This window comes from Protopterus annectens, chromosome 15.part0, assembly GCF_019279795.1.
Source record: "Protopterus annectens isolate FY-2018-M chromosome 15.part0, PAN1.0, whole genome shotgun sequence".
Lineage (NCBI taxonomy): Eukaryota > Metazoa > Chordata > Ceratodontiformes > Protopteridae > Protopterus > Protopterus annectens.
The window spans coordinates 229,838,713-229,910,801 of NC_056749.1; the positions used below are offsets into that span (position 1 = coordinate 229,838,713).

General features: G+C 40.6%; 1 protein-coding gene across 1 annotated transcript; it reads left to right on the top strand.

Annotated features, from left to right (window-relative positions):
* Nucleotides 1-22,407: 22,407 nt before the first annotated feature.
* LOC122790156 (phosphoglycerate kinase 1) lies at nt 22,408-40,790 on the top strand. Its single transcript, XM_044057745.1, has 11 exons — nt 22,408-22,607; nt 30,058-30,108; nt 30,218-30,373; nt 31,933-32,077; nt 36,262-36,365; nt 37,319-37,438; nt 37,782-37,896; nt 38,522-38,701; nt 39,306-39,483; nt 39,820-39,918; nt 40,484-40,790. Exons 1-11 carry the CDS (start codon nt 22,543-22,545, stop codon nt 40,522-40,524), a joined length of 1,254 nt encoding a protein of 417 aa, XP_043913680.1. The 5' UTR covers nt 22,408-22,542; the 3' UTR covers nt 40,525-40,790.
* Nucleotides 40,791-72,089: the final 31,299 nt, after the last annotated feature.

Sequence of the window (72,089 nt, forward strand, 5' to 3'; positions counted from 1 at the left end):
AGGATGTATTATGTGAATCGTGCTTGTGTTTGTCTTTGGGAGGTCTCTGAAATTTAGGTAAACTTCTAGTAAGGACCTCCATATATGTAGGTTTATGTGTTGTTGGTTTGGTAGATGCAGAAGCTGAGGTGTGCATGCTGACAACCAGCTTAGTATCAGATGAACTGACTGGTGAGCAAGAAAGCCTGGATTATAGGTTCCTGATATAGATGCATCTCTCACATAATGAATTAGTATGGACTAGAAGATGTGGGTTGTCAGTATGCATGAGGAAATTGCTACATTGCCTCAGGATGCCCATGTCAACCAGGCTGGCTGGAGAAACTGTGGGAAATTGTCTGTTCAAAGTGCTAGGTAAGTTGATGTGCTCAGAAAGCAGGGAGAGGACAAGAAGGACCAGGTAAAGTGGAGGACAGGAGAAGTAGACAAACAAATATGAAAGACTAGTGGGTAGGATCTGTGTTGGTACATCAGGAGCTTTGCTGGATGTGTCACCTGTCAGTGAGGGACAATCATGAGAACTCACTGATGGAGTACCAGTAGAGTACTAAGGGAAAATTTGAAGGCAGAAGTGTTTGCATCTATAACCGCCAACTGTGCACACCACTGCTCGACAGTGTGTGATGCACAAACCCATGCAAATGCAGTGCTTATGTAGCAAACAAGAGCAAACTGATTTAAATAAATTAACCAATAAAAAGCTCAAAACTGAGCCTTGTTCCAGCAACTTTCAGTCAGATGAGTTCTAACTGCAAGCTCCTGCCACAAGAGTGTAGGGAGCCCTCTGCAACAAAAGATGGCCTGGTTTAGTGTTCAAGTTATACAAACAGAGCTAGATTCAGCAGGTTTGAATCTAGTCTGTTCTACAGCAAACAAAGTGCAACAATTTCAGAAAAAAAAAACAGTTCAGATAAGCAGTGATATGGTAAAAATGCAGTTCAAAAGTGCAATATACAGTGAAAAATTCTGCTTAAGTGTAGCTCTCGCTGTATTTCATTGTAGAAGTACTAGACTGTAGTTTTTCATTACACCACAAGGTGGAGCTGTTTCAGGAATATAAAAGACAATTTTGAGAGTGAGAAAGGAGTCTGATATACTAGCTGAAGGAGGGAAGACTGAAACTGGTAGCTGAAGGGAAAAAGGGCCTTGCAGCATGACTGGATTTTCTTTTCTAGTGCTTTGGGACAGGGAAGTAAAGTAGCAGATTGTGTCTGTCTGTTGTTGAAATTCTGGATGATGGTATTTTGTGTAATCAGGAGAAAAGCCTGAAACCAGTAGTTCCACGCCTGCATATGATTCGGCAAGAAAAGGAGTTCCTTTGGGCCTAGTACAGAGAAGCCATAGATGATTACCAGAATTCTGGCAGGTGATTTTTCTACTTTTCTCATTAGAGGAACCACTGTGCCTGATCACTAGGATATCCTCGATGGAGTGGTGAGAGGCTCTGGCAGTCAATTTATATTTTTATAAGATTGTGAATCTCCCCCAAAATGCTTTGTGGATTACAAATAACTGGGATCCATATGAGCTACAACTTGGGCCCCATCATGCCGGCAGCAAGACTGTAAATAGTCACTGGCCAGTGAACAGGGTATAATAGAGTGTTTCATAGTTGGTCTGATTAGAATTGATCAAGGAGGTTGAAGGCGTTAGTACTGCTAAATGACATTGCATTTTTTTCATATTTGTATTGTTGCATTATAAATCTTCATTTTTCAATGACATTGCATTTTGCTCATGTTAGTACTACTGCCTTCCAGAATTTTGCTGCTCAATGACATTGTATTTTCTCATATCTGTATTGTTGTATTGCAACTCTTTTATTGCTTAATGACATGGCATTTTTTCCGTGTTTGTATTGCTGCATTATAAAGCTTTACTACTCATTGGTATTGCCTTCTTGGTGCATGTTTGAATGTCAAGACCTTTTTCTGTTGAGTTCTGAAGAAGAAGGCGAGTGTATGTTTTCATTGCATGCATATGTCACCTTGCCTTATTGCTAACTGGTGCACTGCTGAAATAATTTGTTTGTGGTTGTGCTATTGTCTTTTAAACTAATTGTGTCACCTAGAATAAAATCTGTCACTCTTGCCATCTTGGTGTGTTGGGCCTATAGGGGTGTCACCAGAGTCAGGTAGGAAGGAACCCATATCTACTTCAGCTACACCTGTGGGTGCAATACATAAGTTTTACAGAGATCAGGAGATGCCTTGGATTGATCAGATAAATAGAGCAGAGCAGTAGCTGGTCACCAAACTTTGTGGAGGTTTGCTAAAACAAGTACAAACCCACACAAATGAGGTGCTTATGTAGCAAACTGATTTAAACAAATTAACCAATAAAAAAAGCTCAAATTGTCCCAACAACCTTCAATCAGATGGATTCCAACAGCACACTCTTGCCACTAGGTTGCAGGAGAACCCTTTCCAACAAAACATAGCCTGGTTTACTTATCAAGTTATACAAACAGAACTAGATTCAGCAGGTCTGAATCTAGTCTATGCTACAGCAAACAAAGTGCAATAATTTGTGAAAGATATACTTGTTTGAATAGTGACAGATAATTAAAAATAATAATAAATAACAACGCATCTATACAGCAGGACAGCACCTGTCATTAGTGGAATTCCTTACTTGAATTAGTATGAGAGTGTGCAATGTTAGAATTTTACTTCAGCATACCAATAGTAGCTCAAGATGACTGTCACTGTTCAAGTGACTCCCCAACCCCATGTGCTAAAATGAGAAAAGGGGTTGTGGATGGTTGTGGGTGGGTGGATGGATGGATGGATTCCCCTCCCTGTATAGCTGGAGTAGTGGCTTATCATGTTAAGTCTATGTATGCTGAGATTTTTAGGATGGCTGTGGGTTTAATTCCACCCCAACACAAAACAATACTGTTGTCATGGCATAATTTTACTGTTAAAATAAATTTAACTAAAACAGATAAAATGTTAAGTTAACTGTGTAAGTCCTACTATTATAAGCTTATTTTACTTCAGTGTATTATGAGTATAAACATAGTTAAGAATACAATGTCATTGTTTTTGCATGTCTCTTCCTCCATCCTATTTGTCACTATCCTTTCTGTTTCATTTCTTACTTTTTCCTTATATACCTCTTTTTGTTAGTATTATATGCAGTAGCAAAGAAACCTGGACTGACCACACTGGAATGGCCTGTTGTCCACCTACAGATGTAATCAACAGCTGCAGCAGCACCACCACCACTATCAAAGGCACCCAGCACATCTGGATCCCAACCTTACAGAGATAACTCCACACCCCCTGCCCTACCCACACTACCTGCATCAGGTAGTCCTACACTGCAGGCTGGTACCCTGTTACCTGATAGCAGTAGTGTAAGTGGAGGTTACACTTTTGCCACCTGTCATGTGCTGGCAGAGCTTGGATGCAAGATACTAGACAGGAGGTTCAATGCTTGCATTGGACATATAAAGATCATACTCTAGTGGCTCGTTGAGTCACGTCTCTGCCCAGCATTGACTCCACCATCTAAAGCATGAAGCAATAGTAATGGCTTCCAGCATGAGGAATAATTTTTCACTGTGTCAAAGCTGGCCGACACTATATCTCTGAACACCTGAACCTACCCCAAACCTGGTGTTGCCCCTCCTTTTTTGTGTATAACCACCCTTGTATGTTATATAATCCTACCCTTACCATTTTATTCTTTGTTTGTCTAACGTCACCTTCACCATTGTGTCCTCCCTCCTTCATTGTGTTACCCCCTCCCTGTCAGTGATGTCTGACTTCACTTGTGACCTACCCTCCCCACCTCTTTCTTTCCTGATTTCCTTTTCCAACTTTCCCTCCTTTTCATTAGAAAAATAAAAAGTACACCTGTCCCACAAACAACATATTCCCATCAGTGCACTAATAAAATGATTTCTACTGTGTTAGGGTACTGAATGTGGTGTTTGACTCCCCTGGGGTTTGTATGCTGTTGTACATTGTTTGGTATCCATTTTGCAAAAGTACTTCATAGCCTAGGTATATGTCTTTGTAATGAACCCTTATAGTTGGACAGCTTCAGTGGCTGCCATTGTTAATGCACTGCTATGTATCATATCAGTATGAAAGGCATGGGTTCAAATCTATTTATATTTATTGTTCTTCTTTACCCACCTCCATTCTGCTCAGTCCTTGTCATCCCATCTGTTTGTTGCCCTTTTTCATCTCTGTCATATATACTTTACAACCTTTAATCTTATCAAACATATTATCACACCACATCCAGCCCAAAAAAAGGCTCATAAATCAACAAAAAATCATCTATTTCTGGTTATATGTTGAGCGAGAGTTGGCAGAGAGTAACTTTGGTGCCTGTATGTAATTATAGAGAAATTACATTTCTCATCCTATAGGAGAAATAGAGGAAAATCCTTTGAATGTGCTAAGATCGTGGCATCCTTCATGCAACTAAGCTGACTGTTGATGAGCATCTTCGAGCAATACTGAATTAAGGTGAAGCTGCCATAGCTCATTATAGTTATGAAATGATGTATAAATTGTCAATATACTCGGAGAAGGATTTGATTCCCTGATTGTTGTATGTTGTCTACCAGTGTTCGTTTTTTAGGCTTCCACACTGTTCTAACATTCACTTGAAATGTGTTTTCTGGCCTTTTGACTATAAGTTCTTTTGTGGTTTTACTTGATAATGCACTGACATAGAAAATATCAGCTAGACAGGGAAGGATTCAAATACATTGAGGTCTGTCTTGTAGCAGTCTTAAAAACAATCTATATAATGCACTAATCACATACAGTGCATATATGAAATAAAGATAAACATAGTACTTATATGTAACATTTTGGCAGGGATGTGGACATTGTCAATACTTTTGGGGGGAGAGTATTGATCCCTGATTATTGTATATTGTTTCCAGTGTTCACTTTTCAGTATTTGACACTGTTCTAACATTCCTTTGAAATATGTTTTTACGCCTTCACTATAAGTTCTTCTGTGGCTTCAATTGATAATGCATTGGTCTATGAAATATCAGTTAGGTAGGCAGGGGTTCAAATCCATTGAGGTCTACCTTGTAGCAGTCTGCATAACAATCTGTATCATATGCTAATCAATTACTATGCAAACATGAAGTAAGGTAAGCATAAGCCTTCATGGCTCAGTCTACTCATGCAGTGATTTGTACATTGTTAATGGCAGAAGGGTTTTTATTCCATGATGATTGGTATGTTGTTTTTCAGTGTCCAGTCTTCAACACTGTTCTAGCATTTACCTGAAATATGTCGTTTCACCCCTTCCCATTCACTATAAGTTTTTTTGTGGCTTCGCTTGCTAATGTACTGGCCTAGAGAATATCATTGCCAAGGTAAGGGGTTCAAACCCACTTAAATATCTTTGTGTTGTCTTGCTATCATGTGTTTCCCTGAAATGTGTTTTTCAGTCACCTTTTATATTAGTGCTTCTGTAGCATGCCTTGCTAATGCCCTGCTCTAGAGAATGTCACTGAGATAGCCAGGGGTTTATACATTCATAGGTATGCACTAGGCTAATGACCACCAGGGCCTTTATAAGTCTAGCTATGCAACCCAACCCAGTTGTATCCCCTTGTAACATTTACATGTTAATGGGGGTTATGTTTGTTAGGAGGGGTATGTATATCAGGAGGTTACTAAAAAATTATGTGGGGGCTATGTTAGTTAGGGAATATTTATTGTCAGCCTATGTCTGTCAGAGATATGGTGGTCAGTCCAAGGATGAATTTATGATTACCCATCCAGTGTTAGCTAGGGAATGTTTACTGTCTGCCTATGTCTATAAGAGAAATGGATGCCAGCCCAGGGATGAACTTATGATTACCCATTGAATGATAGGGAATATTTACTGTCAGTGTATGTCTATGAAAAGACATAGGGGCCAACCCAGGGATTATTTTCAATTTCCCATCCAATGGTCATAATTACATATGAATAGGGTTAGGGATGGACTCTGCTTTATCGAAGGGGAGCCTATTCCAGAGCAAGGGGATCCTTTGAGTCACATATCTGTCTTGCTAGCATGTTTTATATTTGTTGCAGGCAAAGTTTAAATTCCTGATTCCAGTGTTTCTGGTGCTGCTTGTTTTGTGGATGTACAAAAGCTCCATCAAGGCTAGATCCATGGGTGCTATAAATGTCAAACACAAATTGCCTCTCTACAACCTGTAGGAGGCCAAGTATAGAGACAGAACTCTAATGTGATCTTGGTGAGGAACCTCTGTGGGCATTCCAACTGTTGCATAATGCCTAGTCAGGTAAATGCTAAAGGGGGAATTGTACTCAATGATATGTGTGATAAGGGATGAGTAGACTGATACTATAAATTCCTTGTACCTGAATGCCATGCCCTTACTTATAAGTTGGGTGACATAGAAAATTTTACTTACTACCTTGGATACATGTTGACCAAAGGCTAGATTACTGTCTACATATTTTCCCAGATCTCTGACTACTGGGTCAACTCTTAAGGATGTCTTATCAATGGAGTAATTTGCCTGGGTAGACATTTTCCCAAAAGGCATTATAATCACTTATTTGCATTGAGTTTTACTCTGTGGCTTTAGTACCAGTCATTTGTCTCTTAGACCCTCTTGCAGGATGTTTGTCAAGGAGAGAATTCAGGACACTCCCAACTTGCAGTTGTCTGAAAACTTGTCTTGGTGAGCCAGAGTCCCCGACATTATTCTTGACCTCCAAAAAGTAGATGCCACACAGGAGGGGTCATGTTGTACTTCACTGGTGGCCTGCCTCTTGGTGGAGGTGGTCTCACCAACCCTGACTTCTATATAACCAAGGAAATGGATGAAGGGAAAATGGTGCATACCTCTTACCTACACCTGGCTAATGTGTTGGACACAATATCCCACTTGGGTATTGTTGGCAAACTCACTGAACTAGGCAAATATCTCTACACATCTTGTTGGATTGCCAGCTGGCTCCATTTCTACTGTAATGAGTGCCTTTTTCTTGTCACCATGTGTGCAATTGCCCTGAAACTAAGCATTCATATCATCATTGTGTAAATAATGTGGGCTGTTTGATACTTTTTAACATAATTCATTTCTGGATTCATCAGCCATTCCCATAAGATCCATCAATCCCCCTCTCAGACCCATCGTAGATTCATCTTGGTTCAAGACTAGCTATATAGACAAATATTTGGATTACAAGTTAAAGGAGAGGGTCATGGCCAGCCCACATTTGTATAAGGACTCCTGGCACTTTTTAAAGAAGAGTAACAGCACTGATGTGGTTAACCAGAATATAATTTTTCTTACTATCGATGTTAAAGAGCTGTACAGTTGCATCCCTTAGAATATAGGCCTTGAATGGTTTTCTGAATTTTTGTATGAGGAGTTTGGTTTACCTCAGGGTATTAACAACATGTATATGCAACTGATGGATTTAGTGCTCAGGAATAATTTTATCTATTTTGAAGGGCATTATTTCAAGAAGCTCTTAGGGGTGGCTATGGGTTCTCCTTGCGGCCCACTTTTTGCCAATATAGTGATGGCCTGGTGGGAGAAATCCTGTCTGTTCCCCTCTCCGTTCTACAACAATGTAGTTTTATATCTGATATACTTGGATGATTTATTTATTGCATGGAAGGGTTCTGAAGATGGTATTGTAGAATTTATAAATTATATCAATGAGAGCACCACATTTTTGAAATTTACACACAATTTTGAAGTAGCTGGGATTTCTTATTTGGATGTTTTATTGACTAAATATGAGGATGGTTTGAAATTTAAGATTTTCAGAAAGCCGACATATTCAAATAGTATTTTACATTTTAATAGTAATCATCCTATGCACATCAAATGGGGTATCATCAAAGAGCAATTGGTTAGAGCAGCCCAGATGGTGTCAAATTATAGTGATTTCATTGATGAATGTGACTTTATGTGTCAAATGTTCAAGGATAGAGCCTATCCAAATTACCTTATTAACAACATTAGAAGGGAAGTAGTTGAAAAATGTGTGAGTGGTCATTTTAAACCCATTTTGAATAATTTAGGGGAAATGTGTTGAACATTTTGGGGCCATCTACTGACATTGATGTGATTAACTTGGATGATCATAATGGATCCTTTGATTTATCAACTGTGGATATGCTTAGGGGGTCCGAGAGGGGGGGGGGTTTGATATGTTTTGTCCATTTGTGACTACCTTCTCCAATGACAGCCATACTATGCAGGACATAGTCAATAAGAATTGGGTTATTTTAAAAAGTGATTCCGTTTTGGGATCCTTTTTTGGGCAGCATCCAGATTTTGTGTTTAGGAGGGATAGGAACATAACAAATATATTGGAACAAGTCAAGGACTGTAATTTACAGGGTAAAATGACATCCTGTGGTACATGTGGTCAGTGCAAATATATTTTACTAACATCTAGGGTTAAGATATGTAACAGGGTTATTTCTATTAAGGGCAAGTACAACTGTCACACACAAGGGGTGGTGTATGCTACCTTGTTTTCACAATGTTCTGGATTTTATGTCGGAAAAACTCAATGTAAGTTGAGTCAACATATATACGAACATTTATATGATGTTCGTCAGTGAGAAGAAAAAAATGCTCTGTATAGGCATATTAAAAAGTTCCCCAACCATACCTTTAACTTTGTGGTTTTACAGCAGAACAAGCAGAGAGATTGGGGTCGATCTTGGAAGTTGTGGTTATAAGATAAAGAAATCTGGTGGCAGGTCTTTCTTAATGCTCATGTTACCCCTGGGTTGAATGAAACTATTTCTATTAGCAGTAAATTAAAGCTCAGGGTATTAGACAGATGAGATGTTATTATTTTATATATACATATATATATTTTGAATATTACTTTTTTATGTATCAGTTAGTTGTAATTATTTTTGTTCATTTTCAGTTTCATTTACATCTATATGTTTTTTGTATTATGTTCAAGTGCAAAGATCTGTGTCATTAATTAAGTGTGGGTATTTAAGATTTAATTAATTAATTGAAGGGTGTGGGTTTAATATAAATGCTGAACTGTGAAATATATTTTGTTATTGTCTGATGAAGTTTGGTCAGTGTGCCTTAAGAAAGCGCTTACTTTTGTATATTTTTACTGAGTCTTTTGTACAGTAAATTATGTTTCCCCATTTTCAGCTTTGTGGTTCATTTATTCATTTTTCCTGGTTGGTGTAGTGTTTCGTGTTTTTTTCAGCCATTGTTAAGCTAAGAAGTTGGGAGATATCCCACCTTCACCCTGTTCATTCTGTATTTGCTCACCATGTGTTGTATTCTCTGCTTCCTCCCCCCTTTTCATCTCTGCCTGTCCCACACTCCCATTTCCAACTTATGATATAGTCACAGAATAGATAGACATACCACACAAATGTTGAGAATGGGAAAAATCATCTTTCTGTGATCGAGCATTATGTGACAATTGAGAGAAGGCAATGTATATGACAACATATGAAGCAAAGAAGTGGCACTCCATGTTCTATGACAAAAATCGTAAAAAATCCTTGTGACAAGCTAATTAGTCTCACAATGAGATATGTTTTACTGTGCTTACCAATCTGAAGTAAAGCACAGCTACCACCACTATTTGAACACTTTTGATAACTTAATGTATTCATGTAATTATTCTTATTCTGTCAATGCAATGGTTTAGGGTTTCAAATCCTATGGAGGTTGTATGTTGTTTTAGAACTGTTCAGTTTGCAGTCTGCACATGTGCTCCATTTCCCTGATATGTGCAATTGATGACACCTTTTACTCCAATTGCTGCAACGTCTATCCTTGCTAATGCACTGCTATAGGAAGATTTAGTGTGAAAGTCACAGGTTCAGTTTCCGTGAAACCTAGCTTTCTTTTCTTGCCATCAGTCTGCACATGTGCTATGTTTCTCCAACGTGTGTTTTGTGACACGTTTACTCTAACTGCTGCAGTAGCTTCCATTGCTAATGCACTGCTATGGAAACGTTTGGTGGGAAAGTCATAAATTTAGTTTCCAAGAGGCCTATCTTTCTTTTTTTTGTCATCAGTCTGCACATGGGCTACATTTCCTCAATACGTGTGATTTATTACTCTTTTTACTCTGACTGCTATAGTGGATCACCTTGCCAGTAAACTGTGGATATACTAGCATGTGTGCTGAATTGATGGATCAGCCCCCATGAGGGTGCCATATCTGCCTTTTTTAATTACATTCACTGTTAGCATTCTGATGTTGTCAGGACTGGTACCATGTTACTTTATTGTGTCCCACATCTGTTGTTTAGGTTTCACATTCTTCAGTAATCACATATTGTGATATCACCTTCTTCTCTCTGCTTTTCTCATAATTATTTTGATCCACAATTCTCTTTCCACTTTATGCCACCTCTCTGTGTGGATTCTGTTGCTATAGTATAACCTCTACTCCATCCTCAGCCATCAGTGATACTTTCCCTTCCATTGCACATTGCTCTCTCTCTCTCTCTCTCTCTCTCTCTCCCTAAATATTTATTTGCTGCTGTTGATTCCAGTAACATTCCCTGATAGTTACTCCTGTGGCACCATCCTTGACTGGATTCTAGTACACATCCCCACTTTTTTACTGTGCAAAGCAAGCATTCATTATCCTAAAGGAGGTAAGTTACAATTGTAGCACAAACAACTCCTATTGCTATCCTGTCCCCCTCCCTATTTCCTAAAAAAAAAAAAAATGTGTTCCACTCTCAACTCTTCTACATCTACACAACAACACAATAACTCCTCTACACAGCATGGATTCAGGCCAAACCACAGCACTATCACAGCTCTCTTATCATTCCTTGAGACAGTTAACACCAGTGGAAAAAAAAATCACTTGGCACTCAATGCCTCCAAAACAAAACTTATGGTGTTCCATCAACTTACCTACTCTAAGGTTTTTTTGATGTCTTTGAATACTCCCTCTCTAGATGTTTTATCACCCCCTTCTTTTTTCCTACTCTCATTTATCCTCTCATCATACTGTACTGATTAGAATGCTTTTGAATTGTGAACTTAAATGTTTGTACTTTTTGTTTTTTATATTTATATGCACCTACCTTTTTTTTCTGTATGTATTTTTTTTTCCAGGACAGGACTCCATTGAAAACGGGTTCTTTTGGCCCAATGGACTATCCTGGTAAACCAACTGCAAATAAATAAATAAATAAATACACTTGTACAAATGTACTCACATCAGCTACTGGGTGTGCTCATATACCCTCAGTGTCTACCTCAGCTGCTTGTACTCCAAAGTGATCATCAGGTGGTTTACCAAGATCTAGCCACAAGCCAATGCTGTGGCCACAAAAAAAGGCTCTTCGTTGTTCATAATAGCTTGGTCATCATATGCATGTGTATTAAGCCTCCAGTCTCATTGTGCACACAATGTAAACATTTTTGGCTTGACTGTGATTGCAGACACAGTGTTTATGAATCCCCAAGAGACTTATTTTATTTGCTTACAAACAAAAATACATACTTAGGTTAATGTTTGTTAGTAGCCCTTGCTGCCTGCAAGTCTGAGTTAAGATATGCACTTTCAAACATTCCCCAAAACATTATATTAATGTTAATTAGTTATTCAGAGGTTTAAACATCATTTTGAAAAGCATATTTTTGTAAACTTCTACGTGTTTTCTCTTAGATCTATTTGCTCTTAAGATGTCTAAAATTTTTATGCACCACTTACTTTAGGTTCTAACCACCATCTCAATATATGTTTAAAATCAAGCATTTGGGACCTTACCAGTTTGTTTGTGGTGAATGTCCAATAATTAAACCCATCTGCCTGTCTGGACATGCAGTGAATTTGCTCTAGCTAAAATTTCTTTTTCTTCTGTTTTTGGTATTTCTGAGCATCTGTATTGCAGATTAATGTAAGATTTAATTTTCAGGCAGTGCCCTGCAAGATATGCATATAAAATTCTGGCCCACTCAGTTAAGGGGCGGTTCTTTCTTGTTGCATAACTATTGAAGGCCGTGAGGTAGGCCTCAATATCACAGTCCTTTCCCAGTTTCATAAGCAGTAGAGTGGTTCTCATGCCTTGCACAGCTGACTGATTATGGAATTTGTTTATTGTTGTGCTATTTCAACTTGCTATTGCAAAATGACGCAATGTTATTCAGTGGCTATACTTTTGATGACACTTCTTTTGTGGACACTATGCTGCTGCTGAATGGTGCAAGTAGCCAGATTTTGCATGTGTAATTAGTGGCTTGCAGTTGTTGACTGGTGGCTGCAGTAGTCACTACATGGTTTCTGGATATTTGTCTTAGATGGTCTCCTGTATATGTGGCAGCCTTTGTGAAGCCTTTAATAACCTTCTCCATTTTTAGGACAAAACAGAGCAGCTGTAGCCCAAATACAGATAAGTTCAAATGACAATTCACAAGTAGTACCACTTTAGAGTTGCAAGGTATTACAATTTACAAACTCTCAGATGCGTAGTTCACAGGTTGTATATTATAAAAGGGCTTTCAAATCTATTTCTCAATCAGTGGGGAGTGCATACTATTTCCTCGTTCAAAGCACATAATAAATGTTGATGATATCCTTTTGCAACACAAGTTGTAATACTTTCTAGACAATTGATGGTAGGATTGAAAACTGTCTGCATTCTCCACCAAATGTCATATCTTGGTTGAACAGTAGTCACAGGAACACCCTTAATTAACATTTTTTTTCTAAGATTCAGCATGGGTTTATATATAAAGGGGTGAACAAAAACATCCTGAAATGGTTTCATAGCTTCACATCTGATAGAGCACAACCTGTAACGTGGAATGGCTCTTTGTCATCATTCTGCCCCACCAACACCAGGATCCCTCAAGGATCTACCCTTGGGTCTCTTTTTAATGTAGTCATCAATGGCATGCACACAATTGACAGAAGTGCCACCTTACTACAATATGCAAACAATTCTACTCTGCTATGTATAGCAGATATGCCTGTTCAACTGTAAGGTAAAAAAATGCAGCTTGCTTTTAACAATATGAAAAATGGCTAGCAAACTCTTCACTAATCCAAAATATAAAAACAGCAAAAAAAAATACTGTTTGTGTCAAATAATGAATACAACAACACAACTCACTTCAAATAACCTTGCTTAACAATACAGGTATTGAAACTGAGCAGGTTAATTAAAGTACTAGGAATTAATACAGACAGACAGATGAATCGCATTTGAACAAATAACCTAAATCATTAACAAAACAAACAAAAAATAGTCTTGCTCTATAATATAAAATCTAATCTAATACTACAAGCAAAGATCCAAGCAGCTCAAACACTGCTTCTTTCAGAACTCTATACCTAATGAAACCAACATTTAAAAAACACAACTACATCTCTCTCTCCACCAACTACACTGGTTAGAACTGCAACAGCATCTAACAGTAGGACAAATACATATTTCAGTATTCTAACTAAATCAAACGTATGTCCATCCGTTGATCTTCTCTTAATTTTGGGTACAAACCAGCTACAACTCTACGATCACAAAATATAAATCAAACGCTTGTCATTAAATCAAGCAATCACTCTGGAGATTCAACATAGCGGAACACACTCCATTCAAATATCACATCTGACTCTAGACAAAAAGTCTTTATTTTCTAAGTTACAAATGTACCTAACTTCTACCTGGAAATGGTTATGTGATAAAGTGAGCTAATATTAAAAACTACTACCCTCTTCTCCCTAACCTCCTCTTATTCTATTCCCCGTCTTATTACTATCTCTCTTTGTTTTCCTATAACCTTCAGCCTCTTTAATTTCTCCCTACTACGTTTGCCAGTTACTGTTATGTTGCACCCATTTTAGCACTATTTAGATTAACATTTAATTCTTTAGCAGTAAGGTTTACTTTATTTCATAATGTATTGTTTCTTTTCCTGTTATGTTTCTATTTAGTTATGCACTACGTTTCACTTTTAAGGTTCTCACCTTTTCACACACCCAAAGGGTAAGATTTTGAAGGGCAAACCATAGCTTAACCACAACCAGAGCCAAGGTATTAAATTCACTTCTATGCCAAAATAAAAGTTTACGCTTGTTGAATTTGAGCTATTTCCTTTCTTTCGTATAAAGTATTCATATACAACTTTTACTAAAAACTTGGGAAATATGTTTTGCCCTAAAATCTCAAGACGTTAGTCATTTTCAACTTCCCGCATGCAGACACACACACACACACACACACACACACACACACACACACACACACACACACACACACACACACACAAACACAAACAGGGAACAAATTACCCAAATAGAGACTGCCCTGAGTAAAGAGGGACAAGTGGCAACCCTATGAATCAGGTTGTAATTTGTAGATGTCTTTGGTGCTTTTCTCCATTGGATTTCACTGAAAAAAGATAATCTATACTCATACCATGGTGCTAAGGGCTGGAACTCCTTACCCTTATCCATCAGGTCAGTATCCTCCCTCTCATCCTTCAAAACCATTCTAAAACAATTCATAGCCAAAAGATGGCTCTATTCATGAGCAACAGCAGGATAAACTATATTTCTAAATGTGAGCAAATACTTATTTTTTTATTAGTTGATATTTGGTGACTGGGAAAGTCCGACTGGGTCAGAAACCCATTTTCAGCACAGGTCGGGAAGAAAAGCTCCACGGTACAAATTTTGGACAGTAGAAGTTTAAACAATATTAATAACAAGACTTAGCATACATTTTTTTTACAAATAGATTAAAGTACATTATTTTCAAAAAATAAATACAATCAAAACATTTGTACAATTAAGAAAAGAGTAACTTTCAGCATTTTTTAATAAAGTAGGAATGGTATTAGTTGACAAACCAGTTAGAGAGATAGCTTGATTACTAAGCTGTCAAATAAGTTTTGGAAATAGGAAGTTTTGACTTTTAAGTAATAGGGATAAAGGAGTAATATGAGAAAAGTCAAAGCATTAGCCGTAAAGGAAGTTTAGGGAAATAGGAAGTTTTGACTTTTAAGTAATAGGGATAAAGGAGTAATATGAGAAAAGTCAAAGCATTAGTAGTAAAGGAAGTTTAGGGACAGAAGAAGAGTATAGAGATGAGGGGGAGCTAGCTTAGGAAAGTTGTTTTAGACTGTGCTGAAGGAAGATTATAGTATGGGAATGGTGAGGTTAATTGAGCAGTATTCTGAATAGAAAAGGCTAAGAAGTTTGTAGCTAAGTTTAAGTCTGGAGGTTAATGATCAGGATAGAGTGAGAAGAAAGTTTAGTATAAGAAGAAATTAAGATATATTGGAGGGTGGCAGTACTGATTGTAAGCTTAAAAGATTTAAAATAGATAGAGGACTTAACTCTAGCTGTTATTAACTAGGATGTAAGATTGGTGTAAAAAGGCATGAGGTAATAGGAAAAAGGGGTCTGGGCAATTAATGATATGATATATTTATGTGGGTCTATGTCTTATGACGAAATTACAGAATATCGAACATAAGACATAGAAACTCACTTACACAAAAGTACAGAACATCGAAGCTGTACTTACATGAAGTACAGAACATCGAAGATGTACTTTCGTGTAAGCCAGTTCTCTGAGATGCATTACAGTGGGGATAAGAAATTACATCCTTTACCCCATTTTAGTGCGATCTCAGAGTTAGTATATTTAAGTAGGGGGGTGTGGGGGGTGAAGCCCCCCTGCAAAACAGTATTTTGTAAACTTTTTAATTTCTGTTTTATGGTAGGGAAAGATGCGGAAGGGTGGCTTACGTGAAAGTACATCTTCGATGTTCTGTACTTCACGTAAGTACAGCTTTGATGTTCTGTACTTTCGTATAAGTGAGTTCCTATATCTTATGTTCGATATTCTGTAATTTCAATCATAACACATAGACCCGTTTATACTTAGAAGCATGGGCAGATGTGAGTGCTTAGATAGTAGTCTTTCAAAGTTAATTTGAAGATCTTAAAGGATTCGATGGCACAAATATTTGGCGGTAGGGCATTCCATGATTTAGCAATGGTATGGGAGTAGATGCTTTGCCCAGCTCTTTTGGTAGGTTTGTACACTTGTAAGAGCAGTTTGTTAGTGGAGTGAAGGGTTCAGGGTGGGATATAAGGCAACAAGATAGGTTTCAGGGCAGGGCAGCTATCTGGATTGCAGATTATTTTATGAGCTCGAGGTAGTTGCACAAGATTCAGGTAGCGAGGGAATTCTAGCCAGTTTAGTTTTTTTTAGGACATCACAATGGTGGGTATGATAAGGTACACCAGTTGCGAATTTGGCAATTTTGTGATAGCATGATTGTAGTTTGTTCTTTAGAATTATATTTAGATTAGTAAGAATGGGGGCCCCATATAGCAAGGTGGGAAATAGGAGGGTATTTTAGTGGAAGCATCCATAGGTTCATAGGTAGGTACTAGGCTATCGGCCCAAGGGCCTAAGTAAGCCTAGCCAGCAAGGTTCCATAGCTTGCGCCACCCAAGAAAGTTAGGAACTGTTTATGTCTGTCAGTTTTGCCTAGTTTTATATGTTTTTTTTTATTATTATGTCAGATATATATTGTTCAAAGGTGAACTGATTATCTATAGTGATGCCTAGAAGTTTTGCTTGGATTACTATTTCAATTTGAGTTTTGTTTTGTGAATATAGTTTTAAATCATGTGTGAATGGCTTTAGAGAGGACAATAGAAGCTTAGTTTTATTTAGATTAAGTAGTAGCTGTGCATCATTTAACCAGGTTTCAATACAGGTAAAGGCGATTTGTGTAATAGTTAAGAGATCACTGAGGTTGTTGGAAGTGGAGATATTAGTGATGTCAGCGTATCGGATGGCTGAGCTTTGGGGGGAGACAGTGTGAAGTTTGTTAATAAATATATTAAAAAGCAGAGGTCCAAGAATGAAACTTTGGGGGACTACTATATTATTTACTTGGTATTTAGATATGCTAGTTTGCCATTTGACACATTTAAAAAAACATGTTTGAGTACTGTGGGAGCAACCTAGTGTGGAAAGTTGTAATAATAATAGTTTAGAATGAGTCACCGTATCAAAGGTTTTTGATACGTCTAGTAATATTACAGATATTAATTGGCCTTGGTCCACGGCTTTGTAAACCGTATCTGTGAAGGATAGTAGTGCTGTAGTGGTACTATGTCTAGGTCGAAAACCATGTTGGGTAGGTGTGAGAAGGTTGTTGTCTAAGAGGGATTTTATTAGTTGTGTGTGTATACATTTTTCTAATAGCTTAGAGAGGGGGGAGGATAGAGATTGATAGCTTGATAATTCCTGTGTTTTTCCTCCCTTATGTAAGGGAAAGATAATCGATTATTTCCAGAGTTTGGGGACATAGGATTCAGTAATAGACCTATGTACCAGAATACTAACAGGATAGGCTATTGCACTGGTGGCAAGTTTTAAATATTCTGATGGAAGATTGTCTGCAAACAAGGAACACTGCTTTAATTTAGAAAGTGTATGTACTAGAGAGGTAGATACAGCTTGTAGAGAAAAAGTGTTTTTTGTGGGGGAGAAGTTTGAGCAGGGGTGGCTATCTATGGAGTCTGTGTTAGGTGAATTCTCTGTATGGTTAGAATTATTGTGGGGTGAGGAGAGGTTTGTAAGTTTTAGAATACTATCTATGAAGTGAGTTAAATATATCAGATACTTCTTTAACTGGGGCTGGTGAAGGGTTTTGAGGTGTCCCTGAAGAAAGAAGTTTTGATATAAATTTCCAGAATTTTCTAGGGTTGTTTGTTTGGCAGTTTAGTTGTTGTGCAAAATAGTTTTTCATCATCAATAGCTAGTTTGTTTTTGCTTGGTTTTGGAGTTGCTTAAATTTTAGTTGATTGGTTTCATTTTTAACTCTTTGCCATTCTTTTCAGGCTCAGTCTCTAGCTAATAATATTTGTTTAGTGGATTTTGTAAGCCAGGGTGCATGGTTTGTTTTAGTCCTTTTCATATGTAGAGGAGTTAAGCTATTGGGAGGATCCAGAAATGATTAGTTGAAGTGGCTTATAGCATCATTTAGGGGGAGTATTTTAGTGGGGACCAGATTATGTTTTTTAGGCTATTGCTGAAGAGCTGTTGGTTGAATTTGGTTACATTTCTAGAGGTTTTATAATTGTGGCTGTTAATCATACATGGGGGAACTCTGTAGGTGTAAGCTGGTGAGTGGTCACTTAGGCTATTTGGTACAATATCAGAGTTGGAATATTTAAGTGGGCCATTAACTGTGATCCAATCAAGAGTTGCACCTGATTTTTGATAGCGTTGTCGCCTCACAGCAAGACATTGTTGCGTTCGATTCTCAGCTAGAGCATCTTCTGTGTGGAGGCATGCGTGAATGGGCGTGCCTTCGTTGAAGGTTGTGCATCAGGGCTGGTAACTCGGCACATAAAAATCCACTACCAAACATTAACGGACTACAGTTCCACTGTGGCGACCCCTAACCGGGATAAGCCGAAAGACACAACAACAACAACTTTGGTAGGGCAGGTTATAAGTTGTGTGAAGCCATGGAAGTAAATATTTTCTGTTGCAGGAATAGTGGTCATGTTTTGTCAGTTAATATTTGTGTTGCCCATTATAAAAAGTTTCATTGGAGATGTTATTGGAAGTCCAGGAGAGAAATTATTTCAAGAGTTGTGATATTTTGGTTAGGAGGTATATAAACTACTCTAATGCAAATGTGTTTAGCGTTATTTATGTGTATGGATGCTAGGAATATTTCAGCATTACTAAAAGTTGGGACAGGTTTGGGGGGGGGATAATTCATAAGCTGTAGTGATAAATTAATGCTAACCCTTCTCCTTTTTATTGACCCTGTCTTTTCTCATAATGTTACACATAGCTTACACTTCCTTACTCACCCTTCTTCACTCACTTCCTCACTTATAGTTTCATAGTATAGTACTAGGCTATCTGCCTTAGGGTATTTATAAGCCTAGCCAAAGTGTATGTGGCTTTCGCCACCCCATGTAATGATACAAAAGTGTACAATTTAAATTAAATTTAGTTTAATGTGCCTCTATCTAGCAATGACACAGAGATGACCCCCGGGGTAAACCTACGATCACCCATCCATTCGTCCAGATTTCTCTTGAAGAGAGTCAGTGAGTGGCTCTGCCTAACATGGACAGGTATCCTGTTCCAGAATGTGGGAAGCCTCTGGGTTATGAATCTGTCCCTCCAGCATGTCCTATTCATATTTGTGCTAAGGTTTAGATCTTTAGCTCTCGTGGCTCTGATGGATTTGGATTTTTTGAGGTGGAGCATGTCCATTAATTCTGAATAGGACATGGCCTTGTACGTAAGGCACAGATCACCTCTGAGCAGGCGGTATGCTACTGAATAGAGCTGGAGCTTTTTCAGTCTGGCAGCATGACATATGCTGGAGACCCTTGATCCTCTTGGTAAGGTACTTTTGGGGTCTCTCCAGCTGCTGCAGGTGCCTGGTGAGGTACATACCAAACGGGACATTGTACTCAATCATAGGCCTGATAAGGGAGGAATATAAGGGTACAATGACATCCTTTGATCTGGATGTGAATCCCTTCATGATAAGGTGGGCAAGGTAGAAGATCTTTCTAACCACTTTGGCAACGTGGGTGTCAAATGAGAGGTCACTGTCAACTTGGGTCCCCAGGTCTCTGATTACTTTTTCCGTACTTAATGGATTACCACCTATGTGGTAATTTGTGGGTACTTTGTCTTTTCCAAAGGGGATGACTATACATTTTTTGGCATTTAGTTTAAGGCCATGACTCTGGCACCAGTCGCCTGTTTCTGTGAGGCCCTTCTGGAGGATGCATGTGTCAGCTGGTGTGTCGACTATGGCACCTAGTTTGCAGTCGTCTGCGAACTTTGTCAGCCATAACCCCCTATGTTTGCCTGCACATCTGAGAAATAAATGCCGAACAAGAGGGGTCCCAAGACAGAGCCCTGTGGGACTCCACTTGTGACTGGCTTAGAGTCTGACATAGCTCCAGCTATTCTGACTTTGTGGGTTCTGTCCTTTAGCCAGTTTGCAACCCATCTTCTGACAAACGGGTTTACATTTAAGCTGTTGAGCTTGTCTATGATGCCTGAGTGGGGTATTGTGTCGAAGGATTTTGCCAGATCCAGGTAGGCTGTATGAACTGCTTTGCCTTCATCGATGGCTCTAGTGACAGGTTTAAAAGAAAGGATCTGCCTTTTACAAAGCCGAACTGGGTAGGGTCAATTGTCTGTAGGTCCCCGATGTCTTTGTTTATGAGTTCCATAATGATCCTTTCCATAGCTTTGCAGACCAGGCTGGTCAAGCTTATGGGGCGGTAGTTTCTAGGGTCTGTAGAGGTGCCACCTTTGTGGAGTGGGACCACTGCAGCTGTACGCCAGTGTTCAGGGACGTATCCTGTAGCAAGGCTAAGATTAAACAGCGTTCTTATGTGCGGGTTTAGCTCCTCTAGGAGTTCACGTAGCACGCAACCCGGGACACCACCAGGTCCCATGGATGCTGTATTTTTAGCTTTGCTGAGGGTAGCTCTCACCTGGACATCTGAGATTTCAGGGAGGTTGCATTCAGCTGAGATATTTATTTTGTCTTTTGGGGGAGAGGGAGGGGAGAAATTTGCACTGAACCTGTCTGCCAGTATGTTGGCAATATCTGTGGGTTCAGTGTATTTTTTGCCGTTATGAACTAACTCTGAGCATATCTGCGGGTTTCCGCCCAGGTTTCTAACATAACTGAAGAAGGCCATGTGATTATCTTTAGTGTCCTTAGCGATTTTTCTCTCGAAGTTGGCCTTTGATGATTTTATTAGCGAACATAGTTTTTTGCTAGTGCTGATCAGGGATGCCTTCCCTTTATGGGATTTTGCTCTGTCTTGCAGTAGCTTCCTTCTCGTTATAACGTTTGTTTATGGCTGGGGTCCACCAGATAGGATGTCTGCCTTTGGTGGAAAGGGTCTTGGTTTTATTTGGGATTGCATGATCCATGCATTCTTGGAGATGCCCGTAGAAAGCATTTGTGAAGGATTTAGCAGTGTGGGATGTGGTTTCCACTGGCCCAGGGGGCTTGAAGGATACCATTTCAGTCCTAAGGAGTGTAGTCAGCTTTTGAGAAGTTTCTCACTGTGGTCTTTTGTGCTGGGGGTGGAGGTGGGATATGAATATCTAGGGTTATTAGTTTATGGTCTGATCTCACTAGTGAGGGGTATACTTCTGGTGTTGAGCATTTTGTCCCCATGTTTGTGATGATCAGGTCAAGTATATTATTTCCCCTTGTGGGGGAGGTGACTAGTTGTTCCATCGCATTTGAGTTGATGAATTCCAGGAACCTTTGGGCTAGGGTGTTGGGGCTTGAGTAATGCACCCAGTCTATGTTTGGGTAGTTGAAGTCTCCCAATATGATGGTATTTGGTGAGACATTCATATCTTCCAGTGTATTCAGGAAGGCTGAATGGAGTTCCTGAGATTGCGAGGGTGGTCTGTAGCATGCTACAAGTTGTATAGCAGTTTTGCCTACGGTTAGTTGCACACTTCTATCAGTTTCACTCCCCTGGCTTTTTCTCTAAATATTCCAAAACTCCTTTCTCTCACTTCATATTGCAATTCCTATTTGTATTATACTAACTTACCTTTACTTTCTCTATTAACTGGCTAAAATTTCTCTAAACATAAAATCATTGTCATATCACTTGTTGCTATTCTTAACCAATGTTTTCATAATATGCCCAATTTGGTACAATTAAACAGTAGGTTTTTATTGTAATATTTTTTTAAGACGGTGAAATTATTGTTCTTAAGATGTACTGAAATACTTTGTAGCTTTTCTAATCAGGCCTCCGCTGAAACTAGTTGGGCTTTCCCAATAATCAAATGCCAATAATTAATTAAATAAATAGTATTAATGCACATACAAATACACGTTCTCTTATGAGGAGCTGTGATATAAGCAAGCAATAATGCCAGACAGGGTGTGCGTTAATGTGTAATTAATACCCGCCCAGGCGTGTTACGATGCCCGACATCGCAGTTGGAGGGCCTCTGCACCCCTGGAAAGACACCAATTACATATTAAAACACACTGTCCGGCGGCGTCCGCCACTATTGTTTGCTTAAAGAATAGGTAATAACGCTACAGCATACAAATCACTTTGGGTACAATTCTTACTGCTTCGCCTGCACCCACTTATTTTTGAGGAGACACCAAACTTCCCAGTCTGAGAATACAGTAATGCTAGGTTTCTAGCCCCAGTCACGTAAACGCATGTTGGACGTGACATTTCCAGTAAGTACGCCCACACTACGTCTGCTAACTTTGAAAGACAAGCTCGACAGCCAAATAAAACTATCCTTCTACTGCGTAAGAAGGGCACGCTTTCAAACAGAACGAGTAGGAGAACGTTGAAGCGTGTTTTGAGCCGTGTATATTTGCATATCCTTACGCTACGTGCGTGTTCTCCAGTGACTAGTATAAATTAGTGAGGAGGCGGCCTGTATTCTTTAGCTGCAGTGCGGTGTAAGTGTTTTGGAGATTTAGTGTTCGTGTGACTGGTATTTGTAACTTATCTTGGTTCCAAAATGTCTCTCTCTACCAAGCTTACACTGGATAAGGTTGATGTCAAGGACAAGAGGGTTATTATGCGGTGAGTTTTGCAGTATTTGTTTTTTAAAATATTTTATTGTTTGGAGGGTAGGGAAAGCTGTTTTTTAATTATAGGCTTGAAGTGTAAATCCTTTTGGTGTGGGTGCATCTTTTTAGTGTTTTATTTACTTGCTAGGGTAGTAAGGTTCGCAATTGCGTGGTTATTGGTCCTATTTTCAAGGTTCTATAAGAATTTCTTGCGGTATATAGTGTGAAGTTTGTGCCTTTACTTGCTAGGAACAACTATTTTGTCCTACCCTAACCCCACTTCAACTGGAAGATGCTTAAAGCAACTGGATTTTAATGGGTGTGCGGTATCTTACCATGGCTTAAATGTATGACCTCTTTTGTGACACAATGGTTAGTTATAAGTGCTATCGTCTGTTTAACCCATTCTAATTTTCAGTTTGTGATGGTATTTTTTATTTTGCGTGATTACTGATGTGCCTGGTAACTAAAGGATGTTGGGTAACGTTGGCTACCACAACTGGGAGGGGAGCGGAACTTGCTCATTCTGTCTTCTGTGTGCCTGTATAACGTTAGCATGTTGTGCAAGGCTCACATTTTGTGCAGTATAAATTTCTGTAGTGGGGATGCTTATTTAGAGGTCATATTGTTTCAAGGTCGTTGTAAGTGGGCGGGATGCTTAAGGTCGTGCCCTCACCTTGTACATTTTTAGTATCCTAGGAAGTATGAATTTTTTTCTGCGGATCATTATTGAGTTTTGGTTTACTTGTGTAGGTGTTTGATGATGATCCTTCGGTGAAGGTTGTGCGTTAGGCCCGGCAAGTTAGTAAGTAAAAAATCTACTGCCAATCACTAGCGGACCGGAGTTCCGCTGTGGGCGGCGACCCCTAACCGGGAAAAGCCGAAAGACACAAAGTGTAGGTATTTGATTAGTTGAAAATTGCAATGAATGATTGAAGTGAATGTACTGCTGTTGGCTACCCATATTGTGTTGGCTTACGTCGGGGGGGGGGGGGGCATACTTGTCTTGTAAAGTAACTGGTTTTGAGTACTACCAACGGTCTATATGCAATTCATAAGGAAGTAATCTCTTCTGTTGAGTGCTTCGTAGTAGAAAACCTAAGCACAGTAATGTTGTGCTTTATGATGTATATGGCAAAAGTACTGAAATTCCTTTGCATGCATCTCCCTAGTGTTTCCTGATTTGACTGAAATCCGTGACTCTTCTCGTTACATTTGCAAAAGTTCCCTGCAAAACTTCTGTTTCAGTGTACATACAGGGCTGGTGTTAGCAGTTTGGGGGTCCCCAGCAAATGTCAAGTTGTGGGGGGCCCCCCTGGCCACTTTCAGTCTAAGTATCACCCTGTCATTACCTCCGTCTTTTTAGTTCATGCTGCAGGCTTTTAGGAGTAGTACACAGACTGACCTGTAGTTATAATGATCTTATTACAAGCATACATACCACACTGTTGGCCCATCTCAGAGACATTTATCAGTTACTGCCATTTAGATGTAACAAGGATACATTACAATAACTCTATGTACAGGACAGAACTAATATGCAATGGAACCCTAGGCACTGGTTACTATTTCAGCCCCCGCCAAAAAAACACACACTCCTCCAGAGTTCTCCACTGTTTTCTCCATGTTGGGCTTCCCACTTATGCACATACACTTTTTTTTTTCCATTTCTCACATTTTACTGTTTTTCTGAAATTCAATGTTGCTGTTCAGCTTTAGTTTTCCTTTTGTCTCTTTGATGTACTTTCTTGACCAAGTCTGCATAGAAATAACCATTTAGGAAATGACTCCATTAAGCTGCTGCCCCCAGAAGCTAGAGCATTTCCCAACCTTTTAATCCAAAAGTGGCCTAAACAAATTGTGAGAATTTCAGTCTTTTTTTTTTCTTTCAACGAAGACATAAGTTGTACCCAAGACTTAAAATTCAAAGCTGACAAAAAATAGGAGCTCTAAGTAAATTAAAGTAAATTGTGAGGCTACACAGATCCTGTATGGGAATACTGCCTGCATCACTAATCCCCCCCCCCCCCCCCAAAAAAAAAAAGTCACTGCCTATGCAACCCTCTGGTGTTAGATTGGGATGAAAGCGGAGGTTCAAATGGCCACAGTCATGTATTTCAAGTGACTGCTGAAATATATTTGCTGCTATCGGGCAGTACACTGCCCCTACAGGAGCTAAAGTAACCTTTGTACACCTCTGAGGTCTGTTAGAAAAGTAAAGGAAATGACTACACAATCCCCAGCACCCACATAACCCACATAACCTATCAGTTTTATCCTAACTGGGTCATATCATATAACTCCATTCAGGCTAAAGAGTGCAATCAGAAAGTGAAAGCATTTTTTTCTCCTTTTTCCTCAACCAAAAACAGCTTTTTTTGGGGTCCCCACAGTCAAGGATGATTAAGGGAGCCCCATGTATCTGTTTATATACAGTCTAGGGAGTGGAGGCAACCTGATACCTAGAAGATCTAAGGTCTGCCTATGACCTACATTATGCCTTGCATTTGAAATATAATAGCTTGTTAGCTACATTTGTTTATACCCAGAATAACGTGTGTTCTGGCATTATTGGATGTGTGCATTAATAAAAATTGATTTTGCACGCACACCACAGCAATGTTAATTTTATACTAATTTCAGCAAGTACATTGTACAACACTAGTATTGCTACACAAGATCAGTGACTGCTGTTTAGCAGTCATCAAACAGCAACAGGGATAAGATTTTATTTACCTCAGTAAGTAGTAAATTAGTATCTATCACCATCCCTGATTTCACAAATATTCCTGATTTTTTTGTCTCCTAATTTTACTTGTCACACTAAAGCAAGTAATCAGTTTTACACTTGTGTCTAAAAAAATGTGTGATGCAGAATGTGGTGGTCTAGTAACTTTAAGTGAATTAGAGTAATATATAAAATGTGTTCTTCATTGAGAGTTTATTATGCTGCTGTTTTTATCACTGAACAGAATTCTTCAGCAAAGACGTTGAGAGTTATAGTACCAGTTCTGCCAGTATGTATAAAAACCCTGCTGATTAGAAGCATCAGCTCTTCTTAAACTCCACAGTTTGCACTGAGGTTACCCTGGGCTGCTGATCTCTCTAGTGCTTACTTTGCTTATGTTCATTACAGCTTTGTCCTAACAGGGTCATATCCTATGTGGCACACCTCATCGCAAAGGGCTTTTCATCCAGAAAAAAAGGTCATTGTCCCGTCCCACTGTACTCATCCCTCATTAGACCCATTATTAGAATACAACACCCCATTTGGTATGTACCTCAAGACATCTGCAACAACTGGAAAGGCCTCAAATACCTCACTAAGAATCACAGGCCTAAAGCAGATGCCCTACGCTGACCGCCTTAAAAACTCCAGCTATACTCTGTTGCATATAGTCTACTCAGAGGCGATCTCTGCTTAACATACAAGGCCATGTCAAACCCAGAGCTGTTGGGACATGCTACACTTAAAGAAATCCCAATCCCTCAGCTACACGCTCCAGGGATCTAAACCTTGTCATCACAATAAACAAAACATGTTGGAGGGATAGGTTCCTGACCCAGAGACTCCCCAGACTCTGGAATAGATTGCCCATGCATGTCGAGCAGAGTGCCTCTTTGGACCTCTTCAAGAGTAGCCTTGGCGATTGGATGGGAGAAAGGAAATTCGCCCTGCTAGACAAGGGTCCAGGAAAGTAGGGTCCAGGAAAGTAAATAATGTGGGAAGAAATAGCCAGGGAATTGTTATGGCTAGGCTTGTATAGGCTCTAGGGCTGATAGTCTAGTACCAACCTATGAACCTATTACAGTCCTGTTCAGGTTAGTGTAATTGAAAATAATTTTTCTCATTTTTCCCCAACAGCAGTTTTGTGGGGCCCCCACAGTCAGTGAGGATTAAGGGGCCCCCTGCAGCCACAGTTATTGCAGGTAACTAAAGCTGGCTGTTAATTTTAGTCAAGAGGATGTCCACCAATAGGGCTTAACTAGGCTGGAGCAATGTATCATTGGCAAAATATTTAATGAAATTGTAAAGTTTGTTACCTGACAAAATACTGTTACTATAGCTAAAGATCTTTGAATTTTGAAAGAGATATGAGTTATTGTTACGTGGTATACAAGCTTTCTGTACTAACTTTTGTTGATGTAACAGACATGTTACAAAATATCAAGATAAGTTGCGGTGGTGGGGGGGCAGGAACAGGGGCCCTCAGCGACCGCAGGGTTTGCTGGTGCCTAAAACATTGATTACATATGAAGGTAATCTCTCAAGTGTTCAGATTTTTGGTCTGTTCCTCAAAACTGATTTTCTGGCAAATCACTGAGGACTGTACTCAGTCTAGTAACGGTCTAAAATCTGTCCTATTTGTGGGCTTTGTCCCCCCCATTATTTTTTGCTATGTCCAGACTTGTGCTAGGAAGTTGAGAGGTGTGTAGATAGCCTAGGTTTAGGTTCCAGACATTTATCTCTTAAAAGGGTAAAAGAAACAAGTTTGTGTAGAACACTTGACTCGTACATAAATTAGAGGGCTAGACTTAACTGATGTAATCTGGTCCAGTTAGTTTCAGTAACTTGTATGAAAAGGCTACTGTAGAATCTAGTGGCTCGAGTTCATGTAAACTTTTCTTTCTTGCTATGTAGGAACCTTTTTTGTGTGTTTTTTTTTCAGGACCCACATATGAACTCCTCTTGCAGAGAGAGGAACCAGTATTAATGCTGTACAGCAATATTTCTGTGGGTTCTGAAAGACTTGATAGTTCATTTTTCATGTCTTCTTTCACATTAGAAATGGCTGTGCTTGATCTTTTGTTTAGCTAAAGGTGTTGTGGATTGGTGGAATAATTTACCATCTCATGATCTGTGTAAGCTGTACTTCATGGGATTGTGGCTGTTTGAGCATTACAGCCCAGAATTTCACTTGTAATTCTGATGGCAGGGGTGCAGTTAATACAGTTGTAGTTGCTGTGACCCACAGCTTTCTAACTGGCAGCACAGTTAGTAGAGCTCCATTTAGTATAGTCTTGCACAAATTTCTCAAGTGCAGTCCTGAGTGGCTGTGTACAAGAAAGCAGTGGTTGCTCGATATTCTGCCTTTGTCAGCTGCCTAGCCTTTTAGTTTTTGTTCTGTTAAAGCTCTGTTAATGAAGGGTAATAAAGTTCTGTGTGCATCCATGTTGGGTAGCTGAATAGTTTGCCATGGAAAAGCTGCATCTAAACTGGGCTCTTGAGACCTGCTCTGCACTGTAGTTGAAGGATTGGGTTCTTCTAGGTGATAAGTGGTTTGCTAGGCACTCCTCCTTTGAAGTTTGACATGAACTTGTGCTGAAGTCTAAAGGTTTCCTTTTGTATCGCAACATTCAGTAGGTGACTTGTCTGGACAGCTGTCCAGAAATTTTTCTTGTATCCAGGCTATTTCCACTTTTTAGGGTGGCCACAGTGGTGCAACGATTAGTGTTGCCACCTCACAGCAAGAGGTTCTCTGGTTTGATCCTCAGCTGGGGGTGCCTTCTGTGTGGAGTCTGCATGTCCTCCCTGTGGCCACGTGTGTTTCCTCCCACATCCCAGTCTAAATTGGCCCTAGGCATGAGTGCGTGCATGTGCCTTCTGTGGAAGGTTGGATGCTGGGCTGGCAACTCAACACTAAAACTCCACTGCCAATCATGAGCAGACAGTGAACCGCTGTGGTGACTAACCTGGATTCTTTTGGCTTTCCCGGTTATTTCCACTTGTGAGTGGTGGAATAGGCTAGAGCCTACAACCAGTGTTAACACTTCATTGTTCACTTTCCATGCTTCAACTGGTTCTAGCATACCTTGTACCAATCTCACGTCAGTTTACCTCTGAACACTTTGCTTGGATGTCACTGACACTCATCATATCCTTTCCACAGCTATTACTTCCACATTGTTTTGACCTGTTTTTGAGACTTCATGCAGAAAATGGTTGCATCAAATTTGCAGTCTACTTTGGAGGTGCACAAGCCGGATTTTCCCAGGGAGGTGCACAAGCCGGATTTTCCCAGGGAGGTGCACAAGCCGGATTTTCCCAGGGAGGTGCACAAGCCGGATTTTCCCAGGGAGGTGCTTTGTGTAATAGTCTCCCTAATGACTGGAGAGTTGCAGACATCTTGTCTACAGTTGCTGCAGATCCCATTTGTATTCTGGGCTACTTAGTTTTGCCAGTGGTGGCTTATAATCCCTTGGGCCTTAGTCTGCTCCTGGGAGCAGTCCTGTATTCTGATACTTAAACCTTTAGTCATGCCTTCTACTTGCATGACTGAGGGTGTCTAGCTGTACTTGTTGGCAAAGGCAAAAATAGTCCATGACCTGCAATGTGATCCTCATGGGGGGGGGGGGTACTTGTCCTGCCCTTTTCTCAAACTGATGCTGGCTCTAAGCACTTAACCCCCTGTTCGCAGGTGTAATTGAGCACATTAAAATCCTTGTATAACACTGCTGAGTATTGTTCTTGGTAATGCTTGCCTCCACTGTAGAACAATGCTAGTGTTTCCCTTTGACAGAAAAAGATACTGTTGGGCTACTCCTTGGTGGTAGCCATTTCTTTTATGGAGCAGTTTTAACCTGGCATTAGGAACTGGTGCTTGTAGTTACTGCTGTAGCAGAGTGGTATGCCAGAATACCCACTGCCACTTATGTTGTGGCAGTGCAGTTGTGGGCTATTCTGTACTTGGTAAACTCTTCTGCACTAGAGTTTTACAAATTAACTTTAGTGGGTATCTGATATTTGCTTTATTTGTGTATTCAGTCTGCAATGAATGCTTACTGTTGCTCTTGAGCAAGTGTATTTAAACTCTTGTACTAAACACTTTTTTTATCAACTTGCTCAATTTTATTGTCCCATGTTTTTAAATGCAGTTATTTAAACCTGATTCGGAGGTCCTAGTGGACAGGGAAGTTGCACCCCAGTGTGATGAATTGCCAGCTAATTTGTGTCAAGTTTGTCCACCTTTAGTATGGAGGCTAGCACTTCTGGACTCCTCTGATGGGAGCCAGTTGCTGCTGGTAGCTGTTAAACTGACATTACTGCCCCCTCATTTTGGAGGAGGAAATGGGGTAGCAGCTGGTGAAGGCTGAACTGGGGATTTGGTGTTTTATGGTTAACTTCACTTGCATGAGGATGTTGGCTTGGGCAGTATATAAATAATAAGTTGCTATTTGCAGTAATATAACCCCCCTGGTTCTGTATAGGGGCACTGTGGGACCATCCCATCTTGGCAGGGATAAGACATCAAGACTTTTATCCTTATAATGCAAGCTTAATTACAGTTTTGACTTTCCTGACTTTACAGTTGTAAAATGATTCTTCCTTCAACTGTCTGCATTTTGAGGTTTGATTGCTTTTAAGTACATAATCTACTGCATTAGTAATGTGACTTCATAGCCAGCTATGACAACAATACCAATATCGTTAACTTTGTGACTTGGGTGTCTTTTATTTCTAGGGTTGACTTCAATGTCCCTATGAAGGCCAATAAAATCACAAATAACCAAAGGTAAGACGTTTATTTTCTCTTGCTCTAGCAAAGATGATTTCTCTACTGTATGCCAGTGATCTAGCTTTGAACTGTTGTCACCTGAGTGTTCACCTTTTTAATTTTGCAGAATCAAAGCTGCTATTCCTTCAATCAAGTATTGTTTAGATAATGGAGCGAAGTCTGTGGTTTTGATGAGCCACTTGGGTCGGCCAGATGGTGTACCTATGCCAGAAAAATACTCGCTGGAACCAGTAGCAGCAGAACTTAAAGCCCTGCTGGAAAGGTAACTATCAATTGTCATAAGAGTAGTACTTGTGGTAAATGACCATTATAATTCACCTGCCTGGGGAGGTGACAGCTGTACCCCACTGTTTGTCTGCCTTGCTTGATCCTTACAGCCAGGAATGTAAAATGGGACCTAGTACTTAATTCATTTACAGTTATGGGCAGGAGTTAGGAGTTAATGAAACTGAAGTTAAATTGGAGGAAACAAGTGTAGTAGTGCACAAACATCACTGAGTGCACCTTGTCCTGGACTGATTCCAGATCTGCTCAAATGCTTAGTGTAGTGGGCGGGCTTCCTCCATTTAGGTGGACAAGTGAAATTTTACTTGGCTTTCTTACCAGAGCTATGAATGCTGCATGTGGCTTGTCTGTTTCCAAAGGGAGTTGGAAGGCTTGGTGTCCCAGCACCTGCACACTTGTCTTGAGTTGGTGACAAGGACAACATTGGCATTCCAGTTGCTTGGTATGTGGAACAAGTAGTAACTGCAGAGCTGTTGCCCTTGACCAAATCTGCACTCCAGAGTTTGGGGGCAGTGCAATAAATTGTATTTTTTTATATACAGACTTTGTATGAACTAGAGTATTTGGTCTGTGGGGTCACACTAGGCTTACTGCCCAGATCATTTACCTTTAAAAGGCTTCAGCTTGCTTTGTGGGGTTGGTTTGAGGCCCATGGGTCATCTGGTGGACACCTCTGAGCTAGCAGAAGGTCTTGTTACATTGGTGCCAGCATTAACCAGAAAAATGTTGGTACTGGAAGCTTGCATAGTTCTGGTTGGTTATGGTATTTTACATTACTGTTTGCGTCTTCTGTGTGGAGGCATATGTGAATTGGGGCGTGCCTTCGTTGAAAGTTGTGCGTCAGGGCTGGTAACCCAGTATGTAAAAATCCACTACCAATCAGTGGACCGGAGTTCTGCTGTGGCATCCCCTAACCGGGGAAAGCTAAAAGACTGTGTCCCTTTGGAGCCCATAAGTTAGCATTAACTAGTAGTTGTAAGACTGTCCAGTGGCCCTGATTGAGGGAAGACTTGCTCTGCATGTTGGTCTCTGCTGCAGTCATATAGCTCCAATAAGGCCTTCACAATAGCTCCAGTAAGGCCTTCACAGGCTTGAGCAGTCTGCTACTCCAGTTGGCAGATGCCATGTGACTGGGGTGTCTGTTTATCCCATGCCAGTGATGCATGGAAAGAATGCTGTAGCCAGTGGCAGGGCTGTATAGCTGCTTTTCCTAATGTAGGAAATGGAGCTGACATGGAACCTTCACTTGCCCTATGATGGATGAACTGGGCTAGAAAACTGTTTCTCCCTTTCTTGGCTTTTTGCAGCACTCTGTCTGAATTCAAGGCTTTATACATGTTGTGGAGTACACTCCAGAATGTGTACAGAGTTGAACCAGAATATATCTTGCACAGGAAGTTTGAGTACTGAGCTCAAATACAAACATGCCACAATAAGCCAGAGCCAGGTGTTATTGGCTGCCTCAGTATTTTGTACATCTGTTACAGCTTTCCTGTTTACCTCTCCTCTTTCTAATGGTATGTATCTTGTATTTAGGGATGTTACATTTCTGCATGACTGTGTTGGAGAAGAGGTTGAGAGAGCCTGTGCTGATCCTGCCCATGGTAGTGTCATTCTCCTGGAAAATCTACGTTTCCATGTGGAGGAGGAAGGTAAAGGAGTGGATGCTTCAGGGAAGAAGGTGAGTACTGCTTGCATCACTGAAGGATTTCTAGTAAATGGGAGTCTCCTCACTTGGTTGAGGCTATACATGTTGCATTTTAGGAAACTGAATTGCCTTTCAGCGGGCATTTTTATTTGGTCTTTAAGATGGAGTTCTAGTGTACACTTCAGAGAAATTTTAAAATCTGCTCTATAGGCACAAGTTGTAGGTTACCAAAGTTTTTACATAGGGGTATAAACTGAGCATGTAAACTGACTAGTGGTTTATCCCTGTACACTTGTAATGACTACTGAAGCTGACCTTCATTATGAAAGCAAAAATTCGGACCCCTGACATTTAAGGTCAGGGAGATGCATTTCTCCAGATGGCAGCTTTTTATAGTTGAAGGCAGCTGCTTTGCATGTAGTCCTTTGAGGACGTGGGGGAGTAGCTTCTGTAAAAACACATTTGACCTTTTAATGGTTACAGGATGCCACCCCCAGTTCAGCTGTGATTTAACATTACTTAAAATTAAATGAGCCAGTAACACTGCTGTACTAATGACCCTTAGCCATACACTTGGCTTATTCCAACTGCCAAGTTTAGGAGTAGTCTTGGGTTACCCATAATGTTAAGTCTGCCTTGTAACAGCTGAGGGCTGAGTTTTTTTTTTTTTTTCTTTTGCACTTCATGAGTAATGATGCATGGCCCCAAGTCGGAATAAGTAGCACATCCAGTTTTTGGAAGCGGGGATGTACCTGGGATTTTGAGTGTTCACAGTAACTTGGTTGGGCGGTGGCAGGATGTAGTAACTAAAGGAAGGTTACGGTCTGGTAGTGTAGTACATCCCTGACTCATAGCAGGCCCTGGTAGACTTGCAAGCCTTGAGGGATAATTAAGCATATGTTTTGTCTGCAAGAGAACTGTGCTGAGTAAATGTGCAGTGATTGTAGTATATATTTACATTCTGTAGCTGGATATGTTAACTTGTAGCTTGTAGGGCTGGGTTTTTAATTAAAGTATAATCCCCTAATATGAAGATCTGGCCTATTAAACATTAGACTTAGTTGATGTACTTGTGATTGTTTACCCAACCCTTTTTTTTTTTTTAGGGTTGTAGGGGAGAGACCAGTCACTCCATGCATAGCTTGTTTTTGTTTACTATAGTATCTTAACATGTGGTTACTCTGGTTAGACTTTCAGTTTTAATTACTGGATGGAAAACCTTAAATTGCTCCTGTGCATAGAAGGCAACCTTGCCACTATTCACACACAATGGCTTTGCTTTAGCGGGATTAGCAAAATGGTATCCATTTCCTCTGAAGATTAAATGCTCTATATAGGGATTTGATTTGTTGATGGGTTGCACTTCACTGTTTTGGATCGGGGATGTTTCTTTCAAATTGCCTACTCTGTTTGAAAGGGTTCTGTCCCTCAATTTGCACCAGATTCTTTGCAAACAAGTACAGATCACTCAGAATGGGGTTGACTGCTCCACACAGGGATGTAATGGCCAGACAAGGAGTTTGTCAAGGGGACAATGGCAACTGTGTAGCAGCTTACAGTAAGTAGTCCTGAGGGGTAACTCTGTCCCAAGACAGATTTCTTGAATTTAATGTCCCTGCCAGGTACCCTTCTAAGTTCTGACCGGAACTAGTTCAGAAAATTCAACTTGCTACTGCAGGGTGCTTTTTACAGCCATGATCAAATTTTCACACCTGTTTAAGCCAAGCCCCCTAATACTTAATCCTAGCTTCCACCATACCGGAGGTGGTGCAACTGGTTGCTTGAGCTAGTAATGAGTAGGTGTGAAAGCATGGTACTCACTGGTTCAGTAACTCTAGTCCTTTGACATGTCTGCTGAAAAAAGTCAATGGCTTTACTATTTAATTGGCCTTGGCTGTCACTTGGCTCGAACCCTTCTAACTTCCATTGCTTTGTTGGGCTTGGAGAGGAGCCAAGGACTCCCATCTGCCCACAGTGGGTAAATCTCCCAAGCTCTCTAACACTGCCAAGGGTGCCAGAACATGACAAGTTTGGGTGCATGGTTAGGCTTAATGGTCCCAGTGGTCACTAGCCTTGTCTTGGCTAGTAGGGTTTCTGAAGTGAATAGTTTGTCACTGGTAGGACTTTGGTAGGACTTTGGTCAGATCAGTGTCTAACCTTTCAGGCACTTTCCCTTACAAGGGAAAGGAGTCAAGGAGGTGATCTTGTCAAAACTTGATGGATCTTTAGCTATGTTTGCCAGTAGCCTGGGTTGCAGCACAATCTCCTGCCTCTTAGGAAGTCTTTGGCTTTAGGTTATAACTTGCTGCAGTAAAAGCATTTCAGGCCACCTGAGTGCTCACTTGTAGCAAGAAAACTGCTTTGTATTCTGCTAAGCAGTTTCCATTGACTAGTTTTATTCAACCAGATCTTCCAAAGGGACTAACAGGCCAAGGCTTGGCAGCTAACAGGCTGTGCCCACAGTGCTGCAGTTTGGCAGGATAACTACTAGCTGCATGCTTGACTTTGTCTTGGCGTATACTGGAGGCCAGTTTTAATGAACACTCTTGATGGAATCTTGCTCATACATGCAGTAAATGGTAGACTTTTTTTTTAAAAGGGGCAGAAAGTGTGGTAATCTAGGCTTCATGTATGTGTTGATCTACTGAGCCTGCTTGGCTTCTGTTGGAACACTTAAACTCCTTTAAAGAGTTGTGGTAGAACTAGGGGTACTGTGTAGTACAGATGCTGTCTTGGATTAGATCCCTTGCTTGACTTCTGGGGATGCCTTTCCTGTGTCCATAAAGGCTCGAATACCATATTCCAAAGGTTGTCTAAGACTTGATTAGTCTTAAACATACTACCCTATCAAACTGCTGTGAAGGAACCGGATGCTTGCATCTATCAGGTCCCACTCTGTGATGGGCTGAAGGCAGGGATTGGGTTCAACATGCTGATTTCATATATTTACAATAACTACCCAAGAGTTGCACTGCACTTCTTGACTAGGAGACTAGATATGCTACTCTGCCCTCTGGGATGCAGATGTACACCTAGGAGATGCTAATTCAAGTCTCCTGAATAAGCTGTTTTAGTTTTGGCAGTTTTGTCGCGCTAGGGTTCCAGGGGCATTCTGAATTGTAGATGGTCTGCTTCCAAGGGTTTAGTGCTGTCCTTTCAAGTCTATGGGTAAACCTAAACTTGAATTTTTCTGACCTGTACAGTCCATTTGGTATGACCATCCTTGCTTTTCATGTCAAGTTGGTGATCAGTTCATTCTGGTCAGGCAGCTATCAGAATCTGTCCTTCAGTGTACATTGAGAATCTAACCCTAAAGCCAATTGTAGATTAAGAGTATTTGGTATGTAAAGTATCCCTCTGGGCAGACCTTCAAATACCAGTTCCCTGGTGAAACTGGATGCCTTTGCTTTGGGAGTGGGTTTTGTGTTCTAGCTTGGGTTAAGCTAGTGGTGTAGGGGACTTCCACAGGTTGTGGTGCCGACTGAACAATGAAGCCTATCCTCTTTGGTGGGGAGGGGTTTGTCACCGGTTTCCACTTGGTAATGGAAAAGCTGTCCACCCTCTGGTGGGTGCCCCAAGGGTGGCTGTCATCCAGAAGTAGCCCTCCCATGTTTTGAGTCTGGCATTGCAAGACCAGTGTTATCATTTTGGCCCATTAACCTTGGATGGAAACTAGTCTTAAAGATCAATGACTGTAGAAGGTAATTTGATACTCTAGCCTTTGTAAAATAAGGTAATAAGGTACCAAGTCCAAATGACATTACTTGGCAGTGGATTCTAAATCTCCATATTTTCTGGCTTTAATATTGTCCAAAATGTTAATGGAACATTACAGATGTGCTGTGCTGACCCCTAATGGGGGAACAGCTGGAAAACCAGTTCTAAAATATGCATTCCTCCAGAGCAATGGCAGCTTCAGTCTCAGTTTACTGGCTGTCATGTTTTGTGGGGCTTGGGACAGTATCCCACCCACACGAGGGAAGCGAGCTGAAGAATAGACCCTAACTTTTGCATCTGTCACCACTCCCACCTTGTACCTGGCAGGTAACTTTGTAGTAAAGGTGTTGGTTAATGCAGACTGAGCTAGTTTTCTTGCATAGCATTTATACCACTTCCCAAAGTCCTGCTAATTTCTAGGTAGCCTGTCACATTAGCTAGTGATTAAGGCTTGTTTTTAGGTGGATTGCTTTTACATAACCTTTCCTTTGTATTTGCAGGTTAAGGCAGATGCTGCTCAGGTCCAGGCTTTCAGAGCTTCCCTTTCTAAACTGGGAGACGTTTATGTCAATGATGCCTTTGGAACTGCGCACAGAGCTCATAGGTATGTGAATTAACCCTCTGTTAATGACTTGTGTAGGATTGGACTAAACTGCAGCTGTTTACTGGGTTACCTCGGGGATTTAACACTGGGGAAAACACTTCTAGTTGCATAACTGAAATGCTGCAGTTTTTTGTAGAGAAATCCAGTATAGTAAAGGTACTAGAAATACTGATCAAACTGGGTTTTCTACACCACAGGTATACAGAGTTCCACTTCAGATTATGGAGTGATGTCTTGCTTCCCAAGCCATTTTACTTGGTATTTGTACACCAGGTGTTTGCCTTATGCAACTTGGTAATAAAGATGTGGAATTCATGCTGTGGGGGACTTGTGCTACTTTAATTCAGAGTTGTGCAAGACAGCCCAGCTGAAGTGGAGTTTCTCCTTGCAAGGGGATAACTGGGTGGGGAGCTTGCCATTTTGAGTTGCCAGCAACTTTAAGGAGTTCACTGTTTCACCTAGGTTTTGGTTTATTCATGGGATATCCATTCTCTGGTTAAGTGACTTGCCCTGTTCCACTAGAGGCTGTGGGGAAAGTGCAGGATGCTGCAGGTTTTGGGTCTAATTGCACACTAACCTTTACACCAAACTGCCAGGACTACTCTCTGGCTGGAATGCCACTTTACCCTTGCTGCCACATTAACCTTATTGGTTCTGATGTACTAGAATTGGATTAAAATATTTATTTCTTTTGTAGTCCTGCCTGCAAATGGGACTCCTCAAAGGAGTTTACTGGGCACATTGTGGGTGCTACAGACACTTGACTTCAATCAAAGATTGAAATACTAATTTGATCAACTCTAATCCTGCTTTGACTTGGGAATGGGGTCCATTCCCACTGTGGTATAAGAAACCCAAAAGATTTGGAGAAATTAATGCATCCTAAGCAGTAACTGCAATAGGTTAGTTTCATTTGGTAGCTTAATTTTTCTGTGAACTGTTTTGTCTTGTAGTTCTATGGTTGGTGTGAACTTGCCACAGAAAGCTGCTGGGTTTTTAATGAAGAAGGAACTGGATTATTTTGCAAAAGCCCTGGAGAATCCAGAAAGACCCTTCTTGGCTATCCTTGGTGGGTAAGTAAAAGGCAATAGGCAATACTATCAAAGGGAGGCACTGCTGTAGTCTTGTATGGTTATACTTGGCTAATTCTTCCTCGGACATGCAGTTTCCTTGACTTTTTTTGCATTTAACCAAAATGTTTCTGACCGCACTCTGGGATTTGACTTTTCTACATGATGTGCACTATGGAGGCTTTGAGCTACAAACTAGTTTGTGGGATGAACTGGCAGTAATTTTGCAGCTCGTACGACTGTTGGTAGGGCTTTGTGGAAATTGGATTGCTTTTTGTAATGGCGCTTGTGTTGCACTTGACTGCAGTTTTATGGAGGCCTTGACATGTGACATTTGTTTCTGCAGTGCCAAAGTACAAGATAAGATCCAGTTGATAGATAATCTGTTGGACAAAGTGAACGAGATGATTATTGGCGGAGGCATGGCTTTCACATTCCTCAAAGTACTTCACAATATGGAGGTGGGTATTTACTGACTTGCTGTTCTCTCCTCCCCAGTGTGCATAGGGCTGAAAGCTGCATCTTAAGCAAGCACTTTGCACCAATCAAGTACAAACTTGAGTACATGCAGCTTATTTCCTGGCCTGTCATTTGGCAGGTGACCTGTTCATCACTCTGAAGGTCTAATGGTGTCTCACTCATTTAAATACTGAAGCACTTCATGTTATGTCTTGTACCCTGTCTTGCATTTGGCACTTGGACTGTCTTAAGGGAATAGACAGTGGAGGACTGGGTGCCAAGTGAGCAGCTTGAAATATTTTTCAACCTGAAGTTAGATGAATGCAAACCAGCACATGATACTTTATCCATAGTTGGTAAACCTAGCTGCCTCCTCTCCTGCTATGCCCAACTCCCTCAGCCCACTTGGTCCTTAAATGTTTCACAGTTCACTGTAACAACAGTGTTTTCCATTCTGCAAAAATACTCAACTGTGGCAGTTGTGGCTGCACCTTCTTGCAACTAGAGTTGCTGCATGATAGTTTTGCCAAAGTTAAAAGGTCTAAAATTGTCCACTTCTGTTTGGGTATCCCTGTTGGGATGGAAGAATCTAAATGGCCAATGATTTGATTTTTTGGTTCTTTACAGATTGGCAATTCCCTGTATGATGAAGAGGGTGCAAAGATAATTAAGGATCTAATGGCAAAGGCAGAGAAGAATTCTGTGAAAATCAATTTGCCTGTCGACTTTGTCACTGCTGATAAATTTGACGAGAATGCAAACACTGGAACAGCCACTGTGAAATCTGGAATACCTGCAGGCTGGATGGTAAGTAATTCTCCCAAGGTAACTACACCAGGAATGGTGTCATGACTTAAGTCAGGCATAGTGTAGCAAAGAGGTTGCTGAATATCAACTGAATTCCTTTACTTGTAGCACCTGTTGCTTATAGGAATACCCTCAGGCTGTGTAGTGAGGATGCTGACACTTCAGTGTGCTCTTGAGTCCCCTCTGTAAGAGTCCTAGCTCTAGGTTTAATAGTAAGTACAAAATGCATAATGAAATGGGTTTTATAATGGCTGGTTAGTACTGATACAGCAGGTTGGTTCAGTTTTTAGCTGAACTGGAAATTGCATGCATTTGTATCGTGGCTTTCAGTGTTGTCAAAAGGCCTCCTATATCTGTACAGTGCTAAAATGGCTCCTTTTCCACTTGAATGAAACTTATTTGGACTACAAATTGCTAACAATTTGTAGTGGGGATATATGCTCATCTCTATCTTCCAGATGAGCCAGGAAGCTGTTTAGTAATGGTTTAGCATGCATATGAAAGCATTTAACCAGTCTTGATAACACTTGTATTATAACATTCGTGTACACTTCATGGTGAATTTTTCAGTCAAATTTCTCTGCCTTCCCTTTAAATTTCTTAGGGATTGGACTGTGGTCCTCTGAGCTCTAAAGCATTTGCAGAAGCTGTTTGCAGGGCAAAACAGATTGTATGGAATGGACCAGCTGGTGTATTTGAATATGAAAAATTTGCCACTGGTACAAAAGATCTGATGGATAAAGTAGTAGAAGCGACACACAATGGATGCATCACCATTATTGGTAAGTTGCTTAAAATTGAAAGACCCAATGTTCTGTACACTTTACCCAAGATGGTGTTGATGCTTTTCAGGGCAGTGGGAAAGCCAACTGCCATTTGGTTGACAGTCCCTTGTGGATAGAGTTGGTTTGTGGCAACTGTCCTATATTTGTATTTGGAGAAAAAGGAACTGATGCACCTTCTGCATTAAAATGTTACTGTCTTTCACTTGTGGCATGCTATATTGTGGGCGTTTTGACTGACTTAGCATGCAGTCAGCCTACTTGTGTTGAATTAAACTTGTAGGGGATCTTTCACATTTCAGCATTGCACTGTGGTAACCTTTAACTTTTGTGCAGGTGGTGGAGATACAGCCACATGCTGTGCCAAGTGGGGTACAGAGGACAAAGTCAGCCACGTCAGTACTGGAGGCGGTGCTAGCTTGGAGCTCCTAGAAGGCAAGTTGTACCTTTCCTTTTTAGTTAACGGGATTTCCTCTAACATCTGGAGTGCATTTTATGTGAATGGGCTGAAGTGTTGGCCGACCTATCTGTCAGTCTCATGGCAGATCTATTTTGCATATGGCCTCTTGATGGAAGAGGCAGGAAGTGACTTAGTTGTAAAGAATGTGGATTTCTTGCAAGGTGTCTGGCTTAATATAGGAAAACTGAGGGGTGGCAAGGGATAAGACAATGGCCAAAAGGTGGACATGGCTGGTATCCTATAGAAATGTGTTCCTAGCAAAAACTAGAAACATGATGGCAACTTTTCTGTTGCAGTGATGTGCATCTGGCCACCCACATGTAGAGGTGGGGTGCAGTAAGTTCATCTTTGATTGTGGTGCTTGAGCTTTTTGTATATGGGGCATCCCACAAATGAAGGTGGGAAGATGTAAGCAAAGCACTGGCAAGTTGCATTTGCATATGTAAACAATGTTGCTGTTGCCAAGTGAATTGCTTTGAAAATTTAATGGCATAAGCAAGTTATTTGTAAACACTAATTTATAATTTTTCTCCCTTGTAGGCAAAGTTCTTCCTGGTGTGGATGCCCTGAGCAACATGTAATGTGGTTCTGACATGGGACATGTCTCCATTTGGACACTTTAATACTAAAGTGCAATAGAGATCCTAAGTAAAATCTGTCTCACTGGTCTTGAGACAGGCTGCTATTTTGGGATTTATCTGCATACTGTAGTTTGAACAGGAATAGAAAGCACTTTTGTGCATCTTGCCTTTGAAAGGTTCTGTCAACATGCTGTAATTTTGCTAAATTATTTTTGCAGTGCTTTTGAAGTCCTTAAAGTAATTGCTAAATAAAACTTTGCAACAGACATGTTTTGTGTAGCAACTTTTGCATGTTAGATGTATTAACCGTGGTGGAAGCCCATGGATGTGAATTGGCATGCACTAGGGAGTGGAATGGATGAAGAGCAGTTCTGATTTAACTTTCCAGATGGCTGGAAAATCTTGGTAGTGGATATAGACTTGAATTGTGACTATGTAATGACATACCATTGGTTATCCCGTAAGGCATGCAGATGTATCTTTCACCAGACCATCACTGGCTCCTAGCACTTTGGCTATTTTGGGTCTTGGTGAGTTGAGCCACAAAGCTGACTTGCTAATCACATGAGTGAAACTACTGCAAGAGGAAGTGCTCTTTCCTTTGGCTTGTTGCAACTTATTTTGTGGTTGCATAAGTCTTGACCCTATAGTCAGACCCTATGTAGTCATGTACACCAATGGTCTTGGATGTACTTTCCCTATGGTTCCTGTCTGGACATGCTTTCTCACTGCTGAGATTTCTGCCAGCTTTGTTACTTCTGTAACACTGCTTGTTCACTCTAACCTTCCCACTTGGTCAGGATGCCCCTTAGTGCTTGTATCAAAGTATGTTGCAGTTCTAGTATGCTAACATTCCTACCTCAACTGTACAGATATACCAGTGTCCAGTATTTTGCCTCTTGGTTAATAAAATTGTTTTCTAGCAAAAACTGGCACTTCAAGATTGTATTTGGAAAATGGCAGGCATTGGGCTTATCCCTTAATTCATGGTAATGCAGAACATGTTCTAACCACTTTCTAAGTTTGTAAGAGCAATACTAAACAATTGTCCCAAATTTTTGGCTTATATTCTAAAATTAAAGCATGCTAACTAATCCATTCACTAAACACCTAGTAACCAAATTGCACACCATTTCTGTACTTCCCTAACTTTGAATGGGGAGTATAAATACAGCACATCAGACAAATCTGACAACCATCCCTTGTTTTTAGTATTGATTGTCCTTGCAAAATATTTTACCCTCCATCTCCTGAAAGACTTCCCTCCAGCACTGAACCCAACATTGTCAGATAAATTACCTTCAATGTACCTTCTAAACTGTACTGGAAACGCAACAATTTCTGCCTTTAATGGCACATCTAGCAATCCCAGGCCTGGGTCCTGACATTCCCAGGATATGACCATTTTGGACTTTATGCAACTTCAGGAGGAATAGTGTTGCTGCAAAGTGCAGTTGCAGAAATAAGGGGAGTTGCAGCTATGCTACAGTGTAATGACTACAATAGGTTTATTGGCTCTATTTAATGGGTCTCAATCATTGTACTATATTTTCAGTAAAACTGCTAACAGCCTAACTGCTACACAACCAGATTGCAAAAAAAACTACCATGGATTAGATGTGTACCCTTTTCTAGAAGGGTGACCTAGGCTCACAGCTTGCCACTTGGTTGGGGTATCACTTAACTGCTTATTGCAGTTTCATAAAGCATGAGGTACATTTCAGTGGCAAGGCTTTTGACTAACCTTGGACTGACTTGGTCACTACTGTCACTAGATGTGGCAGTCAATACTTTGAACTATCTGATTCTTTAGCCCCAGACAGAAAGCATTGTTGCCAAGTTTAACAGTGCACCCAGGCCAAAGTAAGGTGGGTAATGGTGAAGGTCTGAAAGGTAATGCACTTAGTATAGCTCATGTCCATAGCTGAACTAATGTCAAGAGACTTGACATATTAAACCTGATTTTCTTAACCCATTCTAACCAGTTATGATCAAACTCCTGCCAGTCCTTCCTGTTTTGGAAGCAGTGTTTCGGAAGCAGTGTTTCTGTGCTATGGAAAATCTTTTTTTCCCTCTCCTTTTAAAATCTTGGGTTCTTAACTTGCATCATAATTGTAGTCTCCATCTGAGTTTTTCTTGACATAGCACCACTACTACCTTGCTTTCCTTCCTCTGCACTTGAGGAAATGAAGCTAGTATCTTGCATTTCCTGGAGCTTTACAATGCTTTTATCTGAAACTTGTGCAACAGTGCAGTTAAATGCCATTTACTAAATTCTAAGAACCAAAATGCTTTACTCCTGTAACTCTACAAATGAGGGTGAACTTCTCTCAGCTGGTTCAAACCACTGTCATGTTCTGTGCTGCTCTATTCCCAAGACTGGGACTGCACTGCAATAATGCTAAATTCACCAGTAGTTGATTGGCCCTTGCATTTCACTGGCTTTAGATTTTACATATTTCACAAAATTGGCCCCTATTCTAGCTTTTTGCTGTGTTCTGCCGAATGGGGTGTACCACTATAGTAAAGTCCCATAAGTTTGACAAGTTCCAAATGTAGCCAACATGGATTTCAGACCATGCAGTCGGGCAAATCCTCATCCACTCCAAAGTAAGTTCTGTAACTTCACATCCTTGTCACCATGTTTCCTTTCTCTAAGTTTTGGAAGTTGTATGCTTGCTGTTTAAATTTGCCTCTATGCATATTCTTTGTGTCATTAATAGTGACTTGCTCTTGGTTATGTGTTTTTTGGACAAGTGTAAAGGAGGGTCCTGACCAAGCACACTTGTCAAAGACCTGGATGCATCCCTCCTGAAGGAATAGAGTGTATTCCAAGTAGGGTATTGTCAAAAGCTTTAGTTGGGTCTAGGTTTAAGAGTCTGAATATCCTAGTTTGTAATTGGTACTGACTTTGTGGAAGACTGTTTTGTGCTTATGCCTAGGCTGTCAGTGGGACTTGTGGTTTCTTCTGGTCTAGACTGTGTACTCCAACTTCCCTTGTGCAGAGCTTGTGTTAAACTACATTGACCCAGATAACTGAAGCCTCTGCCAGAAGGTCAAAATGTTTCACCAAATTGTCTGTACAGTGTAATCCAATTAGGTTAACATTACTGTGTAACTTCCCAAGTATTTGCCTGACTGGACAGGGAATTAACACAACCCCCTGAGACAGTTGTCCTTGCATGCCACTAACCAAGTTTGCTGTTGTAATTTGTCTTTAAATTGCACTGTCACTTTCTGGCTAACACTTCCTTCAGGAAATCTATTCTATTTGCTGTCTGTTAAACTGAGCTTTACATGCAAGTCAGTTTCTACCCCACACTTTCCTTTGCCTACTTCCCCAGTACCTGCTGACCTTTAACTTGCATATCCCTTTACTTGGTTATGTGATTGTCATTGATCCTGCTACATTACTGGGCCAAGTCTCAAATCTCCAACTGTGCCCCAACCACCTAGTCCTGTCCAGCTTGCATCAAACCATTTTTAATGATGCCCCTCACCTTTACTAAAAACTCCATTTCAACTAATCCAAATTTGGATGGAAATGCTGCCCAAAAGTTGGGCTTCTAGGAGACTATTCTAATCCTAGCAGCACCTTGAACAGACCTTTCTCCACACTAACCCTAAAATGGTTAACCCCAACTGCAGTAACTTTTGTCATATCTTAAATTGTTGGAACCATCTGCCTGGATTACCCAACATGAGCTTTATTCTCTAACTTTGCTTAAACCCAGTTCTACTCAAATTAAATTTCCTGACCTTATCCCTAATGACTAGAGAAATGGTAGTATTGCTTTAATTCCCAACTTCCTTACCTTGGGTTATCTGCCTTTCTACCTGCTCTTCAATGTTTTATAGGACAAACTTCCCAACCAGTTAAGATGCATATATCTGAGCACGAGCATCTGGCAGAAAGACAAATGCCTTGTATAAACATTCCCTGGTACACCACTGCCAATTTTTAGATTCTCAATAGAATTGGAGATGGTCACTAAATCTGCTTGGCACACACTTAACCACCCAACTTGATCCACTTATTTCCACCAGGCCTTAATATAGCCAACCAATTGGTAGGATTCTTGTGAACATGTTTTAAAAGGGCATGGATTTATTTGGTGTATTCTACCCACTGAGGAAGGCTTTGTATTTTTCAGCCGAAACCAGTCTGGTTTTTGCCTTGTGTTATAAGTTAGTCTAATTGGGATTTAACACCAGTGTGCTGGCCTTCAGTTGAGGTGTTTTGGGACTGCACTTGCAGGGGATTATAATGGCTCTAACTACTTATTCCCAATATCTAGTCCTAACCCTACCCAAAAGGCCAAGTATCTACATTTCCACCTAATCTGTACCCCACCATTACTACACTCTACAGATTTTTGCAAAATTTCCAGATTTTGGCCTCATTTTTGGTCTGCTCAGAATTTTGGATTTCTGGCACTTCATTGAGGTTTGAAATGGCAGAGGTTTGAGTTGGACTTCATGCTCTTCAGAAAATTCATACCAATTACATCTAAATATGCAAGAGTAAATTGTCACACTTTGGGGCTTTGTTCCCCTTAATATGGCTTTGTCAAGGTGTCTTGGTCTTGTAGGTTGAGAGGTATGGTGCACATTTACTAAAACTACACACTCTAACTCTAAACTTGGGCTGGACATGCTTGCAAAAGCAAACTGGCAGTTTCCCTGGTGAAAATGGGTAACTGGAATGTGCAGAGTATCTTTAACAGTAATGCTTCCACCCAGCCTGAACTATAACACCTGCTGGTAAAGTTCATTTTGGCCCCCCCAGTCACCTACCACACCCAAATATCCACAACTGGACCTCCATTTGGTAATTGCAAGGGAAGAGTTAACACAGCCTCTGTGTCCTGACATTTCAGGATGCTGCTCAAAATTACTTCTGCTACTTGAAAACCCTCTAACCATAGACTCCAGATTAGCTTTCTCAGAGGGATGGGGTACTAAACAGTTCTCTGCACAAGGGGGGGGGGGGCATCAATTGATAGGGAAATACAGACCTACAGGTTTGACAAGTCTTGCCTGCAAGGCCTTGGGCAGAATTATGTAACTTGTCAGTGAACCTCTGCATAAACTGACAATTTGGCTGTGCCAAAGAGGTCTTGCCTGCTCAATCTTTATTTCTTCAGTCACCAAGGCTATGGATGAGGGTAAAATGATACTGTTAATCTAGACCTAGCTAAAGCTTTGACAATCCCCCACTTGGGTCATAGAAACTTGCTGAGTTAGGTATATCCATTTGGTAGCAAACTGGTTCACTGACAAGGACACGTCCACATAGGTGATTCCATTTCAATAGGAAACCTGTTACCAGTGGTGTCCCACAGGCGGTCTGTGTTGGGACCCCTTCTGTTTTACTATTCGCTTCTCTGAAGTGAAGGCCAGTGTTTGGGGGGGGGGGTCCTCTGCCTCACCAAGTTTGCCACCTATTGTAAGCTGGGAGCAATCACTGAATTGTCAGTGGCCTCTGCAGACCTAAAAAGTAGTGTTTAAAACCATGGTCTGAAATACTTCCACTGACACTGGAGGAGGACATGCACTTGGAATACAAATGGATACACAGTATTTCTAGATACAGACTTCTGCATAAAGTATAATTCCCTATAAGGGCACACTGGGAACACAGCCTTGGGGGGGGGGGGGGGTTTGGATGTCTCACTATAGTTCCCCAGTAAGACTCCCACTGGTACAGCTGTAGGATTGGGTTCAGGCGAATGTCCAAGCAGTCCTCCAGCATGTCCAAGCAGTCCTCCAGCATCCTCTGAACCCAGTGCTTTGTTGCTGCCCTGGGTAGCTGACTGATTTTTCTCACCTGGGAAAGGGTGGCAAATTACCCAGTCTACTTTGCCCAGACTGCAAGGTAGATTCACTGCCATCAGTCTTGCTATAAGTATCTTACAAAGGGTATCCAGTTGCAGTGCAATATGAATACAACAAACAGTTGATTAAGACATCTAGGCCTTCTAGAGTGGCCCAGTGTCACCAAATAGAAGCACTCAATGGGACAAGGACCAGCTACAGAATGTTTTAAATGTGTTAAACATGAAAATTGGATTTATATTCACAAACCAGAGTTCAAATCACAAAATTCCAATTGATATTGGAAACTTGCAAACTCAAGGTTCGCTATACTACTGACTAAGTACTGTTCCTAGCTGTTGCCACCACAAGGCAAGATGCTGTGGGTGCAAAACTTTCTAGTCCGGCTCCCCTAAACTGAGTACTGGGGGGGTCTCAAATATTTTCAAGAGGGCTGGGGGGGGTTCTCAAATATTTTCAAGAGGGCTGGGAGAATAACCTCCTGGTCAGCTGACTAGGTTGTCACAGTATTCCCCTTTGAAGCGCAGAGAGGAATTTGGCCCAGATGGTCACAAACATCCATATGTTTGGCAGTGCCTGGGGCCTCCCTCTTCACTGAGCTAGTAAACAGGCTCTTTCCCAGACTCGTCTCTGGTCCTATTCAGCACTATGTGCCATTTTAATAGCTTGTATACATTTCTGTTAAAGTAAGCTAGTTGGTACATTTTAATTCGGTTGCAATGTGCATTTCTTTTTGGGGTGCACAGTTTAAGCAAACCATGGACACTTCAGCACAAACATCTCTACAAATCAGTTTGATTTACAAATGTACTGGAACTAAATGTCTTAATATAAATCTGTTGGATATGCAAACATTCTTTGCAAAAACTCCAGCTGGCACATGCTCATATCGCTACCCTCTGGTAAATCTGATATCCCTGCAAATTAGTCTTGATAGCACACCCCTAAAAGTAGACCCAGTGGTGAGGGACCTAGTAACACTGCTAATCTAAACACACTACCAGGTAGCTACAGTAGTGAGGAAATACTTCTGGCTGGGCCCAACTTGCAAGTAAAGGCATGGGATTGAGATCAAAGCAAGTCCTAGTACCATTGTAAAGTACAGTGCTCACTCTTGCATGTACCTAAACAGGCACTTACACCAATTGGGGTGGCCCAGGAGGTTTCTTGCAAAGTAAAGCTTGACATGTCTTGTGCAGACTAAATGTTCTAGCCCTTTGTTCCATCTTCTAGTTTATTCAGGTGATCAGCCTGCCAAAGGCATCTTTTGATTCAGCTCTCTGAATCTTTTACTCAAAATGAGTGTGTTCCATGGACCTGAACATGGAGTCTAGCAACTTGCTGGCAAGACTGATTTGTATCCCAAAGACTACCTTGTTTATGGAATAAACCATCTTTGTAAAATAAAGCCTGTTCCTCCCTGTTGAAAGAATTTTGACATGTATGGGGGACCATAAATCCATTCCTGGGGTACTGCCCTTGTGCCTCATGGACAGCAGCAGTCTGTAAAATTACTCCATGCTAACCCCAAAGACCCACTAACTTATCCCATATCTTGGGAATTGATGTCATATGGGTGGCTTTGGCTAGGCTTTGAAGGCTGTGCTATTAGCCTAGTAATCCACTTGTGAACCCAAGTGCCATAAAATAGCAGCAAATAGCCCTGCCTCTCAATCCTTATGAATGGGCCAATCTGGGAATCCCTTGTTGCCTGACTGGAAAGTTGTATATTCCACCTCTGCACAAAGGTGGAAATTAAATGGACTGCTTTAGATCTAGATCACCCTCCAAATTACTTAATGTATTCAAATTGCTATTTACTGTATGAAGGACAATATGGCTTCTGCCCTTCCCATACTACCCAAGGACTTCTAACCTATATATTGTCAAAAGGCTAGGTGATGGCAAACTAGTTTCTACCTTCTAGACTTAAGTCTTTGACATTTTGTCAAGTAAACTTCTTCAGATGTCCTCATTAGGGGTCTCAGCCAACCCTTTTATGGGTCAGAAGCTACTTATTCAGTAGGTACCAGCAGTAAAAAGACCCTTGCTCCATATCTCCCATTCACCACCCGTGTACTACAAGGCTCCATCATTGGTACCTTAACACGCACCTCCACACAACGGGCATTCCTAATATATGCAGATGACTCCAGTTATCTGCACATCTGACAATGGCATACCTCAAACTACTCTGGTGGCTTTAACAGCCACTGAAACATTGCTTTGTAAAGTGCAACTTTTGCACAACCCTAAACTCCCCCCAAATCACCCTGTCATTGGGAGGGGTGCAATTTAAGGTCCTCTCAATGCACCCATTGAAGTTTTCCCAGCAAATGGGATAAATTTGAACTGCATGTACAGAATTACACAAACATCAGAGCCAAAAACTGTGCAACTAAAGCTGCACTTGTCACTAATCTCTCCATTTGTGGTGATGCCATCCTTACTAAAAGCTTAGTGCTATAACAGAAAAGTTGCAGCAAATACCCCTTTCAGAACAGACCTCTCTAGCACTAAAGCTATTTGTTAGAACTACCCCCATCAACTAACCTGCACCACTTTTCACTTATAAAAATTTTATACAGAGTCTGCTTGTCCAACACTAAACATTCTACACAGCTATGTTCCTAGTTGGTCATAATCCACTTACCAGAAACACCTCTGTCCTCATACATATTGAATCTATTGGGCACTGCTTACTTGTGAAGGCTTTGAACCCCACATGTAAAATCAGGTCCATACCCTCCCACCCTAAACATTCTGAAACTCTTCCTAGCCAAAAGTTCACTGTTCTCCCTCTACACCAGGATAAACTATATCCTTAAATGTGAATAAATATTTGTCTTGCTCTTGCTTTACTCCCTTAGTTTTGTCAGTTTCTCTCCATGGCTTTGTCTAAATATGCCATAAGCCTGCCTTTTTCTCCATTTTGCAGTTCCTATTTGTATTATACCAACTTGCCTTTAATTTCTTTAACTAGCCAAGCTAAACTTTCTCCATTATATTAAACCATTTTATTATAACTTGTAGCTACTCAACCAATTATTTTTTCTTATGTCTAATTTGGTATCTATTTTTAAAGGCTAAATTGTTCTCAAAATGTTTAGTACTTTGAAGCTTTTCTCCCTGGGCTACCTCTGAATGTCCTCCTAGCCAGTCTAATTTTACTGGCAATCAAAATCTGGTGCCACATGAGTGTCAAGCTCACCAAGCTGCCCTGTAAATACAACTGACTACACGTGACTATTCTTCCTACCCTGGCTCCTTCCTATACTAATCACTTTTGGATGTAGCCCCTCTAACTTGACAGTAAGATGGATACCAAAATCTGTTCAGTGTGCAGCTTGTATGACCAGGTGTACCACGTTGAACCCATGGGCTAGCATCGGACAAATTTTGCATCCCCTGAATACCAAGTTCCCAGTGTCTTGGATGCATTTCTTCAAGCCTTGCACTTCCTGTCCTCTTCTGCTTAGAAACCAGAGTACAGTACGCATACTAGTTGTATTGGTTCAGATTAAACTTTAAATAAAAAAAAAAAATTTGCAGGCTTCTGGTTTGACTCTAGGTATTTTCACCTCTTGGGGGGGGTGTGTGTGTGTGTGTGTGTGTGTGTGTGTGTGTATGTATATGTATATATATATATATATATATATATATATATATATATATATATATAGATGTAGATACTTTTGTGTAGCTTTCCTGAGGCAGACACTGTCCAGTAGTATTAGCAAAGCGTGTGGCTCCAAGAGTAAATATGATTTACTTAACCATCAAATCCTAGTAGTTTTTAGGTTTCAGCTTTTGCTATCTTCTGACTTGCTAACTTTTAACTAAGCATATGTCTGCTTTTGACTCTTCCCATGTGTATTTGGTTAGGACTTTTGGGGATGCTTTTTACAAGGATGGAGAGGTCCATTTGGATGCTGTAACAGCTTTTAATTTGACATTTTTCTGGCATGCAGTTTCATTCCTAGGATTCTGTACTTGCGCAGTTTTTACAGCATGTCTTCTAACGTTTTCCATTTTAGTAATTGCTTTAGTGGCAAACTGTTTGCAGGTTTGTAATTAACTTTAGTCCCAGAAATTTCACAAGGTTTTGAGTTGCATTCTGCACTGTGGACACAAGTCTTCATATAATCATGGCTAATAGTGAAGCAGAGGCACACAGGTGAAGTTAACTTTACTTTAGCCCCATACCAGTACCTGGGCTAAATGAAACGTGCTGTTTGCACACAAGCCCATTGGGCACGAGTATTTTTTAGTAATCCCGGGGCTATCCTGAGAGTGCAGTCTGGTTAATAACTTGCTTTGTGTCCTAGGCAAAACAGGTGGAAGGAAATGAGCCCTGAACCAATGTAATTTTGCGACTCTGGCTTTGTCTCAATTTTCCAACCTGGGCTGACCCTCTAATATACTCCTAATCCTGTCCTCCCTCTACACCCAGTGCAAATCTTAACATTTTTAACTGACTCCTGCCTTTTTGTTAATGCCACTGTCTCCAACCCATATAACATAGCTGGTCTCTCCCTTTCACTGTTACTGGTACTCGTCTGTCAGAAATCGCTCCTGATACACTTCTCCACCCACTCCATCCTGCCTGTACTCTTTACGTCTCTTCCACACTCACCATTACTCTGAACTGTTTATCCCAAATATTTAAACTCTTCCACCTTCGCCACCTCTACTCTCTGCTTCCTCACCTTTCTTCTATCCTCTCTCATTGACACAAGTGACAAATGATGTAAAGAGAAAGGTGCATGGCCCTAACATTCACCAATGGCTACAAAGAAATGTGACAACTGGATCATTTCCAACAGCAGCTGGAAAAAAAATACTTGAATCTGGGGCCCATATTTAGAGCAACAAATGTGAGTGTCTTGAGAGCAAAGGCAAAACCATGGGGGAAAGTAGTGGGGCCTGCAAATGCGGGCCATTGTACTGTACTTTTTGTGAATATCTGAGTAACTCTGATCACTTAACACTGCTATATTGATTTCTCAGATTTGAAGCTGTGTGGCAGATGTGTTTTTAAAATGTTGGGGAATTCTTGGTATCAAGCAGGACTGTTCAATTAAAATAGTAATATGTGCTTCTATTTAAGGAAAAAGTAATTATCTTGAACAGGCTGAGTCGCTGTTGGGCTTATCTTGAATATGGTTAACTGTTATATAACACAAGTATTGTAAGAATAGAGGGGGAATTGACCAGTGTGGATACCCTGTCACATTGGTGGACATTTGGTCCTATTCATATGGTTTCATCTTCACTAATTAGCACACATCGTTGTGACTAACTTTTTTTTTTAATTTCCAGTTAAAATGCCTGGCTATACTAATCTGTCACCTCACAAAGCTTTTAGAATAAGGGCATAGCTCACTGTAAAAACCATTAAGATAACACTTGCGTAGCTGCCTCAGTCCTGTGGTGAGAAGTAGAATAATCCATCTATGGTCGGCTATGGGTCACATTTGCTTGTATCCAAATCAGTCATTTTGTTTTGCCCTGAAATCCAGGACCCTGGATTACAGGTAAAAGAAGCTGCTTCAATGAGTGTCTCTGGTATTCTGCTTTCAGTAAGGACATATTTATTGAGACTAAAATGTAACTGGTTTCCTTTTTAATCTCCTCTTATTGAATCAGTCACTTTCTTTAACTGCACACTGCTAAACTTGTTAGATCGATAAGCCCCCATTAGGACCAAGAGTTGAATCCAGCCCTGGTCCTTGGCATAATTAAACTAGTTATGCTGCAAAGAGAGGGCATGGCAAATATGGCTACAAAAACTAGAAACTGACCAACCCTACATAAATAGTCAAAAACAATGTTAAGCATGTCTTAAACTAAAGACACCAGAAGAACCCTAAACTAGTTTGGAAATGCTACTTGAACCAGGTCTCTGTACCACATCAACCCCACAAAATATCAACAGCACAGACTTTGTAGCCAATCAGTTTATCACTTTATCCAAACAGTACTTTAAGAGTAAGCCTGGTATCTCCCTAACAAACTTCAGGCAGTTTAAGTGGCTGGCAGCAAACTTCTACCGTCCTTCCAGTCAATATATGGAAACTACTAGGTGTATTCTAGGTCCTCTACTTTTCAGTTATACACACTTGCAGGGCCTCCAAATACATCACTATAATTCAGTATGCAGATCTACCCTCATCTGCTCAGCTCACACCCTCTTGTTACAAGTAACACTTCTCTTTCACTGAAACCTAGCCAGCCTTCTTCCACCTCCTAATTCCTTAACACTTTTCATCCCTAAACATTTATCAACTAAAGCCCTCCTTTATAATTCCAATAACAACCTTTGAACTTTGTATCCCATACCAAACTGCTAGGAGATATTGATGAACATTTGACCACCATATATTTTATGAAATTAAAAAAAATGTAAAAAGTCTCAGAACTTTATATAGATCACAATACAACCTCACTGATAAATCGAGAAAAATGTAGCATTGATATATCTTGTCCCATCACACCAAGATACTTTAGACTGTTAGAGTAAGATCTTTTCTATGGAAAATGTTAATTTTAATGATTGTATTACATAAATGTTGTATATTATTCATGTGATGTACGTACTCCCTTCTAAGGAATCCATTAAACAGTTTCATGTGTTGGAAGTTCTTTTAGCATCCTAATAAACCTAGACTTGCATTAGGACAACATACAAGAGATTGGGAAAATAGTGGGATGAACTTTCTTGATATAGAATCGCATGCTTGATCTTCAGTTATTAAAACCATGGCTTTGTGTATAAAATTCATATTATACTGCTAGACAGAAAAGATTCATGAAGTTATGTTTAATTGCAAATCCTCTCGGCATATTCAAAGGTTTCATTTTGGTTAGAAATATCTTATTAAATCTGTTAGTAAACCCAGCACAGCATCTATGCTTGAAGTTAAATGATAAACTCAAACAAAGCTCATAGTCACTCAGACACCAAATATATTGACAGACTGTAATCGAAACACACAAGCTTTATTAAGCACAATCCAAAATAAAAATGGTAAGTGCTTTCATCCCTATCAACTTGTGGGACTTCAAAACCGTTAAACCTCATTTGTGCATGGAAGAAAACTTTAGACCTTTAGGTTTCTCTAACATTGACTAGCTTTTTAAAATATTTTTCTGGCAGCATTTTACAAAATATCTTTTTGGAATTCCAAGTGCTAGCCCCTCAAGCATTTTACTATAATTTTATATCTGATATTGGTTAATTTTCCATCCTTGCTCTCAACTAAATGTAGTCCAAACTCGCCTGCATTCTTACCCGTGGATCCAGAGCTGAATGTTTGCTCTGACTCAGCCAAACTTTTCTAGCGCAAAGTCTTTCTATTGGTCATTCTGAATACCCATGACTTTCTTTTTAAATCATTTGAATGGACAATTTCAGGCTAGTAGAGCCAAACCCCACTACCTGTGTATATATTTCGCCCTTGTTATGACCTAATCAGCAAAAAGCAGATTTATAAGCATAAACACAGGGCTGTTATACCCAGTTAATGTCCATTACCATTAGGGTGACTGCAAAATATCCTTACAAACAAAACAGAGTGAGAAGGTCACACAGAAAAATAAGTAAAGGAAAACTCCAGCCAAGCTAGATAGCTGAAACAACTTATGTAAGGGTTATTTGCATATATCCCATATGCCTCTGATACAAGAGGTTTGAGAGGTCATTCAGTGTAAGTTCTAACTTGGCTATAGTTTTCATTTAGTTTTTACTCATTGATTTGAATTCCTGAACTCCTGTGTGTTGCTGCTACTACTGCAGTTACTCAGCTTTGAGCCTATTAAATGAATTTGCAAATTTCTGACATTCTTCACCCTATTAGTGAAATTAGCACCTCACTTCAGCTCAAATGGCTGCAAACAGAAGGGCCTAGCTAAAAACCTCACACTTGTGATCCCAAAGCAGTAGTTCACTGAATTTTTTCAGTATGTGCACTTGAGTAAATTTCTGTTTAGAATGTACTAAACTCTACCAAGTTTGTAAACTATTGTCAGTAAAATATCTAGTTTACTTTTCAGTTCTTATAAACTGCTCAACACTCAGTCTAGTTGTGCACCCCCTCTGCAGCTGTAGTCTTGCAGTGTATTTTGTGCACTGCTTGCAACATTAGTAAAATGTGTGTGTGTGTGTAGATAGATATATATATATATATATATATATATATATATATATATATATATATACACAATTTTTTATCTCCCATTTACCATATTGCTTTGCTGATTTTGTTTACATTATAGATTCAGTGTTGCCATTTATACTTTACCCACACAGTTTTATGATTGGTTTGAATCAAGGAATAAACTAGTTACTTGCTCTTCCCCCTTTTAGCACCTTTATTGAATTATCACTTGTGATCTAGACTTACTGTTTATATAACAGTAGCAAACCATATAAACAAGTTCAGTTATAAACACTATACATTACATTTATTATATACCATATATTCAAAGCAACATTACATAAATTGTTCAGTTTGTGCCTTCTCTTAAACCTAATTTCTCCTCAAACATTTTCTGCATGTATTGCTCCCAATTTCCATTTAATTTACTCCTCTTTTCTAAAGATCCTACTTTCTGTTTATCTCTGTTACAACAGTCCCTACTTTAGGTATAATTGGTTTGGACTTTATTTTCCATTTTCTAGTAACTGCATTTTTGGCAGCCAGCAGAATTAAACTTAATGCTTTACTATATCAAGGCAATTCAGATCCTGTATCTCGGCTCAAGAAAAAAAATTTCCTTAACACATTTGCTTACCCTCACCCAGTATTCCCGATAGAGTAATCTGAATTTTTAAACTCCGCCAACTCATTACAGTCAGAACATATTCTCCTAGTTACCTTTTTCTTTCCTATTATACCTCAACATTTTCCATCTACCAAGAAAAAAATATTTGGCTTCTCCCTGGTTTATACAAATATCTATGCAGACACTTTCAGGCAAAAATCCTAAAGCTTCTAGATTTTATTGCATATTTGGGAGCCATGCATATGTCATCCTATTGTTTCTTTATGAATTGCTTACCCTAGTACTCTCTTCCCAGTTCTGGCTTCCACTGTGATTCATTTAGTTCTTGTGCAGTATTTTACATGCCACACTAATGATCCCTTTTTTTTTTAACAGCAACTTCTGTTTTAGTTTTAATTAAAAATTCAACTAGAGCAGGCCTTTCATTTAAGATTTTCCTATCCCTTTTTCTTTATAATCTGATAGCAATCCCTGATATGGAAGGCAGTCCGTATCCTGCAATCCAAAGGTCTTCTTGGCCTTTACCCATTCTATTACATTTCTCCCTCTTTGTTCACAGTACATTCATTCATTTGCCTGCTTCTTCCAGTAAATTCCAGCCCCCTCTTGCCTATTTTTTGTATTAATTACAGTAGTCCCTATCAACAGAATATCCTTTCTCCATTCCCATGTTGGCGTAGTTCTTAGTATTTTCTGTTACTTTGAGTCTGTCCTGTTTGACTTATTTCCCTAAAGGATCTGTGCCCAAAATTCCACCCTTTAATTGTTTTTTAAATTACCCTCTAGCTTCATCATCCCTTTCCACTTTGAGCTGTAGCTTTCTGCTTGTGTATTGTATAAGTGCCCTTACTGTGTAGTTCTAAAACATTCCTTCAAATCAGGTAATCCCAAACCCCCTTGCTTTATGGGGAGGATGAACTTATCCCGCATGACTCTTGCCCACTTCCTCTCTGATAAAATTCCTCAACTCATTAATAAATTTATGTCTGACCTTTGTATAAAAGTAAGGGGATGACCAGCATTCTTACTGCTTCTATCTTGATATCCACAGACAGGAGCTTCCAGTTCCTTTTTTTATATTGTCTTTTATATAGCCTCTTCTCACATCCCCTTAGCTGTCATAACAGAATACCTTTTATTCCTTACTATTGAATACTTGATTTTATGCCCTCTTAGACATGGGTGTTGCTGATCCAATTCATGTGATGGTACATAGTTTATAGCTGTAGAATTTGTTTTATCTTCATTAATTTTACATCTTGAAAAAACCCAGAATTGTCAGTTTCACAACACTGAGATGTCCTTTTCTGTTCCCATCTGGTACAAAATATCTGCATATAAAACCAATTTTTCTTGAATACCATCCTAATTATATTCTTGAATTTGAGTCTTTTATTTTCTTTGCCAGTGGTTCTAAACATAATGCACATAAAGGGGAAAAGGGACACTGTGCCTGGTCCTCTGTTTAGGCTCAACTTGGAACCCTCCCACTTTGACCTTTACCTCCCATTTCTCATATTCTAATTAACCTTGTTATTGTATCAGGAAAAGCAAATGCTTCCATTGCCCTACTCAAATTGCAAATTACTCTGTCAAATGCTTTCGCTGCCCAGATCCTCGTGGTGACCAGCAGAGTAATCCAAGCTTCAGAGAGCTAAAAAAGCGACTTTACCTGATTTAAGTATATTTTTTGTGGCTTTCCACTTCTATTTATCTAGCAACTGTATTTCGCCTGCTTGCTGATACATTGTTGTTTGTTCTGCATTTATTCTGTTATTGCACTTGTTTCTCAGTTTGTTACTTTTAAAATCTGTAACTGTTGCAAATTGTGTAGGCTGTGATAGCCGATTTATAGCATTTATAAGTGTTTACTGTATCTGTTTCTGCTTGTTTTCTGACAAAAAAAAAACAAAATATCTCTCTTCCCGCCTTACTGAGCTAGAATAGTCCAGTTTCAGAGCTTGCTGATCCCTGGGCTTTGTTTGCAGTTCCTGTTACTGATTCTTTACCTAATTTGGAAGAGAGGAAGTTCCCTTGCTTACCAGTGGGAGTGGGAAGCATTGAGCTGCCTGTTGGTCCAGTTTTGTGAGGTTTCAGCCAGCAACTTGTAGTTTATTGGTCGTTTTGGGCCAGTTCCTAGCTTCTTTCAGCCCCCTGATATAAAAAACGCTAAACGGCGTTTGCACGGTTTAGCTGAGCTGCTACCGTTGCACACTAGGGCAGCGCCGGTTAAGCAGATTTAAACTATTAGGGCTACCTAAAGTTCACTCTTCAAATTTTCCCTTAAAACTACCTTCCTCGAACTATACTACTGATCTAATCAGCATATCCTATAACTAAAAAGATCACCTCTACCTAACTCCGAGTAGCCTATTCTGTATCTGTCAAACCTAGCACTTGCTCCTACAGTACTTATCACCGAGATACAGCACTCTTGTTATAGATAGTACCCCAAAAAGGCGAAACCCCATTTCTCGGACACCCACATAGACCGGAATCTCTTTTTAAAGTTTTTTTGTCTATTCCTTCTAGCATGTCGAGGGATCAGTTGCTAGTATCCTCTCCTGCTCAGCTGGTGAACCTGGGAATATTGAGACAATGTTACAATTGCCTCATGTACACAGACAACCCTCTCCTCCTCCCACAAAACACAAATACATGCGAGAGATGCAACTATACGGCCAAACTGGAGGCTGAGCTCTCTCAACTTAGGACTGGCAAGACCAGACAGGAGGAGAAGGTTACCACACACACTAATAGACCCAGTCTCACATAGTACCATCACAACCTCAAATCATACACATAAACACACAGACATACTCGGAGGCTCTGATCAGAAATCTACCAAAACAGCAGAGGCCACCAAAGCAGACACCCAAACAACCACCACCTCAGAACACAACACCTGAAACACATAGACCTCACAGTCAGAGTGTCAAACAGTCACAGCCCTTAAGGCCAAACACAATGCCAGACACACTAGTCATTGGTGACTCCATAGTCAGACACACTGACGTCCCGCTCACCAGACTGAGTAAGGAGAGTTACAGTAAGCTGCCTGTCGGGCGCTAGAATCCGCCACATAACGCAAGCACTCAGGTCTCTCAACAGCAGGTACAAATACGACTCAGTCATTGTCCACGCTGGTGTAAACTACCTGAGACGTACCTCCTTGGACTACATGAAAAGAGACATTGAGGAGCTCTCTGATTATGTAGCCCAGGCAGGTATGACCCTGACCTTGAGAAGTATCCTACCTTCACAAAGAATGATGCCACAATAGAGATAAGATGATCAGCTTTAACAATTGGCTTAAACTCTGGTGCCATTCAAAGGGGATCCAATGTCTGTCTGCCTGGGATGACATGCTGGACAAGCCGCGCTGCTTCGCAAGGGACGGCTTGCACCTGTCACCCCTGGGATTCCGGATATTGGCAAAGGCTCTTGCCACCCCCATAGTGCCTTTTTTAGGCAAGGCTCAAATTCTAAACCTACCACCCTAGAACACAAAAAAAGGAAAAAACTACGGGTAATGCTGCTCAATGCCAGAAGTCTAAATCTCAAAATGCACGCACTCGAGGCCCTTCTCAGTATGGAGAACATCGATGTCTGTGCTGTGACAGAAACCTGGTTCAAGGCTCCTGAGAGCACCCCAGCACGAACAGGTTTTACCTCATACCATGCGTTCCGGCCTCAAAATCCGGACAATACCAAGAAAGGAGGGGGGGTATCCATATTCATCAAGGACACCCACACCTCAAGGACTGGTGGCAACGCACGATGCATCGGAGACCATCCAGGTGCAATTAACCATAGGCAAGACTGCTCTGCAAATTGTAGCATGTTACAGGCCACCCTCACAAACTCGGGAACCTCACATGGCTTTCCTGAAAACACTGGAGGGGATAAATGTATCTCCAAACACCATCATACTAGGTGACTTCAATTACCCTAATATAGACTGGGAACACTACTCAAGCCCAAACACCCTAGCCCAAAAGTTCCTGGAATTCATAAACTCAAATGCCATGGAACAACTAGTCACCATCCCCACAAGAGGAGAAAACATACTTGATCTCATCATCACGAACATGGGAGCACAATGTTCAACACCAGAAGTATACCCCTCACTGGTGAGATCAGATCACAAACTAATCTTGCTGGAGGTCCTCATCCCACCCCCACCTGAAATAAAAAAGACCACAGTAAAAAACTTCTCGAAAGCCGACTTCACACTTCTAAAGACTAGTGTGGTCTCCTTTAAGGCCCCCGAGCCGGCGGAAAACAGTACTCAAGCCGCTGAATCACTTACAAATGCCTCCTACTAGCACCTGCAGCACTGCATGGATAAGGCAATCCCAAGCAAAACAAAGACTCTTTGTACCAAGGGCAAGCATCCAGTCTGGTGGACCCCAGCCATAAACAAACTACAACAAAAGGAGGAAGCTACTACAAGATAGAGCAAAATCCTTAAAAGGTAAGACACCCTTGATCACTATAAGTAAAAAACTAAGAGCTCTCATAAAATCATCCAAAGCAAATTTTGAGAGAAAAATAGCTAAAGACTCAAAGGACAATCATAAGGCCTTCTTTAGCTATGTTAGAAACCTGGGAGGAAACTCCCAGATATGCTCAGAACTAGTTCAAAATGATGTGAAGATTACTGATCCTACAGACATTGCCAACATACTGGCTGACAGGTTCAGTGCAAACTCACCCTCCCCAAAAGGAGAGATATCTATACCAAATGGTTGCAGCCCCCCAAACATCTCAAGCGCCCAAGTGAGAACTGCTCTCTCCAAAGCAAAAAACACAGCATCCATGGGACCTGATGGTGTCCCAGGCTGTGTGCTCCACGAACTCAACGAGGAATTAAACCCACAGCTAGGACAGCTGTTTAATCAGTCTCACCTCTGGATACGTACCCAGGGAGTGGTGCACTGCGACTGTAGTCCCACTTCACAAAGGCGGTGCCTCCACAGACCCTGGAAATTACCGGCCCATTAGCTTGACAAGCCTTATCTGCAAAGCTATGGAGAGGATCATAATGGACCTCATAAATAAAGACCTAGGGAATTTGCAGACTTTGGATCCAACCCAGTTTGGCTTTGTCAAAGGCAGATCATGCCTTTTAAACTTGGTTGACTTTTTCGAAACAGTCACCAAAGCCATTGATGAGGGAAAGGCAGTCCATACAGCCTACCTCGATCTGGCGAAGGCCTTCGATACAATACCCCACTCGGGTATCATTGAAAAACTCATCAGCTTAAATGTTAACCCATACATCACAAGATGGGTTGCAAACTGGCTGAGTGACAGAACCCACAGGGTCAGAGTTGCTGGCGCCATGTCAGACTCAAAGCCTGTCACAAGTGGTGTCCCACAGGGCTCAGTCCTGGGCCCACTCTTGTTTGGCATCTACTTTTCCGAAGTACAAGCAAACACAGGAGAGTTATGGCTGACAAAGTTTGCAGATGACTGCAAACTGGGTGCCGTAGTCAAACACATCTGACACTGATATACTTCAGAAGGGTCTCACAGAAACGGATGACTGGTGCCAGAGCCATGGCCTAAAGTTAAATGCCAAAAAATGCATAGTCATACCCTTCGGGAAAAACAAGGTTACCCTAGCTACGATATAGGTGGTAATCCTCTGAGCACAGAAGAAGTTATCAGGGACCTGGGGACCCAGGTTGACAGTAGCCTGTCATTCGACACCCATGTAGCTGAAGTAGTTAGGAAGACCTTCTACATTGCCCACCTCATCATGAAGGGATTCGCATCTAGATCAAGGGAGGTCATAGTCTCCCTATACTCATCACTCATCAGACCAATGATTGAGTACAATGCTCCATTCGGAATGTATCTGACCAGACACTTGCAGCAGCTAGAGAGGCCACAAAAGTTCCTCACCAAAAGGATAAAGGGTCTCAAAAATCTGTGCTATGCTGCCCGACTGAAAGAACTCCAGCTCTATTCAGTCGCCACGCTTGCTCAGAGGTGACCTTTGCCTGACATACAAGGCCATGTCAAACCCAGAGTTGATGAATATGCTTCACATCAAAAAATCTAGATCCGTCAGAGCCACAAGGGCGGGAGACTTAAACCTCGACACTGCTATAAATAGGACGTGCTGGAGGGATAGATTCATCACCCAAAGACTCCCTATGCTGTGGAACAAAATCCCGGTATATGTGAGGCAGAGCACCTCGCTGGCCTTGTTCAAGAGAAATCTTGACCAATGGATGGGAGATCGCAGATATACTCCAGGGATTACCTCAGTGTCACTGCTAGACAGAGGCACAGCAAAATAATGGGTATAGTTCCCCATACAAAATGGGTGGCTTAAGCCACAAAACTATGGGCTAGGCTTATAAATGCCCTCTGGCAGATAGCCTAGTATGAACCTATGAACCTAAGACCCACTAACAGCAGATGCATTAGACATTGATGTGATAGATTTGTATATCAATGTATCTCTGCTCGTCATGTAGTGGAAGTATGTTCCAGAGATTAGTAAGCTTGCCACCTTCAAGGTAAACCTAGATACTTGGATTGGAAGCCTCAAATTCTCCCCCAGTCTATCTTGTCTTGCCCTTCTTGAGGCTAGAGGGGAATGTAGGCTTGAAATGGTATGTGGAGTGATTGCCTAGTACTTACCCATGATAATGATGAAATTAGATTATATAAAATTGAGGTAAAAAGGGGAAATGGAAATATTGACTTTGGTTTCAATTTAACTTATACATTGGGTAGGAAATAGGTGAAAAAGAAGAATAAAGAATGAGCATAGACCTCAGCTGGTTTGCATACGAATCTGTGAATCAGCTATCCCACTTTTGACTGGAAAGTAAGAGCAAGTTGCATTTGCAGAAGATCTATGTTCTCAATTTTCATTATCTAACTTTTTTTTTTAAACAAACAGTAAGGAGGGATAGAGTGGTGGTCAAATATATTACCTTTGAATAAGCAGTTGAAAATGTTGGTGAAAGCAGTGATCAGTTTTGAGTAATAGATGTAAAAAAGTGTGAACGGGCATACAATTCCACCTTCTGCAATGTAACAGTGTATACCGTTAGTTTATATGATGCAGGTATACAATCCACAAACTAACAGTTTAATGTGCCAGATAAGCTACAGGCTGCACTGCTGACCCCTAAATAATGAGGAGCAAGTGGCCTGAGAATGTACAGTAGGTTAACTAACACCACTTCCTCAGGGGATGACCGACTGCCACACCCAAATAAGCATCAAGACTTGTCACTGGCTTCTGAGGATTTTGACCACTTCATGCTCAGCACAGTAACTTCAAGTTTGCTAACCAACAGTGCTTGAACAAGATTATTTTGAACATAAACACACTTTGCTGGGATATATTAATGGTATATCTCCAGTACTAACATTGCCTTTTCTGTTTTTATGGAAGGTCTAGCATACCACAAGCAGAATTACTGTTTGCCCTATAAAATAAAACCGACATTAAACGCTGTTATGACAACAGTTGCTTGAGCAGTAACTCCTTGAAAGATGGAAGCCAAAAATTAAATGCCAAGTTTAGCACATTGATTTAAATTAAACAAAGTTCTTTACCTGAATTAACTACACAGTATTTTGCAAAAACAAATATCAAGCAGCTATTAACTTTGTAAAGAAAATACAAAATATGTTTAAACTGTGATAGCATATACACATTATCTGGCAGCTTTATGTTGCCGTATCATTGCCAATAGCTAAAGATATACTTGACTTTCTATCTGCATCTCTTTTGTATATTCAAACAGCGGTTGCATGGTATCAAAGGAGAATGGATTCCAGCATGTCTGTCCAGGAATGCAATTGATCTGCAGTAAGGCAGTGTATAACTTTCTCGTTAGAGTTCCAGTTGATGTCTTTCCTGTTTTTCAGTTTGAATGATGATTCCTTTTATTCTCATATTACTGTGTGTTTGGGGGGGGCTAGATTCCAGTTGGATAGTGTTGAGGTAGATAAGCTGAAAGCAGTGCAAGTGTATTCACATTTGAGAAGCCAGATTTAATTTAAGTTTTAGATTTCTTGCATTTCCATTAAATGGAGTCACATACTCAGTTCTCACTTTTTTTTAATGCTGCAAGATTTACAATAACATTTTAAGAAAAAATTACATATTTAGCTTAATACCAGTTCAATACATTTCTGCCCCCACCCTTTGTAGACCTCAGGTAAGTTTGTTGAAACATCACACACAAATTGGGAGTGGTCTAAAGTCATTTTACATTGTGGTACCTAGTCCCATTCCTTTAGAGACCATCTGCATTTACTGGATTGTCATGTGGTAGTACAGATTCCATCTTTGGATCTTGCTCTTTTCCCAATGGCTCTGTGTAACCAAGTTAAAGAATCCCCCCATTGTTTCATTCATTCTGGCTGATATGTCTTGTGCATCACTTGGCTTACCTGCTCCTCTGGATTTCTTCAAGTAAGCTGTGTCTGATTCAGATCTTAAGGGTGTCCTGGCTGGTGGTGTCAGCAACTGCTTCTGTTACCGAGGGGGATTGTTTTTATGACCTAACTGTATTTCCCTGCTCCCCACCCCTGCATTCATTGACAGTGTCCAAGGGCTAGTCCCCTCTGTGGATGACTCCTCCCCATAGGGAATATCTTTAGAGAATATAGAAAAATACGGAAACAAAAATATCACGAATCACCCTCTAATGTTCCACCAAACATGTAATTCAGTAAGTGCTTTTGTCTAATGCTAGACTTCTTCAGACTAAATGGAAAAAAAGTAAAATGCATGTTATATACATACACCATAATTGAATAATTAATCGGTTAACATTTAAATCGTCCTTGCAAACTATACTTCAAATACTGTTTACAAAGACAATGTTACTTAAAAATATGCATAGATGTATTTATAAATATAAATGTGTATGTATAATACCTGAAACTAATGTTTTAATCTTTTTCTTTTTAAATACATTTTAAAATTTTCTTTATTATTTAACCCTGGGTGAGCACTGGCATCTAATTTAGCTATCCAACAATACTCCCTCCAGTATAATTCATCTTCTGCTTCTAGTCTGTTATTAAAATCCCATACCTTATTTAGCACTAAAAGTTAAGGCACCCCTTTACAGTTCGTAGTATTGTAGTGCTTCCCCATGCATTATTGCTATCTTGATAGTGTATAGGTGTTCATGCATTCTCCTATGTAATTCTCTAATCATTCTGCCAACATAATAGGAAGAACATGTAGAGCACACCGATAAAACTACATATCTACACCGACAAACACCAGTGCTCCACACTTTAATTGTTATTTTTTCACATTTCTTCTAAACCTTTTAATAAAAATTTACAATAACTACGGTTCATATATTTCGAAGTTGTCACTTTCATTCCCAAGGTATTTTAATTTATCCTGAAAAATGCTTGTAAAGTTTTTTTCCTTTCTTATTCATAAAAATGGGGGTATCGCCTAATACCTTCCTGACATCTTTTACTAGATTCGTAATCTGTTTTTCATCTAAACATTAGACTACCATACCAGTTTTGTAACTTTTAGTATGTTTATAAGATTTAACAGCATTAGCCTATCTATTTTTTTCTAATTCTGTTTTGGTTGATTTCATTAAACTTTTCTTTAATATTTTCAGGGTAGCACCTAACCATCAATTTTTCACACAACTGTGCCGCTTCAAAAAAATCATCACAATCTGTCAGGTCACTAACCCTTTCAGCTGTCCTTTAGAAATATTACACCATGCTAATGCGGTGCATATAACAATACTCCAGGTAGGTGTAATTTTGAATTTCTCTTTTTATAAATCTTAGTTTGAAGTTCCTTTCCTTCTTAATAAACCTCTACATCTAGAAAATGAATTTTATTTAAATTGTAACTAGATGGAAAGCTGAAATAGTTGCAGACAGTAACATAATTTAAAAAACACAATAAATCATCACGGTTACCTCTCCAAATAAGAAAGAGGTCATCTATAAAATGACTATAATAGACCATAATATAAAACATTGGCATAGTGTTCACTTTTCATAATGAACTCCTTCTCACAAGCTGTCATGAGTAAGTTTGCATAACTTGGGGCCATAGCAACACCATTTATTTATTGGTAGAAGGAGCTATTAAATTAAAAAAAAAAATGTAAGATAATATAACATCAAACATTTCCAAAAAAGTGAAACTTTATCTGCATCATAAAACTTCATATTTGATGGCTCCATTCCAAGAAATTCAGCACCAATAACATTCGGTATTAAGTGAACAAAGATTTAATGTCCATAGTAACCAAATCTGATTCCAGAACCTCAATTTCCTTGATAATTTTAGTAAAGACAAAGGCATCATGTATATAAGTCTTGCTAGTTTCAACTACCTTTTGTAACGTTATCAATAAACACTGCCATAGCCTCTGTTTTACTGCCCCCACTAGCCACAATAGGCTTCAGTGGTGGACAGTATATTGCTTTATGAATTTGTCAAACCAAAAATTGTACTGATCCTGGGGTTGTTTTTAGATCACAAAAACATGCTTCTTTTGCCTCAATCCTACCATCACATAGCTACTTCTCTATCAGAGAGTCTGTAAAACTTTAAGATTTCTTAATAAAATTCAAGCTGATATTTTAATAGTCATCTTGTAATATAACAGTCATAGCTTCAATATAAGCATTTTTGTCAAAAACAACTAGAGAATTACCTTTGTCAGCTTTAAGTATAAAGAAGTTTTCATCAATTTTTTAATCTATTCCAAATCAAGATGTTCATTTTTATTCAAATTAAAGAACTAACTTCGTTTTTTTCATCAATAACTCTTGGCTGTTTTTTCCATAACATTCTGAAAAGCCTCCAATTCGGGTCTTAATGGAGTGTTATAAAAGCTAGGTTTGATAAAATCACTCATTCACTTTTATTATCAAAAACAAACTTTAAGATTAACATCCTGACAAAGTCTCTTAAATTGTTGACAGTCTCCCATACATCTGCTCTAGCCACAGGCACAAAAGTCCAGCCTTTCCTAAGAACTTGTATTTCTTCATAGTTGAGCAGTGTATATGATAAATTAACAATTTTAGTCATAATCAAGAAATTTACCTCATATTTTTGTGCACTTTTTCCTTCCTTTCCATGGAGGATTGTTTTTGAATGGCTTCCCCTTGGTGTCTTCCTTCCCCATTCCCAGACCTGCTGAGACTTGCGCCCATGTATGTTTCCTGCATACACATTCACCGGCTGGAAAAAGTGCTGTCTTCCTTCATTCTTATGGCTATTGGACAATGAACTGTTATGATTCACAATTTTGTTGTTGTTCAAGTTGATTTCTCTCAGCGCCTTCTTGGCTAGCTGTTCTGATCTCCTTATCTCAGGTGCAGGAACAAAACTCTGGTCTCTCTTCAGGATCTGGGTCGCTCCCCCCACCTGTTTCCATTCCTGGATTGAGAGAATATACAGTTCCTCATTCGTAATCAAGGCAATCTCTCTCAAACTTTTTTTTTTGAGCTCTTCATTCTTTTTGATCAGCTTATCTTGTATGAGACAAAACTTTGTCTCAAAATTTTCAGTTCTAGCAGCTTTTAGATAGTAGTAGTTTTCCTTAAATCACTTCATTTAACTCGTGCACTCTTTGCTTGTAGTAATCAACAAGTATGGCCATGTATTCCATGCTGTTTTTTTGATTTAGCTCCACCCATCTCTCTAGGAGCTCCTTTGGCAAATCATTACCAGTCGGCATTTTCATTATTCTAAGTCCCTTCGGTACTCTCTTTGCAACAATGCAGCTTTCAAGAAAGAGATTGCCTGATTGTAGCCATTTTAATTTAATACGATTCTTTTGAAAAGAGGAAAAATGCTCCGATACATTTGGACCAGCTTGTCCTTCGCTCACAGCACTACTTTCACCAAACAGATTTAGTGGAGCAGCCATGCAATCACATAACAGTTCATCTCATGTTCTCTAGGGAACATCTTTGGTGAATTCCCTTCCCGTGGATGGGCATGCTCATCCCTTTATGTCCATGCCACTAATTGAACCTGGGTGGCTTGGACCATAGTTAGGGCTTTATCCTTCTACACCATGGTTATGGCTTCATGTTAAGGAATTTTAATCTATAGCAGCTGTGAATTTTCTACCATATAGGTAGAGTGAAGGCTTTCAGAGTGTATACCATTCATCAAAATTTCCTTTTCCACAGTTATACTTACATTGGCTGAAGTCTGTAAAGTATACTACAGGATATTCTTTTACATTTGAAGAACTATGACTGACTACATTTCCCAAGCAGTGGTTTAAAACATATACTTGCATGATAAACTCCTGGCTTCTGTCATAGAGATCTAGTACAGAAGATTCACTCAAGTTCTCCTCGAGTTTTGAAATTTCTTCTAACAAGGTGGAGTCAAGGTCCGTCTTAGTGGAGTGTCCATGGTACTTTAATGAGGAATCACATTTCTGTAAAACCCAGCTGCTCTGAATAGAGCCCTTGTGCTTTTGTTAACAGGGTAAGGCATACCTGGATGGCCTCAACTCTTGCAGGCCCTTGTTAGAATTTTCATTGACACCACTAGTAACCAAAATAAGTTACTTCCATTTCTACCCATTTTCCCCTTGATATCTCATCCTTTTTAGTGTAATCAGCACCTCTCTGAAATTATCACACGTTTCAGCTAAGGCCAACTATAGAGTGATGTGTTATCTATGTAAGCAGGAATATAGTCTCCTGTTCCTGGTTGGATGCTATCCATCTCCCTTGGGAAAGTTGCTGAAGTATTCTTCATCCAAAGGGCATTTTACTCGATCCAAATAATGTAACAAATGCTAACTTCTCCCCTGCTTTAGATATTAAAGGCACTCAGTAAGTCATAGGTCAGTAATGGTCAAATACTTAACCCCATCTTGCTACTTTAATGCTTCAGCTATCCTGAGTATGGTGGTTATATGCTTTGGTGAGGCTGTCTAGTTTGCTATAGTTTACACACAACCTGGTGCTGCTGCTGTTTTGTATGATCAAGATCACCTGTTTTGGATTTTCAAGTACCCATCAAATTTAACATTTTCTGCAGCATTCCCCAACATGATTTGCTTGACTTGATCAGAAACCCTGTAAGAAGGCTGTTTGATTAGCAGTTGGGATCCTGTGTTCATATGGTGTCCTAGTTAGCTAGTTTACTACCTGGTTTAACAGTGAATACGTCTATAAACTCTTGTAACACTGCTCACATTTCTGTAACCTGTGTAGGGGTATGTACAGTGGCAATACTGCCTCATTCAATTGGGCATCAGTCTGTCACTGAGGAGCTGTTCCTGGCTGTGTTCTAATTCCTCTTGTAACCCACTGCATTTAATGTGTTAATTGCTTCTCTATGTTGGTAGGACTTGATCATACTAATGTTGTACAGAGACAAGGAGGAGTTTCTAATGCATTATCTCCAAAATACTAGAGATGCATACACTCTCAGGTCTCAGACTACCTCCTTACTAACAACCTCCTTTCCAATACTCAGCATGGCTTCCAACCATACCATAGCACCACCACTGCCTTACTCTGCTAACACTATCCTTCAGCATAAAAATAATGGCCATCTCTCCTCTGCTACTTTCCTAGACCTATCTAAAGCATTTGACATGGTCTCACACAAACAACTTATCTCTGTCCTCAATAACCTATCCTTCTCACAATCAGTCACCAACTGGTTTCAGAGTTTCCTGTCTGACCGCCAACAATCCGTTGTATGGCAGAATGACATCTCAACTACCTTTCTCCATAGGGGTTCCCCAAGGATCCATCCTTGGACCCTTACTCTTCTCTGTTTTCACCAATAATCTAACCTCTGCTACCAAACATGGCACACTCATACAATATGCAGATGACTCAACCATCATCTGCACAGCCCAGTCCCTACCCAAACTGCAAAAAGTCACACAGGAAGCCTTTTTCCTCTCTTGAAACTTGGATGTTATGTAGTCCTATCTCACCTACATTCTTACCCATGGGTTCGGCTCCAACTCGGCCGATTTTACTAGCTCGAAGTCTTTCATTGGCTGGGCTCAGCAGGTATCCCATGGTGCTCTGTTTCATATCCCCAGATCTCATTTGCCGCTCGTGTAGCTAGGACGTGGTCTCGCTTGGTTGTGGCTAAGTGCCTTCTTTTTCTTGATTTAAGAAAAGTTTGATTCAGTCAAACGCTATTTTCGTAGCTATTTAAGTCTGTTTAACTTTGTCTGGTGCATTAGGTTTTGTGATTGTGAGTTTTTTGTGTGGTATCCCTCTTACTGTTCTTCGGGCTAGGCCCGTTTCAGTTAGAGGGCCTAGTTCTCCTCTGTGGCCTTCTGTGTTCGACCAAACCGTTTAAATTAGAGGTTTTGGTTACCCTCTCCTTCTGTTCCTATCCAATGTTCAAGATTGTGCTAGAGTTTTTGTGTGTGTTTGATCGCTGTTTTGGTGGTGTGTACCTCAGTGTCATTCCCGCCTTTATAGAGTAAACGCCTGTTTTTTGTACTGACTTGGTTTTGTGTTGTGGACGCAGTATTTAAAATGTCTAAGGATACGAAGGAGCATAAACCTTCAGGGTTTAAGAAGTGTTCAAAATGTGGGTACAAAATGTCCATAACTGATGGGCATTCCATTTGTGTCTACTGTTTAGGAGCCATCCATCTGCAGGAATCCTGCAGTTTTTGTCATGCGTTCAGCCCTAGAGTTCTCCAAGAGAGAGAATAAGCTAATCTTAAAGGGACTATTAAAACCCTCTTTTGAAGAGGCTATGGATATGGCAAGTCTAAATCTGGCAGGTAAAAAGAGATCTCCGGCTCTGTCAGCTTCATCGGAGCCACCGGAGAAAATGTCTAAAACTGCATCGACGACCTTGGCTCCACTGTCCTCCGGGCCGCAGGAAGGATCGGTATGTATGGAACCGGCGTCTGCTCCAATTGTATTGGAACCTCCTAGGAGCTGATCGCCCAGTCTCAAACCTACTTCTCTCCATCCCTGTCCTCCAAATCCTCCAGGACCCTTTCGGATATGGATGTGGATAGGGTGGTTCAGAGGCTCCTCCAGTCACCGGTTTTGGCAAAATTGTTTTCTGCTCCGACCCAGTCAGCTCCGATCCCGTCCTGACACCTTTTTCGATCATTCCTCCTCTGAGCGCATCTCTGTTTTTGGAGCCGGAGTGTTCTGTGCCACGTGATGTTTCTAGGCTGGCTCCGATGCCCCATTTGGCTCCATCGGTACCGGCATCGGCTCCATCCTTGGGGTTTGGGACTCGGGATTCTTCGGTCGAGTCTTAAGGGGACATCTCAGGACTTATTTTGGTTCCGAGTCTCCCTCTCGGTGCTTCGGCTCAGGGAACTCTGACACCTGTCATGGCCTTGGAGACTGGTCGCTCCTCGGACTCAGGGGGGGGGCCTTCGAGGCTATGCAGACCGCACTAGCCAGATCGTCAGTTACATCAGGCGGGTTGGTCACTCTATCCCCCACCACTCCAGTGAGAGCTTCTATTCACCACCCATCCATGGTCAGCAGAGCACCAGGGCCTAGGGATACCCCCATGAGTGGTCCCCATATTTCTGAGGGTCCCTCAGAGTTTGTGCCTGAGGAGCCCCCCAGAAAGAAAATGTGCAAGAGGAAGCACATAGACTCCCAAGATGAGTCCCTCACCTCTGATACTGACCTCGAGGAATTGGAGAGGTCCCCCAAGTCATCCTCTGATGATGATTCCTTCTCCGATATCCTGGAGATGCTGAAACAAAGAGGTGACTGGCCTTCCAAAGCCCTTTCCGAGGAGGAGTCAGTATTCCTTAAGGCTTTTGGTGCTCAACCCTCCACCTCCTGGGTGTGTCCACCCTTTGACGAACTTCTTGACTTGATTTGTCGAAGAGTGTGGGAGAACCCCGATTCTGTGGAGCCCGTGCCCAGGCGTCCCAACAAGTTTCTTTCTGCCCCCAAGGTAAAGAGTTTCTGTCAAAAGGATTCCCTGTAGATGCCATGGTGGTGGCGGCAGCCACCCAGAAGGAAGTAGCAGTGTCTTCCTCATCCTTCCATCCTCCTAACAAGGAGTCTAGGACCATGGACCAGTACGGGAAGCGTACCCTCTCGTCAGCGACCTTTACATTACTGTCGCTGAATTACCTGTCTCACTTCACTCTGCTCCAGATAGATCTCCTCAGAGAGTTAGGAGATACTCTTGCGGGTAACGTCCCTGAGGCGGTGGCTCAGTTAACACCCAGGTCTCTACCCTTAACTCATTCATGCGGCTCATTTCGCATGCAGCCGAGGGAGCGAATAGGGCAGCAAGCTCAGGGGTCGCCCTTAGAAGGCAAGCCTGGCTGCACCTGTGTCACTTTGTGGAGGCCTTCAAGTCTTCCTTTACTGACGCCCCCTTTGATGGTTCCTCCTTGTTTGGACCAAAGTAAGACACCCTCACCAGGTGCGAGCAAGAGGGAAAGACCCTGTCTGCCATAGGGGTCCATTTTTCCCTTCCTTCTAGGCCTTACCCCAAGGCCCAGCGGGGGAAAGATGTGGTTCAAGAAATCACAGAGGTTTTTTCCTGCTGCACAAGGTGAACCCCCCTCCAGAGGCAAGGGGGGTTATTCAGGGAGACGTCACCCAAGAGGCAGAGGGGGCCCCTGCAATGCGGGAGACCGCGACTCCTTCCGTGATTCTCCATACTCTCGTTCCTGAGGGTGTGCCCGACTGCGCTTATCCAGAGCCAGTCGGGGGTCGAATTTCCTTGTATCCGGAGGCCTGGGAAAGCATTACTCAGGACCGATGGGTATTATGGATAATTTCCGGAGGTTACATCATTCCATTCTCATAGTTACCCCCGCCAATCAGAAAAATCCCAGACGTACCAGCCAGTCAAAGGGATCAAGCATTCTCAGAGGTCTCGCAGCTGCTAGAAAAAGGAGCCATCCAGCATGTCCCCTCAGACCAAATCGGATTAGAGACTT

Bases quoted from the DNA above. Each gene is read 5' to 3' on its own strand.
- LOC122790156 (XM_044057745.1), top strand. From the start codon at position 22,543: ATGTCTCTCTCTACCAAGCTTACACTGGATAAGGTTGATGTCAAGGAC. The intron at 30,374-31,932 runs GTAACTATCAAT...TCTTGTATTTAG, and splicing joins CTTAAAGCCCTGCTGGAAAG to GGATGTTACATTTCTGCATG. The intron at 37,897-38,521 runs GTGGGTATTTAC...GGTTCTTTACAG, and splicing joins AAGTACTTCACAATATGGAG to ATTGGCAATTCCCTGTATGA.